The 72,089-nt window shown below is 40.1% G+C and overlaps 1 protein-coding gene across 4 annotated transcripts; it reads right to left on the bottom strand.

The window, feature by feature from the left end:
• Window positions 1-20,737: 20,737 nt before the first annotated feature.
• Window positions 20,738-70,311, bottom strand: SLAIN1 (SLAIN motif family member 1). Of its 4 annotated transcripts, none has more exons than XM_015244452.2 (8): window positions 69,477-70,311; window positions 56,427-56,566; window positions 35,235-35,384; window positions 33,864-34,013; window positions 31,438-31,779; window positions 28,544-28,699; window positions 23,561-23,843; window positions 20,738-21,816 (listed from the first exon to the last, which is right to left on the bottom strand). In XM_015244452.2, the coding sequence occupies exons 1-8, from the start codon at window positions 70,082-70,084 to the stop codon at window positions 21,741-21,743; spliced, it is 1,905 nt and encodes a 634-aa protein (XP_015099938.2). In that variant the 5' UTR covers window positions 70,085-70,311; the 3' UTR covers window positions 20,738-21,740. The 4 variants fall into 4 exon arrangements, with proteins under 4 accessions (XP_015099938.2, XP_006210361.2, XP_072832472.1 ...); XM_072976371.1 differs by lacking the exon at window positions 20,738-21,816 and adding an exon at window positions 21,826-22,061 and having other exon boundaries at window positions 69,477-70,310; XM_006210299.3 differs by lacking the exon at window positions 35,235-35,384.
• Between the last annotated feature and the right edge of the window lie 1,778 nt (window positions 70,312-72,089).

Raw genomic sequence — 72,089 nt, 5'->3', positions numbered from 1 at the left:
CAGAATTCCTATTCACTAGAAAATAGCGCATTTAAGCCTAAAATATATCTAGAGCAGATGCTGCCCTCCCGTGGACTGCACTGGTATTGCTAATTGTCTTGTAATAATTTTAAGAGATTATCCAGGTAGGCCAAACCTAATCAAGTTAGCCCTTAAAAGAACCTGGGCCTCTCCTGAAAGGCTGCTTTGAGGCATCAGGAGGAAGCCACACCACCAGGTAAAACCTTTAGGAGCTGAGACACAAGGCCAAGCTGGCAGCCAGCAGGACAGGGTGCTCATTTCTATAGCTGCAAGGAAGTGGATTCAGCCAACAGCAGGGAGAAGCATGGAGGAAAATCCCAAGCTCCAGAAAGCAAAGCAGTTCATTCGACACCTTGATTTAGCCTTGAGAAACCCTGAGCAGAGAACCCAGTTCAACTGAACCCAGACTTCCGACCTATACAAACTGTGAGTTAATAATCTTGTACTGTTCTGAGCCACTAAGTTTATGACACTTTGTGATATAGTAACAGAAAAATGCTGCAGTTAATGTTCTACATCTTAAATTTTGTACTTTACAGTTTATTGTGAAGCAAAGTCTGTCTGCAAATATTTGGGAACTTTCCACTGAGTTTGGGTTACAAACTTGCGGTATTCAGGATTTTTATCACATGTTCTGAGTTCTTAACAATCGTAACTCTGTTATTACAATACTCCAGTTGTCCTTCAAATCGATGTTATTAGAAGGTAAAAAAAGAACAATTACATGCAAAATACAGAGAGATGATCAAGTTCAGGTTTAACTTCTGGATCTAAAAGTATGAATTGTGTATTATAAGAAAAAATGTTGACTCTAATCAGCAAATTTTGATTTCACTGGCATCTCTTTCTAAAAATAAAAGAAATGCAGGATTTTATATTATTTCATATTTGTTTTATTAATTGTGCAATGAAAATAACAAACCAGGCAGTATAATCTTTTAAACAGTCTTTTAAATCTTTTAAAACTGAAAGCTTGTACACTTCAAAATTGAGACACCTGGAAACACAAAATGTGAATTTATTAAGTCCCTTTAATTTATTTTTTAAGAGTAATGAAGCTATTAGAACTGTTTCTTGGTCATTCTGCAACTATTAATTAGCCTCGTATTTGTTGTAGTTAGAAGCATATCACATAGCAAAAGAGGAAATAGCAGATAGCAAAATAAAATTTTTCTGACATGTGTAGATATGTTTTTATGTGATTTTCATGCTAAATAAGCTAATGTGTATAAAGTCATATCTCTTTTTTACTTTTTCTTAACCTTTGGCCCCCTTCACTGATTTCTCTCACCCCACATCCCTCCTCCGTTCCCATTTCTGGCAACCACCAATTGTTTGTATCTATGAGCTTGATTTTTTTTTTTTTTGATTCCACATGCAGCGGAGAGCATATATTCCTTCTTTCTTCCTCTGACTTGCTTCACTTAACATAATGCCCTCAAGGTCTACCCATATTGACCCAGTGGCAGAATTTGCTTGTTTTTAAGGCTGAATAATATTTCATTTTATATAACTATTTCATTTCTTGGGGTACATACCCAGACGTGGAATTGCTGGATCATATGGTAGTTCTATTTGTAATTTTTTGAGGAAATCTCCGTACTGTCTCCCGTAGTGGCTGCACCAATTTACATTCCCACTAACAGTGCACGAGGGCTCCCTTTTGTAACACATGAGAGTTTGAAATCAGGGAGTAAGATGCCTCCAGCTTTGCTCTTCCTCAAGATTGCTTTGGCTGTTTAGGGACTTTTGTGGTTCCATACAAATTTGGGGATTGTTTTATTTCTATCATTGGAACTTTGATAGCGATTGCATTGAATCTATAGATTGTTTGGGGCAGCATTAACATTTTAACAATGCTAATTCTTTCAGTCCATGAGCACAGAACGTATTTCCATTTATTTGTGTCCTCTTCAGTTTTTTCTTTAATGTCTTATAGTTTCAGTGTATAGGTCTTTCACTTCTTTGGTTAAATTTATTCCTAGGTATTTTACTCTTTAATGCAATTGTAAATGGGATCTTTAAAACTTTCTCTTTCTGACAGTTCATTATTAGTGTATAGAAATGCAAAAGATTTTTAAGTACTGATTTTGTGTCCTACAACAAATTCACTTACTAGTTCTAACAGTTTTAGATGGAGTCTTTGAGGGTTTTCTATATGTAATATCATGTCATCTGCAAACTGTGACAGTGTTTCTTCTTCCTTTCTAATTTTTCCAAGTTGAATGCCTTCTATTTCTTTTTCCTGCCTAATCACCATGACTAGGACTTCCAATACTATATTGAAGAGAAATGGTGAGAGTGGGCATTCTTGTCTTGATCTTAGAAGAAAAGCTTCCAGCTTTTCAGCATTGAGTATAATATTAGCTGTGGACTTTTCATATATGGCCCTTATTATGTTGAGATATTGTTCCCTGTATACCTGCTTGTTGAAAGTTTTTTCATAAACAGATGTTGAATTTTGTCAGATGTTTTCTCTGCACCTATTGAGGTGATCATATGATTTTTATCCTTCATTTTGTTAATGTGATGTATCACATTGATCTGCAGGTGTTGAACCAGCCCAGCATCACTGACATAAATCCCACTTGATCTTGGTGTAAGATACTTTTAATGTATTGTTGAATTCAGTTTGCTAATTTTTTCCCATATGAGAAATAACTGACATACATCACTGAATAAGCTTAAGGCATAGAGCATGATGGTTTGATTTACATTTATTGTGAAGTGGCTGCCACAATAGGCTCAGCTAGCATCCATCTTATAAGACACAATAAAAAGAAATGGAAAAAGGGAAAAAAAATTCTCCTTGCAGTAAGGACTCTTAGGATTTACTCTCTTAACGTATATGTCATACATCAGTGTCAGCTATAGTCATCCTGATGCACGTTACATCCCTAGTACTTACTGACCTTAGAACCGGCAGTTTGTAACTTTTGACCAGCTTCCTCCAGTTTCCCCTCCCTCCACCCTTCACCTCTGGTGACCACAAGTCTGATCAATTTTCCTATACGCTTGGTGTTTTGTTTTGTTTTGTTTTTTAATTCCACATACAAGTGAGATCATACAGTATTTACTTTTCTCTGACTTCTTCAATTTCCATAATGCCTTCAATGAGCTTCATCCATATTGTCACAAATGGTGAGATTTCCTCATTTTTATGGCTGAAAAATATGTATTATCATTATTTTATAATACATAAAATATATTTTATTATTATTATATAAACTATTATAACTGTATTATATATTACATACGTACATATATATAAAGTCACAAACTGTTTATTCATTCATCCATCGATGGACACTTAGATTGTTTGTATGTCTTGACTTTTGTAACTAATGCTGCTATGAACACAGGGATGCAGGTATCTTTTCAAGTTACTATTTTTATTTCCTTTAGATATATTCCCACAGGTGGAATTGCTGGATCATATAAGAGTTCTATTTTTAGTTTTTTTTGGAGGATCCTCCAAAGTCTTTTCCATAGTAGCTATTTCAATTTACAGTTTCACCAACTGTGCACGAGGGTTTCCTTTGCTACATGTTGATGCCAGCATTTGTTGTCCTTTGTCTTCTTATGACCATCCTAACAGGTGTGAGGTGATCATCTCATTTTTAATTTGCATTTCCCTAGTGATTAGTGGTGTTGAGATTCTTTTCTTGTTGTTTGCAAGTATTTTTTCTCATTCTGTAGGTCATTTTTTCCCTTTCTTGATGGCTTCTTTGCTACACAGAAGCTTCTTAGTTTGACGTAGTCCCACTTGTTTATTTTTGATATTGTTGCTTGTGCTTTAGGTGTCCTATTCAAAAAATCATGACCAAGACCCATGTCAAGGAACTTTACTCTTATGTCTTCTTCTAGGAGTTCCATGGTTTCAGGTGTAACATCGAAGTCTTTAATCTATTTTGAGTTTATTTTTGTGGGTAGTATAAGGTAACGGAGCCAGTTTTACTTTTTTGCATATAAATATCCAATTATCCCACTGCCATTTATTGAAGAGATTGCCTTTTCCCCAGTGAGTTTGCTTGGCTCCCTTCTCAAATCTTAGTTGACTATATGCTTGGGCTTATTTCTGGGCTTTCCATTCATTCCATTGGTCAATTTAGCCATTGTAAGGCCAGTGCCATAATGTGTTGACTCTAACTTTCTAGGATAGCGTGAAATCAGGAAGTGGGATGCTTCAGCTTTGTTCCTCTTTCTCAAGGTTTTATTTTGGTTATCGGGGTCTTTTGTGGTTCCATATAAATTTTAGGAATGATTTTTTTTTTCTCCTGTAAAAAAAGTGCTGTTGAAATCTTGATGAATTGCATTGAATCTATAGATGGTTCTGATCATATTGGCACTTTAACAACACCAATTCTTCCAATCCATGAGCACGGATACCTTGTATCTTCTTAGACTTCTTTCATTAATGTTCTGTAGTTTTCCGAATAGAGATTTTTCACCTCCTTAGGTAAATTTATTCCTAAGTATTATTTTTGATGCTGCTGTAAATGAGATCTATTTCTTTATTTTTTTTTCAGAAAATTTGTTATTTATGTGTAGAGACCCTACTGATTTTTGCATGTTAATTTTATATTCTGAAAGTATCCTTTTAGATCTAAAACTGTTTTGGTTGTCTTTAGGCTTTGCTACATATAAAATTACAAGCAAATAGAGATAATTTTACATCTTCCTTTTCAATTCTCATATCTTTTATTTCTATTCTTGCCCGATTGCCCTAGTTAGGACTTCCAGTATTATGTTGAATAGGTGAGAGTGCGTGCTCTTGTCTTACTCCTGATTTTTAGAGAAGCTTTCGGCTTTTCACCATTGAGTATGTTAGTTACGGGCTTTTTATATATGACCTTTATTACATTGAGATATGTTTCTTCTATTCACAATTTGAATAAATGTTAATTTTTGTCAAATTATTTTTCTGTGTCTATGAGATGATCATATGATTCTTCCATTCTATTATTGTGTTGTATCACATTTATTGATTTGCATATGTTGAATCATCCTTGCATTCCAGGGATAAATCCCACTTGATCGTGTGAATGATCTTTTTACTGCTGCTGAATTTGGTTTGCTAGTATTTTGTTGAGAATTTTTGTATCTTTATTCATCGTGGATATTGGCCTGTAGTTTTCTTCTCTAATAGTGTCCTTTTCTGATTTTTCAAGATAATGCTGGCTCCATAAAATAAGTTTGGGAGTGTTCCCCCACTCCTTCAATATTTTGAAAGAGTTTGAAAAGGAGTGCTAATTCTTCTTTAAATGTTTGCCAAAACTCATCAGTGAAGCCATTTGATACTAGGCTTTTCTTTGAACCAGTAATCAAAAGTCTCTCAACAATTTCCTTGCTAAGCAATTGGTCTTTATAGATTTTCTATTTCTTCCTGATTCAGTCTTGGTAAGTTTTAAATTTCTAAGAGTATTTTCATCATTTCTTCTAGGTTGTCCAGTTGGTTGGCATATAGTTGTTAAAAGTAGCCTCTTAGTGATCCTTTGAATTTCTGTGGTATCAGTTGTAGTTGCCTTTCTCATTCATAATTTTGTTTATTTGGGTTCTTTCTCTTTTTCCCTTGTTTAGTCTAAGGGTTTGTCAATTTTCCTTATCTTTTTAAAGAACCAGCTCTGAGTTTGGTTAATTTTTGTGTTGTTTTTCTGTTCTCTAGTTCATTCATTTCTGCTCTCATCTTTATTGTTTCATTCCTTCTGCCCACTTTGGGCTCGGTTCTTAGGACATAGACTTATGTTGTTTATTTGGAAACTTTCTTGTACTTAATGTAAGCATTATTGCTATGAACTTCCCCCTTAAAATCACTTTTTTTCCTTCCCGTAAGTTCTGGTAAGTTTCCATTATTCTTGTTTCAAGAAACTTTTTGCTTCTCCTTTCATTTCTTTGACCCATTGGTTGTTCAGGAGAGTGTTAGTTTCAATGTGTTTATGAATTTCCCAATTTTCTTCTTATTGTTTCCTAGTTTCATTTCATTGTAGTCAGAGAAGATACTTGGTATGATTTCAATATTTTTGACTTAACACGTTTTGTGGCCTAATATATGGTCTATCCTAGAATACATTCCATATGGATTTAAGAAAAACATATATTCCACTATTATTGGATACACTGTCTTGCATATGTCTGTTATGTTCATTTGGACTATAGTGTTGTTCAAATATACTTTCCCTTAATGATTCTCTGTCTGGATGATCTATCCATTGTTGAGAGTGAGATTAAAGTGCCCAAATATTATTGTATTACTGTTTATTTCTCCTTTGAGCTCTATTAATTTTTTTCTTTGTATACTTACATGTTCTAGTGTCCAATACATAAATATTTACAACTGTTACATCTTCTTAATGTTATTTGACCCCTTTATTGTTATACAGTAACATTCTGTGTCTCTTTTTACCATTTTTAGTTTAATGTCTATTTTAATGTCTGATATAAGTATAGCTATTCTTGAGGGTTTTTTGTTTGTTTTGGGGGGTTTTTTTGGTTACCATTTGCTTGAAATGTCTTTTTGCATCTCTTTATTCTCAGTCTGTGTGTGTTTAAGGCATCTGTTGTAGACATCATTTTTTTTTAGTTGAGTATAGTGGATTTACAATATTGTATTAGTTTCAGATGTATAGCAAAGTGATTCAGTTTTATATACATTTTTTCAGATTACTCCATTATAGGTTATTACAAGATATTGAATGTAGTTCCCTGTATTATATAGTAAATCCTTGTTTATATACTTTAAGTGTATTGTTTGTATCTGTTAATCTTATACTCCTAATTTACTCCTACCTTCCTTTCCTTTCCCATTTAGTAGCTCCTTTCCTTTCCCATTTAGTAGCTGTAAGTTTTCTTTGTAGGTTGCTTTTTCTCCCCTTTGCTGTCTTTAAGATTCTTTCTTTATCACTGATTTTTGATAGTTTTATTTTAATGTGTCTTAAAGAGGGTTTTGTAATTTTTTTTTTTTGCATTGAGATAATAAAATGTTCTGTTAGCTTCATGTACTTATATGTCCGGTTCCTTATCCAGGTTTGGAGCATTCTCAGCTATTCCTTAGGTAAACTCTCTGCCCCATTTTCGTTCTGTTCTCCTGGTGTACCCATCATTCTTACATTGGCTTTCCTACTGGAGTCTGATAACTCTCATAGAGTAACTTCCATTTTTTTCAATCTTAATTTGTTCTCCTCTTCTACCTGAAGTGTTTCTGTATTTCTTTCAGCTCACTTATTTTCTCTTCTATCTGATCAACTATACTGCTAATAATTTTTAATGCTTTCTTTATCTCATTTATTGAATTCTTCAGCTCTAGAATTTTTTTTGGTTCTTTTTATATAATTTCAGTCTCTTTGGTAAAGTACTTCTGTTCATTAATTTTATTCTTGAGTTTAGTGAATTCTGACTTTTCCTGTAGCTTCTTGAATTTCTTCATAATGGCTATTTTAATTTTCTATCAGTAGATTGTAATAGTCAATGTCTTTGAGTTCTTTGGCTGGTGATTTTTCATTTTCTTCTTGTGATATTGTATTACCCTGATTTTCGTAGTGTTTGATGAAATGTGCCTCTGCTATCACATTTGAAGCAGTGAACACCTTTCTTACTTAGGGAAGGCTTTGTTGGTTTTGATCCTTAAAGTTCAACAGATTGACAATTAGTAATCTTCTTTTGCTTTCCAGAAGATGACACTATAGAACAAGTTTTTGATCTGTGTTACCAGAACTGTCTTGCCGCTACAATTGGGAATGCATGTGTTAGCATAACAAAACAAAACAAAAAAGAACCAAGCTGGCAGCAGAGTTGGGAGGATGCGTGAGTTTAGCACTTGGGGCTTCGAATGTTCCCATGGCCTGGCAAGGGGATCCTCCAGTGGGGGAGTTCCAGAGGTTAGTTGGCAGACCTTTTGTTGAAATCCTAGGACAGACAGCAGGAAACACGTTCCTTCAGTTCTCTTTGTCTGCCCTCTTCCTTCTCCTTCCCCTCCCCTCAGTCAGGAAGGTTCCTCCTCAGAAAGAGTAACTGGGTCCCCTTCAGCTGCAGCCTGCATGGCCCAATAGACTTTCACTCATCACTTTCACTTTCCACCTCCTCTGTTAGAGGGGTCATGGCCACCACCACTGCCACAGCTGCTACTGCCCTCACCCCAACACTCTTGGCTCCATAGCCTCCTCCAAGGTCCAGGCCACTCATTTCCAGATGCATAGGTATATGGATCACTCTGGTGTCCTGGTGTGCTGTGTAGAGGAACTTTTTTCAATTGTGGATGGCCGATTTAGTTGTAAATTGACGTGGAGAGAGAAAAACAACTGTTTCACACCAACATGATGCTGACGTCACCCATAGTCTTTGTTTTGTAAAAGTATATTTTAAGTACATCTACCCAAGCTTTCTTTTGGTTTCCTTTTGCATGAAATATCTTTTTCCAGCCCTTCATTTTCAATTTTTGTGCACTGCCACATCAGAAGTGAGTTTCTTGTAGGCAGCATATAAGTCTGTTTTGTTTTGTTTTTAACAAAAATCTATTCAGCTACTCTAGGTCTTTTGATTGGAGAATTAGTCTATTTACATTTAAAGTAATATATGCTTATTACCATTCTGTTTGTTGCTTTCTGGCTGATTTATAGTTATATTTGTTTCTTCTCTTGCTCTTTTGCTTTGTGATCTGATTGTCTTTAGTGGTATGCTTAGATATCTTTCTCTTCATCTTGTGTGTCTCTACTATAGGTTTTTGCTTTGTGGCTACCATAAGGCTTATGTATGAGAACTTATATTTATAACAGTCTATTTTAAGGTGATAACAACTTAGGTTTGAATGCATTCTGAAGTTCTACATTTTTACACCCCACCCCTTATGTTTTATGTTTTCATGTCATATTTTACATCTTTTTATGTTGTGTATCCCTTAACTAATTATTATAGTTCTAGTTATTTTTACTACTTCTGTCTTTTTATCTTCATACTACCTTTATAAATGATAAATCCACCACCTTTAAAACACTAGATTACCTGAAATTTTACTGCATATTTACCTGTACCAATGAGATTTATACTTCTATATGTCTTCTTGTTACTAATTGGCACCCTTTCTTTTCTGCTTAAGGAAGTCCCTTTAATGTTTTTTTAAGGCTGGTTTAGTGGTAATAAACTCCTTTAGCTTCTGCTTGTCTGGAGAACTCTATCTGTTCTTCAATTTTTTTTATTTAAGTATTATTCATTTACAATATTATGTTAGTTTCAGGTGTACAACATAGTGATTCACTATTTTTATAGGTTATACTCCATTTAAAGCAATTATAAAATATTGGCTATGTTGCCTATGCTGTACAATATATCTGTGTAGCTTATTATATACATAGATGTTTGTGCCTCTTAATTCCCTACCCCTATTTTGTCCCTTCCCCATTTCCTCTTCCCACTGATAACCACTAGTTTGATCTCTATATCTCAACTGTTTCTGTTTTGTTATATTCATTCAATTTTTAGATTCCACATATAAGTGATGACATACACAATTTTTCTTTCTCTGTCTGACTTATTTCACTAAGCATGATCTATGTCTATCTATGTTGTTACAAAGGGCAGAATTTTATTCTTTTTTATAGCTGAGTAATATTGCATTATGTGTATGTATATGTGCATATGTATCTATATATATCACATCTTCTTTGTCCATTCATCTGTTGATGGACCCTTAGGTTGCTTCCATATCTTGGCTATTGTAAATAATGCTTCTGTGAACATTAGAGTGCATGTATCTTTATGGATTTGTGTTTTAATTTTCTTCAGAGATATATATCTATATCTATATATACACACATATACATATATACATATATATATAACAACCAAGGAGTAGAATTGATGGATTATATAGTAGTTCTATTTTTGGTGTTTTGAGGAACCTCCATATTGTTGGTGTAGCTGCACCAATTTACATTCCCACAAACAGTATACAAGGGTTGCATTTTCTCCACATCCTCACCAACATTTTTTGTAGACTTTTTGGTGATAGCCATTCTGAGAGGTGAGATGATATCTCATTGTGGTTTGATTTGCTTTTCTCTGATTAACAATGTTCAGCAACTTTTTAATCAGTGCCTGTCAGCCATTTGCATGTCTTCCTTGGAAAAATGTCTGTTCAGGTCTTCTTTCCATTTTTTTAAACTGGGCTGTTTGGTTTTTGTTTTGTTTTGTTTTGTTTTGATACTGACTTGTATGAGCTGTTTATATATTTTGGATACTAACCCCGTATTTGGCACATCATTTGCAAATATTTTTCCCACTGAGTAGGCTGTCTTCATTTTGTTGATAGTTTCCTTCATTTTGCAATCTTTTAAGTTTAATTAGGTCTAATTTGTTTATTTTTAATTTTGTTTTGCTTTGGGAGACAAACTCAAAAATAAGCTGCTTCAATATATGTCTGCCTGTGTTCTCTTCTAGGTGTTTTATGGTTTCAGGTCTTACATTTAGATATTTAATCTCTTTTGAATTTATTTTTGCATTTGTTGTAAGAAACTGTTCTAATTTTATTCTTACGTGTAACTGTCCAGTTTTCCCAGCACAACTTTATTGAAGACATTGTCTTTCCTCCATTTTGTAGGCTTGCCTCCTTTGTCATAGATTAATTGACCATAAATGCATGGGTTTATTTTTGGGCTCTCTATTCTGTTCCATTAATCTATGGTTTGTTTTTGTACCAGTACTGTATTGTTTTGATTACTGTAACTTTATAGTAGAATTTGATGTAGGAAGTGTGATATCTCCAGGTTTGTTCTTTTTTTGTCTCAAAATTGCTTTGGCTATTCATGTCTTTTATGGCTCCATATATATCTCAGGATTATTTGTTCTAGTTCTGTGAAAAATTTCATGAGTATTTTGATAGGGATTGCATTAAATCTCTAGATTGTCTTATGGACATTTTAATAGTATTAGTTATTACAATCAGTGAATCTGGGATATCTCTCCATTTATTTGTATCATCTTTAGTTTCCTTCATTGATGTTTTTTAGTTTTCAGGGTATAGGTCTTCACCACCTTGGTTAATTTATTCCTAGGTATTTTATTGTATTTGATGCAATTCTTTTTGATGCAAGGGATTGTTTTTCCTGAATTCTCTTTCTGATAGTTAATTTTAGTGTATAGAAAAGCAAAAGATTTCTGTATATTAATCTTGTATTCTGCAACTTTATGGAATTCATTTATTAGTTCTTAATTGTTTTTGTTAAAAGACTTCAGGGTTTTCTAGATATAGTATCACGTCATCTGTGAAGTTTTACTTTCCCTTTTAATTTGGGTGCCTTTTTTTTTTTTGTCTGATTATTGCTGTGGCTAGGACTTTCAATGCTGTGTTAAATAGAAGTGGCAAGAGTAGTCATCGTTGTCTAGTTCCTGATTTTAGAGGAAAAGCTTTCAGCTTTTTATTGTTGAGTATAATGTTAGTTTTGGTTTTGTCATAAATGGCCTTTATTATGTTGAGATATATTCCCATTATACCAAATTTGATACGACTTTTTATCATGAATGGATGTTGAATATTATCAAATGCTTTTTCTGTGTTCAATGGGATGATCACAGGATTTTAATCCATTCTTTGGTTAATGTGATGTATCACATTGATTAATTTTGTGATTATTGAACCATTCTTGCATCCCTGGAATAAATATCACTTGATCATGGTGTATGATCCTTTGTATAAATATTGTTGAGTTCTGTTTGCTAATATTCTTGCTGAGTGGAGTATCCCAAGTTGCAGATTTTCCCTTTCAGCACTTTAAATACATCATTCCACTCCTTTCTGGCCTGAAAAATTTCTGCAGAAAAATCAGCTGATAGTCTTATGGAGATTCTCTTGTATATGACTCATTTTCTCTTGCTGCCTTTTTTTTTTATAGTTTTATTTTTTTTATTTTTTTTTTACATTTTTATTGATTCATAATCATTTTACAGTGTTGTGTCAAATTCCAGTGTTCAGCACAATTTTTCAGTCATTCATGGACATATACACACTCATTGTCACATTTTTTTCTCTGTGATTTATCATAACATTTTGTGTATATTTCCCTGTGCTATACAGTGTAATCTTGTTTATCTGTTCTACAATTTTGAAATCCCAGTCTATCCCTTCCCACCCTCTACCCCGCCCCCCCCCCCCGGTAACCACAAGTCTGTATTCTCTGTCCATGAGTCTATTTCTGTCCTGTATTTATGCTTTGTTTTTGTTTGTTTGTTTTTGTTTTTTAGATTCCACATATGAGCGATCTCATATGATATTTTTCTTTCTCTTTCTGGCTTACTTCACTTAGAATGACATTCTCTAGGAGCATCCATGTTGCTGCAAATGGCATTATGTTGTCGGTTTTTATGGCTGAGTAGTATTCCATTGTATAAATATACCACCTCTTCTTTATCCAGTCACCTGTTGATGGACATTTAGGTTGTTTCCATGTTTTGGCTATTGTAAATAGTGCTGCTATGAACATTGGGGTGCAGGTGTCATCCTGAAGTAGATTTCCTTCTGGGTACAAGCCCAGGAGTGGGATTCCAGGGTCATATGGTAAGTCTATTCCTAGTCTTTTGAGGAATCGCCACACTGTTTTCCATAGTGGCTGCACCAAACTGCATTCCCACCAGCAGTGTAGGAGGGTTCCCCTTTCTCCACAGCCTCTCCAGCATTTGTCATTTTTGGATTTTTGAATGACGGCCATTCTGACTGGTGTGAGGTGATACCTCATTGTACTTTTGATTTGCATTTCTCTGGTAATTAGTGATATTGAACATTTTTTCATGTGTTTTTTGATCATTTGTATGTCTTTCTTGGAGAATTGCTTGTTTAGGTCTTCTGCCCATTTTTGGATTGGGTTGTTTATTTTTTTCTTATTGAGTCGTATGAGCTGCTTATATATTTTGGAGATCAAGCCTTTGTCAGTTTCACTTGCAAAAATTTTCTCCCATTCCGTAGGTTTTCTTCTTGTTTTATTTCTGGTTTCCTTTGCTCTGCAGAAGCTTGTAAGTTTCATTAGGTCCCATTTGTTTATTCTTGCTTTTATTTCTTCTAGGAGAAAATTATTGAAATGTATGTCAGATAATGTTTTGCCTATGTTTTCCTCTAGGAGGTTTATTGTATCTTGTCTTATGTTTAAGTCTGTGATCCATTTTGAGTTGGTTTTTGTGTATGATGTAAGGGTGTGTTCTAGCTTCATTGTTTTACATGCTGCTGTCCAGTTTTCCCAACACCATTTGCTGAAGAGACTGTCTTTATTCCATTGTATATTCTTGCCTCCTTTGTCGAAGATGAGTTGACCAAAAGTTTGTGGGTTCATTTCTGGGCTCTCTATTCTGTTCCATTGGTCTATATGTCTGTTTTGGTACCAGTACCATGCTGTCTTGATGACTGTAGCTCTATAGTATTGTCTGAAGTCTGGGAGAGTTATTCCTCCAGCCTCTTTCTTTCTCTTCAGTAATGCTTTAGCAATTCTAGGTCTTTGATGGTTCCATATAAATTTTATTATGATTTGTTCTAGTTCTGTGAAATATGTCCTGGGTAATTGGATAGGGATTGCATTAAATCTGTAGATTGCCTTGGGCAGTGTGACCATTTTAACAATATTGATTCTTCCAATCCAAGAGCATGGAATATCTTTCCATTTTTTAAAGTCTTCTTTAATTTCCTTCATCAATGGTTTATAGTTTTCTGTGTATAATTCTTTCGCCTCCTTGGTTAGATTTATTCCCAGATATTTTATTACTTTGGGTGCTATTTTAAAGGGGATTGTTTCTTTACTTTCTTTTTCTGTTGATTTATCGTTAGTGTAAAGAAAGGCAACTGATTTTTGAACGTTAATTTTGTAACCTGCTACCTTGCTGAATTCTTCGATCAGCTCTAGTAGCTTTTTTGTGGACCTTTTAGGGTTTTCTATATATAGTAACATGTCGTCAGCATATAATGACACTTTTACCTCTTCTTTTCCAATTTGGATCCCTTTTATTTCTTTCTCTTGCCTGATTGCTGTGGCTAGGACTTCCAGGACTATATTGAATAGGAGTGGTGATAGTGGGCATCCTTGTCTTGTCCCAGATTTTAGTGGGAAGCTTTTGAGTTTTTCACCGTTGAGAACTATGCTGGCTATAGGTTTGTCATATATAGCTTTTATTATGTTGAGATATGTTCCCTGTATACCCACTTTGGCGAGAGTTTTTATCATAAATGGGTGTTGAATTTTATCAAATGCTTTTTCTGCATCGATTGAGATGATCATGTGGTTTTTGTCCTTTCTCTTGTTGATGTGATGTATTACATGGATTGATTTGCGTATGTTGAACCAGCCTTGTGTCCCTGGGATGAACCCCACTTGGTCATGATGTATAATCTTTTTTATGTGTTGTTGGATTCTATTTGCTAAAATTTTGGTGAGGATTTTGGCGTCTATGTTCATCAGTGATATTGGCCTATAATTCTCTTTTTCTGTAGTGTCTTTGCCTGGTTTTGGTATCAGGGTGATGGTGGCTTCATAGAATGGGTTTGGGAGTATTCCCTCCTTTTCAATCGTCTGGAAGAGTTTGAGAAGGACTGGTATGAGTTCTTCTTTGTATGTTTGGTAGAATTCCCTGGTGAAGCCGTCTGGTCCTGGACTTTTATTTGTAGGGAGGTTTTTAATTGCTATTTCTATTTCCTTTCTAGTGATCGGATTGTTCAAGTGTTCAGTTTCTTCTTGATTCAGTTTTGGTGGACAGTATGTTTCCAGAAACTTGTCCATCTCCTCTAGGTTATCCAGTTTGGTTCCATATAGTTTTTCATAGTATTCTCGTATGATATTCTGTATTTCTATTTTGTTTGTTGTTATTTCTCCATTTTCCTTTCTTATTTTGCTAATTTGTGCTCTCTCTTTTTTATTCTTTGTGAGTTTGGCCAGAGGTTTGTCGATTTTATTTACTTTTTCAAAAAACCAGCTTTTGGTTTGGTTGATTTTTTCTATGGTCTTGTTAATCTCTATTGTATTTAATTCCTCTCTGATCTTTATTATTTCCTTCCTTCTGCTGTTTTTTGGAGCTTTTTGTTCTTCTTTTTCTAATTGATTTAGGTGGTGGGTTAACTTGTTTATTTGAGATTGTTCTTCTTTTTTGAGGAAGGCCTGTATCGCTATAAACTTCCCTCTTAGCACTGCCTTTGCTGTGTCCCATAGGTTTTGAGTGGTTGTGCTTTCATTATCATTTGTCTCAAGGTATTTTTTAATTTCAGCTTTGATTTCCTCATTGATCCATTGTTTTTTCAATAACATATTGTTTAATCTCCATGCTTTTCTTTTTTTCTCCTTTGTTTCTCTGTTGTTGATTTCCAGTTTCATGGCATTGTGGTCAGTAAAGATGCTTGAGATAATTTCTATCTTCTTAAAATTGTTGAGGTTTCTTTTGTGTCCAAGTACATGATCGATCCTGGAAAATGTTCCATGTGCACTTGAAAAGAATGTATATTCTGTTTTTTGGGGGTGTAAAGCTCTGAAAATATCCACCAAGTCTAGTTTTTCTATTGTAGTATTTAATTTCTCTGTTGCCTCCTGACCCCACTGATGCTCCTCACCAGCTCTTTGTGCTGTGACCTGCCCCGTCCTCGCACGAAATGTGAATAATAAACATCTTTTTTCAATGGCATCTACTTCTTGATGTCATCACTTGGTCACCTCCACAAATCAAAATCCCACAGGTATAATTTTAGAACAATAAGGCTACGTGAGAACTTAGTAATAACATCTGAAGAATTTATCAGAATATCTGGCACATACAAAGAGAATTATGAGTGTGAGTGTTCCTATCAGGTAATGGCTTGAACTGGGAACAGGATTCCAAGTCCTTCCTTACCTGAAGGGCCACAGGCTCAGCCCTGCGCCACCCAGGGCTGGCTCCATGGTCCCGGGCCCTGGGCGGCGGGCATGTAGCTCCCTGCTCAGAGGGCCCCGTGATTGGTTGGATGCTTGACTGTAGCCATCTTAATTCTTAATGTCTTCAATGTTCATTCTGTATAGGACCCCACAAATTATATGGCCAGTGGGGCCACCCAGGTCCAGCCCCGCCAGCCTTCTTTGGCCCTTTATACACTCCAAATTCTTTCCTGTCTCTCCCTGAGAGAATCTTTCCTTTCTCTTCATTTGGTTAAGTCCCATACATCCTCAGTTTAAATACCAGCTTCTCAGACAGGCCTTCCAGGAGCACCCTTTGCTCCCTCCTCGCATTCCCTGTTATTCCATATCTCAGCCCCTGGCTTGCTCCTTTATAGGAAAGACACGGTATTTTGTTTGATTTGAACCTGTCTCTCTTACTGGAGTCAAGACTGTCACTTCCCTGAGGGTAGGGACCGTCTCTGACGCGCTGGCTGTGACGGCCTCAGTATCCAGCACTAAGCCTGACGAACAGCAGGCTCTCAATACACACTTGTTGGATGAGTGAACTCAGGACCTGCTTTAAGACCAAATTGCTGGCCTCACCAAAGCCGATCCTTCACTTGGTCCCATCACTACTCTTTCTCTAAGTATCTTTTATCACACAGTGTTGCACTGTTTACATGGCTAACTCTGATTTTTCTGAATTTTAGAGAGCCCCAAAATCTATATATGGTCTCTCCTCCCTCATCCCTGGCTGAATTGTGAACTGCACATACAATTTAAGGATTAGATGTTAAGGAGATTAGGGGGTCCTTATGCTGCCTAGCAAGATGATAAAGGTAAAGATTAGTATTAATTTTTAGATTAAGTATTAAGTATTAGATTAGTATTAAATTTTAGATTAATGAAAATGGTCATTTCTTGGGTAACCAGTAAAAGAACAGCAAAGGAAGATTAGGGTATAATTTTCAGAAAAGTAAAATGATAAAACAATCTAAAGGAAGACAGAAATGGAGCAGGGGGAGGAACAGATGTAACAAACAGAAAGCTCCTAAGAAGGTGGACGATTTATATCTAAATATGACAGCCACTATGTTATATTGGCACTGGCTTAAATGCTCCAGTTGAAGGAAAAGACTTCCATACTAGTTTAGAAAAACTGTTTAACAAAGAATGATAAAAATTTAAAGGAAAGGTTTAAAAATATGTATCATAAACACTAAAAGAAATCTGATGTAGCTTCTTAATTTCAGAAAAATACATTTCGAGACATTAAAAAAAAATAAATAGTTCCAATGAACAGATTCACTTTGCCAGGAAGATAAAAAGACATTTAGATATGTATATACCAAGTCATATGGCCTCAAAAGACATAAAGCAAAATTTGGCAGAACTATGGGAGTACAGAGATACACCACTGACGCAGGAGGCTTTATCATAACGTTCTTGGAAGTGGAGTAACACAGCATCAGATTTTAAAACCTGGACTCCAGGCCCCAATGGCTTCACTACTGAGATTTATCACATATTTAAGGGAGAAATAACTCCAATATTACGTTAATTCTTCCAACTAGGAAAACACAAAGTGCTCCCCAACTCATGAGACTAACGCTATCTTCATTCTGAAACCCAGCAGGGACAGTCTGAGAAAGAAGAATTATGGACCAATTTTATTCCAAAAATTGGACAGATCTCCTAAATAAAGTATCAGTAAATCAAATCAATCTATTTTTTAAAAAATATGGCATCATGACCAAGTTGGATTTATCTCAATAATTCAAGATTTAGTCAACACTGGAAAAATCCATCATAAAGTCAATATGTTAACAGATTAAATGAGATAATCATATTTTAATAGATGCAGTTCATTAAAACTTATTCTTTTATGATTAAAAAATACCCTTAGCAAACTTGAAACCTAATGGTAGAAAAGAGCTTTCCTTCTGAAATTAGCAGAGAGAAATATATTAACATTTATATTACTACACTGAAGACCACAGGCAAGAAAAAGAAAAGCTGTAATAGGAAAGAAATCTAACATTCATACATTTGACTGTATATAGACTCTAAATACAAATTAACTAACAAATTTAAGGTTGTTGAATAAAACATAAATCATTAGAAATGAAGAATTTTAAATACCATATCAAATAGCATAAAAAGTATCACATAACCTAGAAATTAATCTGGCAAAAGGACTTACAGTCCTCCAGGGAGAACCTGTACAATTTTATTGAGAGAGATTCAAGAATACCTCAACCAATAAAAGAAAAGGTAGACCACATTCGTGGATTTTAAGACTCGGTATTATAAAGAGTCAATTTCCAACATACTGAATTGTATGGATTGCATATAACTATCAAAATTCCAACAGGATTTTTTTTTCTGGAATTGGTTAGCTTGCTTAAAATATATATATATGAAAATGAAAAGAAACAAGAATTTCCAAAACACTCCTAAAGGAAAACAAGATAGCAGGACTGCTCTGCTGTTTGGCAAAATATAATTATAAGCTATAGTAATTAAAACAGTATGGTTCTGGTGTAAGAATAGACAGTTCTGAAACACACACACACATAAAGACATTTGCTTTAAGATGAAGAACAGTGAGGTAAAGACGAAGTTTGCAGTGTTATTAGGACAGATATCCACATGGACAATATAAAATACGGGTGGAAAAGCAAAATAATAAAACATTGAGAATACAGGATAATATTATTCATGATTCTAGGGTAGTGAAACACTCTGTAAACAAGACACAAAATGACTAGCCTTCAAAAAATGATAAATATGTACTATATTAAAGTTAATAATTTTATCAAAATACATCATTAAAAGAATTAAAAGGCAAGCTACACAGTGTGAAGCCATAGTTTCAACACACATAACTGACAAAAGTCTTGTAGCAGGCTGGATAAGTAACTACCCCAAACCCGGAAGGAAACCCTAATAGAAAAATGGGCTAAAGACCTGAACGGGAATCCATGAAAGATGATGTGCAAATGCCCATTAAACAAATGAAAAGGCCTTCTATGCTATTCCGGGAAATAAAAGGTAAAACCATGACACACAACTACATACCCACAGATTAAACAGCTGAAGGTGTGTGAACAGGACCAAAGAGGTGTAGTGACAGGGATTCCCACAGCCTCCTGCAAACACGGACAGCGGTACAACCAATGGGAAACCAGACTGGCGTTATCTAGCGCAGCTGCAGGCAGTGTTTAGCAGGCAGCTTCTGAGATGGCCCCAGTGACCCCTCTCTCCTGGTTCTAACAGATGTGATCTCTCCTCACCTGCTGGCCTCGCCTCTACCGCTTGCTTTCCTCCTCGTTCCTTCTGCTCTCCCTCAGACACACCAGGTACGCTCTGCCCTAAGACGCTGCCGGCGCTCTCCCTCCTTTCCAGCAGCTTTTCTCAGAGCGGGGTCTGTAACTCACCCAGAGGCTGACTCACTGGGCCTGGGGTGGGCCCGAAGACCCGCACTTCCGAGAGGTTTCCCAGCGGTGCTGATGCGGCTGGTGTGCAGGCCACCCTGAAAACCACTACCCTGGGGCATCTGTTGATGCCACAGGTTAAATCCCCTCCGGGGCCTCTGGGATGGTTGCTGTATACGATCCCAGGGAGACGTGTGAAGGTCACCACGAACACAGTTTTCTGCAGAATTCCAGGTGAAGGAGACTGTGAAATAGTTTTAGGACTGATTCTCTATCTCCAAGTCTTTGTTCAAGTGCCAACTTAGTGAGATCTATCCAGATGGCCCATTTAATAGTGATCTCCCCCCATCTCCATTTTCTCAGCTCCCCTTTCATCTTTTTTTTTTTGTACTGTGATTTACTTACTTGTGTAAGGTTTACTGACTCGCTCTCCTAACTAGAATGTAAACCCCAAGATGCAGAGATCTGTTTTTCAGTCTGAGGGCTGAACAGATTTTTTTGAATATCAATGAAATACTTGAATTGCAAATGAGTTGAATCCTTTCATTTCCTCAGACTATAAACTCATTTTTTAAAAAAGTACTAACTTAACTACTATGTTCATAGGAAGGGCACAGCAGTGGGAAAAAGAAAAAAGAGACTTGAGATCAGATAAACCTGGATTCAAAAGTCAGCTTCACTATTTACTAGCTAAATGTTTGTACCAGGTTAATGTCACACCCCTTGGGGTCAGGGTCTTTATTTTTTAAATGGTGGTAACAGGAGCTGGTTGTTAAAACTAGACAAATACAAAATTTCTAGCAAAGTCCTTGTCACAAAAGTGCTCAATAAGTATCACTTCCCCTTTGGTCTCTCGGCTCCTCTAGTCCACATTTCGTTTAAAGGATAGACTACTGAAAGGCCAGTCTTTGACTTCTCCATAAAACTATGTAGAAAGGCATACTTTTTAAAGATAAACAAATCTGACTTCTGAGGGAACTCCATTTTAAAACAACATTAAAACCTTTACCTAACCTTTCCGCAGCCCCTTCAGGTGAAAAGTTTTCCAATGTGTATCAAATGTAGTCCAAGACTAATGCTACCACTTTGCTATTTTATTGATACTGAGAATCCACCAAACACTGAAGTCCCAGGGACAGTGTTCATCCATGAATGTGTTTCTGGGCAAGAGGTTCCCTGGGTTCAAGTGACCCCCCCCTAAATGGGACCCAAACCTTACTGCAAAACTAAGACCTCACAGTTCTTACCCCGAGTATTTTGGAGAAAGAAAACTGTTCACAGACGTGAATATTCTGCCTCCCTGCGTCAGCTGTAAAGGCCGGTACCACACACAGCAACGGTAACTCTTCTGCTAACTGGGGCGTCACATACACCCGGTGTCCGTGCTGTCTGTGCTGCACACTCATGCGTGACCTGACATGGCTGAAATAGTCTTTATTTCTGAACATTCCAAAACAGCAGTGTACACAGTAACAAATATTAAGTCATATACCCTAAGAAAGCATTCATTAGTGCAAATGGATTTTGTAAAAGGTCTATCAAAAAGATTTATTTGCTTTAAAATGCATTCATTTCCAGAAGCATTGTTAATAAAACATTACAGTTTCATCTTCTGTAATAAAGTATTGAAAATCAATTGTGGTACAGTAGCAAACATTGCAGGTATGAAGTGCAATGAGCTCGTGGTGTCGTTATAAATATGAAACCCACGTATGACAATAAATTAACAATGAAGACAAGACCATTTCGCTCTGCTGTCTGGCGGTCTCCTTTGCAGCGCTTCAGACTGCACTGTGCTCCTTCAACGTAAAACCATGTCTCTCAAATTGTATGATGGGTTTTTGCTGATATATCCCTAGAGCTAAAAAAATAGTACCTTACCACAAAAATATTTTTATGGCACAAAATTTTAAGTTGTTCCATAGTGGTTCACATAGGTGTAAAAAGAAATAGGCACAAAAAATAAAATCCCTGTAAACTATAAAAAAGTAAATTTCAAAGCATGTTATAGAACCTAGTTGTAAATACGCAGTGTATTAAAATACAGACAGGTGATGGGAAGATGTTTAGAACACATAAGTAAATTGAACAAATTACTTTAAAAAAAAACTCATATGACAAAGAAAGCATTATTGATACATCTCAATTCTCTCAAAAAGGATTCAGGTACAGAGCAGTTCTACAAAACCTTCCTAGCTCTAAGCGTCACAATACTGCAGCCGTGGACTTGAACGTTGCAGTATCTCAGGCAAATATGTAAGTGCAATAATTAGTCTCTGGTGCTTGGTCCGTTGAAAAACAATGCGGTAACTATGTTAAAATGCAAAAGGGAAAGAATATCCCGACATCCGCTGTCACCCAGCCCGCTAGGCAACACGACCCTCATTTCCACTTCTTTCCCGCTCTTCTCCATAAAACTGCTTCAGTAGCAACCATCTCTCCAGTTTCCATCCCTCAGAGTGCTGAGTGAAGACAGAGGCTTTGGAGGCTGAAGGAAACTAGAAAAAGGTGAAGAAAAGTGAGACAGCTTGTCAGTAATCCCACAGGTCAGGCACACCGCTCCGTTTGACCTCTCTGGCCTGGGCTCCACCACGCCGTGGTGACAACGTGCTGGCACCTTCCCAAGTGTGTGCCCTGTGCGTCTGGGCCTTCAAGACTCACCTCGGGTGGAAACCCAGTTCTCAGCACACTGCTGCATGTGCACAGGCAGATTTGCAACGTAAGTGAAAAAAGGTCACTATCCCTAGTATATAAAGAATATTTTAAAATCAGAAAAAGATAAGCTTAATAGAAAAATGGCCTAAAAATGTAAATGGTTACTTCATAGAACACAAACAGAATAACGTGAGGAAATATTCAGTCGTACAGATAATCAAATGCTTGCTTATTATATTGGCACGGAATTTAAAACTACTGCCTCTACGCAGTGTTTGCCTAAGTTTGCGGAAGAAGACCTCGTCTGGAGACGTCCATCCACGGGATCAATGGGTTGTCCACAGTAACCTCCGTGCATCAAATAACGCGGTTCTATTCAGCCATACACGTAACACAGTTCTGCATGTACTGGGGGAGGATAAGCCAGCATTTACTGAATATGCACCAAACTGACCTCTGGGCAGTAGGATTATGGGTCAACCTTTATTTACTTTTCTGTGTTTTACAGTGGTTTCTGAATTTGTTTTTGATCCAGGCACCTTGGAAAATAAAAAGTAAAACTATTTATACATACCTAATGCATAAAGAAAGAAAAATTACTTGTTCTCACTTCCCTCTCCAGCTTTTAGCACGGTTCCCTCCCTCTCGTCCTTCAAATCCTAGTTTCCTGGAAGAGTTTAGGTATGCTCCCTGCCTCTATTTGTCTCATCTTCTAATCTCTCCAGAACTCAGTGTTATGGAATTTTTTTAACCGTAAAACACTCCAGGATAGAAGTTCAAGAGGAGTGAGCGCATCATGACCATGAGCCCGTCTAGCATGTGCCCTGCAAGCAATTTGGAATTTGGGGGAAAAAAACTCTACCTGGAACATACCAAACTTAACATAAGCTAATAAAACCCCAAGCAAATATCACTAAGACGCTTTTTAAAATCACGAGTGTGGGGAGAGGGTGTGTGTACGTGCCCAACACATTTTTACCCATTTTGATAAATTACTGGTTCAACAAATATCTGCTCTTCTGCCCTAGTTTGGGCTGAGTCCTGGGCAGTAGGGAGAGGTACCAGTGACTCGCAGAATCAACCATCCTCCTTCATGAAGCTTACATTCCAGTGCGGAGTCAGGGTATAAACTAATAAATAAGTAGAATACACAGTCCGTCAGATGGTGCTAAATGCTGTGGGTGAAAAAAAACAGAAGGGGAATACGAAGGAGTTGTAACTCTTGCAGGAGGTACAATTTTGGACACAGGCGTTATCTGAGCGAAGACCTGAAGGAGGGAGAGCAGGCAAATAACTTGGGGGAAGGAAAATACAAAAGCTCTGGAGATGGAGCTTACTTGGCAAATTAAAGCGAAAAGCAAATAGTACGTCAGGAGTGAGGTGACGGGAGAAGAAGGGCAGATGAGGTCAAAGGAGTCCTGACCACACAGGGCACCCCACACCCCACCGCTGTCCAGAGGCAGGAGGTCACAAGTCAGGCCGTAAGCGTTAGCCGGAGACAAAGGGAAAGTCAGGCTGGTTCCCGGAGCAGTTTCCAACAACAAACTGCCAGGGAGGCGATGGAGATAAAGGAACAAAGGTTCTCACCTTCTAACAGGCTGTGCAATTTTGCTTCGAGGCAGGTTGCTCCCATTTATTGCCAGTGAAGGTCTGGGAAGTGCACTGCGGCCCATCACCCCCGAAGCCGCCGCCTTGCTGGGCGTGGGGATCCCCGTGCTGGAGTAGAGCTGCAGGCCGTTGGACAAAGGCATGCTACTGCTGCCTTGAACGGTAGGACTCACGTAGGCTGTGGCTTTGAGAGGCTGTCGGACAGACACCGGGAAATGTCCCACGCTGTGGACTCTGTGTTGAAGCTGCCCTGGTGACGGAACTGGGAGAGAAAAGGACACTCACATGAGAAGATACCTACCGCCATCTAGACGTGCGTTATGTTCGAAAAAACCAGTACTGTCTGAAAGGGCTTTGTGGACACAGAAATACAGGTGTAGATAAATTCCAGACTGCATTCAGTTTGGGAAAATTCTACTCCTTGACAAGTGAGTTTCCTATTCTGTCAATGAGCAACATTTCAGAATGCCTGACTATATTTAGAGGCCAGTTAGAACCAGCACCTCCTTTCCTTTAATAAATGTGATCACCTCTGAGTTCTCACAGGGTGATTTCTTCCTTGCTTGGAAGACATCAGGATTGCTTGATGGTTGCACTGGGGATGGTTTCATGAAAATAAAACAAGGGGGTAATTTAATAACAGTAATTATAGGAAGGAAGACAGAGGTGGCACCGGTAGGTACCAACAGCTTATTACAGGTATATTTCTTAAATAATTTTCATCATGATACTGACTTATCTCATTGGGGTGGTGGAAGATAAAAGGAGTTAATCCACATACTCACGATGGCGCCTTGCACTTAGGAGCCACTCAACAAGTGCGAGCTAGTATTACCTTGATAACGGCACAATCTGTAAAACGAAGGGAGCTCTCTGGGTAGAGAACCCTTAAAAACTTCATCGATGTTCTGGCCCAACCTTGTGCACCATTTCACATTAAAAAACAATGAACTGTTTAGCAGAAATGTTTAAACTTTATAATCCTTTACTCCAAGGAAAAAACCGAATTACAAATTTAACAGAAACTTGTACACAGAACTCCACCTGTTAACTATTCTCGCCTTTGCTGCCTAGCGCACTTGCAGCTCAGTTAAGCAGGAACACACCGTTTTCTAAAATGGTTTAAATGATTTTAAACTTACTTCCACATAGAATATACTATAGATTGGCTTTTTGATAAAAAGGGGAGAAAGACAAAAAATGTCTATGGTTTTATGTAATATCTCTTGAAAATATTTCCTTAGTTTTGCTCAAGTACATAACAGGTGAACTCTATATGAAGGGATGCTGATGTATGTGCATAGTGGTCAAAAAATTCAGTGAAAAATGAGACCTGTGTAAGACTCTGCTTGCTTCTGGTTCCATCAAGTGTTGGGGATACAGTAAATTCGTGTTGGTTGGCAATCACCTCTAAGATCCTCTCCAACCAATTCTACAGTTCCTTAATTTAGTCGCTTCTAACCAGGAATATTTCAACATACTGGGGTTATCGATGGTAACAACGTACCACACGAAGGCAGGATGTTAGTAACGGGAAACTGGAAGGTGGGGCAGGAGGGACACGCGGGATTATATGGGAACTCGGTACTTCTCACTCGATTCTTCTGCAAACCTAAAGCTGCTCAAAAGAAAGTTTTAATTTTCAAAATATTCAATAAAAAATAAAAATTTGGCCCAACTTCTTTTGAAATACAATATACACAAAGTACAGAAATGTTAAGTCTAGAGTGCAACGAAATTTCAGGGTGAACACACTCATGGAACCACACCCATGGCAAGATACGACACGTTCCCAGCACCTGAGGGCTCGCACGGACCCTCTGCCAGTCAGCACCCCCCATCCTTATTGCCACAGATTGGTCACTCCTATTTTGAACTTGAAGTAAATGGAATTATGTGGTATGTTCTCTTTTGTGGCTGGCTTCTTTGACTTAACATCATGTTTTTGAGATTCATCCACGTAGCTGCACTGTGATGTGGTCCTCCATGGAATGACTGTCAAAGTCTACTCTCCTGATGACGAAAAGCTGGGTTATTTCTAGTCTGGGTTTTTATGAACATTCTTGAATATGCGTTTGCTGTTATGTAGTCTTTAGGTTATGAGTTTATTCCAAATTCAGAAGTAACTGTGAATAAATGAAGTTATTAGCAAAGCTGCTGCATACAACATCAAGATAGAAAAGCCAGTTGTATTTCTAAATTTGTATCAGCAAACTCGCAGAAACTAAAATTTGAGAATATGATTTATAAAAACATTTAAAAATCAAATAGTTAGGAATAAATTATAGATGTATTAAAACTACAGAGAAAGCTACAAAACTTTTCTGGTAGACATGGAAGAAGATTAAATAAATGAAGGCATGTTTCATATTACTGAATCAGAAGACTTAATACTCTTAAGACACTCATTCTCCTAAAGTTTATCTACAGATTCAGTAAAATTTCAAACAACATATCATTTGAAATGAAATTACAGAACAGTTATTCAGGAAAACAGTTTTATTAGTCCTATTAACTTTCATACACACAAGATAGATAACCACCCTTGAGTTTAAAAAAAAAAACTAGTTAAGATTAATAGACATAATCCTAATTTTACAAATGAGAAAACAACCATCAGAAAGGATACGTAACTTTCCCAAGAGCTTGTGATTAAGACAAGACCCAAACTCAAGTCCAGTGTCTTCCTTCTCTATCACGCTGTCTCTCCAACTTTCTCTGTCCTACCTTTGTTCTTTCCAGAACGTAGGACAATCCAGAACTGGGAATCTCATGGGATAAACTCAGAATGTATAAAGGATATTTTCTTAGAATGCTCAGGAGTACAAGCCCCTGAGAGCAGAATCCTGAGATGGGAAACAAGTTCAGGACTGACCTCGTGTTACTAACACTCGTCTCAGGTTTTGTTTTTTATCGTCTCATTATTATGCTTGACTTACATAGAATGACTTTTCTATTTTCCTCATTTACATTTATGAATTAGAATTCTACTATAACTTCCCCACTTCTCCATTTATTTATTCATTCTATTAAGTATGGGCCTGTGGTTATTCATTTTAATCGATGCCTTATACCCCTTTAATACAATTATTTATTCTGTGGGTCAAATTGTCCCAGACTTGGTTACTGGGAGTTAAGACTTTAAATTGTTTCCCATAACTTTTTGACATGTTCCCATCACTTTTTAAACACTGCCATCAAAGCGGGCCATTCTCTGCAGTGTTATGTGCTATTCCCTTCTGGGTTACAGACGTTCCCCAGGCACCTAAGTCATGCTATTAACGCCCACTGAGCTAGCGTTCACAAAAACTCCTCAGTTACCCTCTCTGTGATTGTCACAACCATGTTTTCCCCTTCTATGCTTATCCTGCTGGTTTTTGTACTCAAGTGTAAAACTCTATCTCAGTTAAATTCCATCATGATCTATTTGGCCACTGTCCTAACCTCCCGACATAAAATTGGCTAGTCATCCTCTCAGTTTCCCACCGTTAGTTCCTAGGCTGTCTTCTGTGTCTTTACACAAACCACTAATTCAAATACTAACAGATCAAGCCCTAGGATACAACCCAATGGCAGTCATTTATGCATTCATTCAAACGGCTACTGAGAACTCTGTGTGCCAGGCAGCAGGCCAGGTGCTGAGGATAGAAAATCAGGTGAACTATGGTGCAAGGGAGCTGAAGATCCAGCGGGAAGATCAATGCGATAACAGTCGAGTGAGACGTGCTGAATGACAGAGGAAGGCACCAAAAATCGAAGCCATTCTAGACGTGTTTGGGGTACACACACAGCGTAGTCTATTAGGGCCACCGACAGAGTCCTCTCCAAGGGCTGGCATTGGGCTGTTCCTAAAGGTAAGTCACAGCGAAGTGTACAGAGAAGAGGGGAGAGAGGAACAGCAGGTGGGAGCTACCATCACAGTGGTTAAAGGCATCACCTCGGGGGTAATTAGAGTTGCTCCATCTCTACTCCTTGACCTGCATGGTCCCGGGCAAGCTGTCACTTAACCTGTCTGAAACTGTTTCTTCATGTGCGAAGGGGGAGCTACAATAGTGCCACCTCACAGGGTTGTTGGCAGAACTAAATAAGGAAGGGGAACCACTTAGCACAGTCCTTGTACAGAGTAAATACTGTCACTTGTCTTCAAGAACTGAGACATAAAGGAATGAAAGGCCATCGGGTGTTGGGGAAATACCGCTCGAGCCCCCAGACTGGATCTGAGTGAGGAAAGCGACAAACCAGTCACTCTGCATGCAGACTTAAGGCAGCTGGTTGACGGCTCTGGGCCAGAACACTCTGAACACACTTCAGGCCTCCTGGTGTGGGCTTATCCATCCTGGGACTGTGACCTTGAGTCTGCCTCCCAGGGGTCAGTCTCAGACCTAACCCCGACTACCTACACAGACGGCAGGAGAAGAAAGGGGTACCTGGAACCAGCACACCCCACACAAACGCTGGACGTAACCCTCACGGCACTGCTCGTTGCTGGAGAAAACAGACAGAGTGAATGACTGTGTGGCAAACTGAGATGAAGGAGATAAACCCCACTTTGGACACACTGAGATAGAACTCCATTTGCAGGAGGCAAGAAAAGCTATGAACTGGTGAAAACCCAAAGTAACAGCAAGACAGAAAAGTGTGCATTCTTTAAAACATCAAGTAAACAGCTAGAAAAAGGCAGAGCTGCAAAGAAAACAACTGTACGATGAGTAGACAAATCAGTCACCACTTAGTGCTTAGACTGCTGCCCTTGGGTGTAAGAGATGACATATAATTTACTAATTATTAATTGGTGACAAAGGCCCTGGTGAACTACTCAACTGTATAGGTGAAATACCAAAAAAAAAAAAAAAAAAAGTCACAAGGACAAAAGTTTCCTGTCGTGTTCTTAAGAAAATGAAAGAAATGAAATAGTAAGATTTTCCTGATGGTGTTACAACTAATTAAAGATGTTATACTTACTACAAGACTGTATTCTTGAAATTCCATTTGCAGCTCCATGCAAGCTTGAGTCAAAACTCTGACTATTTCGCACGGTGACTGGAGAACTCACGCTGCTACTGACGGCCGTGGTACTTGGCATCCGGGCTAGATTAGGCATACTTCTTCGGAGTTTATCTAGATGAGAAAAGAATTTTACTAAGTTAAAAACCACAAATTTTATGCCAGTTAAAACACCACCTTTCAAAAGTAAATACAAATATAAATCATATTTTGTTCAGTAACAAACAGAGTTATCACGTGTGTTACGAACTCTGCCAAGCTAACTGCCTATTTAGGAAAACACTCAGTGTCTCTAGGAAGGTTCCACCAAATGCACTGCTAAGGGAAAGCACTGGTTCCACAAAAAGAGGGAGGGATTAGCTAATTGATTAGCTACTTGTTCCTATATCATAAGTGGATAAAACTGTGTCAAAGTGAGGTTAGGAAATAACCTTATAACCATTTTGTTTTAAAAAATGCTAGAAATTGTTACATGTTAATAAAAAATCTAGAAGAGTCAAACCAACAATTATTGAATATTTTGCTAGCATAAAAAAATGGAAGAAATTCTTAAAATTCTATCTTGGAATGTTTTGAGATATCCATTCACCACATTAACTTCTGGAAAGTTTTATGAGTGTTGCACGAAACCTTCGGAGACTTGAAAAAGAAAATGCTCCCTTCTTTCTCCTTGCTGAGTACACCTTCTGCCACTAAGGGGCAGCAGAGGGTCACGCACAGACCTCAGTGTTGCTGAGATTTGAAATCAGGCACAAGACTGCAACTCTTACAAGACAGTTTTCTCTCAATTAATACACACTCCCCCAAAAGTAAAGTACATATGTCAGGTCACTAAAGCTCAGAAAACAAAGGATATATTTGAATACTAAGCAAAAACCCACTCAAGTGCTAAACCAGATTCACTTTTCTCGCCTTCACACACGGCTCCTGCTACATTACTTAGATCCGTTGATCACAGACCTGACCACCAAGTCACCTAATCCAAAAAGCTGCAGTCTCCTAAGTTTCACCTCCCCTTCTTCACCCTCAAGGCCAAGTTCTGTCAATTCTGCCTCATAAATATTCAACAAATCTCCCATTGCCACCCGGCTCAGGTATCTTTATTTATCATCCACATTTTCACAAAACCCTCTTCATCAGTCTCCATGCACCCTGTCCTGTCCCTCCCCATCTTCATACAGCTGGTCCCACTCTTCCTGGAGCACAAGCACACTTCTGGCCACTCCCTAAACCCCTCCCAGCAGTCTCCCTCCCCTTCATCCAAAAGCCCGAGGTCCTGGGCGTGGCCGGGATAAGACTTCCAGGACACTGGTTCTGTGGACTTCTCCAGCCTCATCTCCACTTTCCTGAAGGACACCATCGTAACACAGGTTCGGGGAAACCTAATCCTTTCCATGATGTTGTTTAATGTAAATTAATCCCACTTTTCTAAGGACAGTGATCTGACCAACAATACTAACCAACACGCAGAGCTGGCATCTGCATGACCAGTAGGATGTGATGGTCTAAGACACCCGACAAAAAAAGCCTTTAGAGAAACAACTCTAGGTACCCTCTCCCTCAATTTTAATAATGCTGTAATTCTCATTAGGCACATAAAATATTGTCTTTCTGGGTGGTGACGGCTTAGCTTACTCTGGGTTCATTCAATCCCCAGTACCTCCATTTAAAATAAATAAATAAAACCAATTACCCAATCCTGTAAAAAAACAAATTGTCTTTCTGATATTATGAGCTTTAATGAATTAGTCACTATGACATTCTTTAGCCACCAGTTTTCTTTTAAATTTGAACTCTTAAGGAATTATAAAAGAAATTCTGACTATAAAACCTTAAATATTTTCAAATGATCTCTCAATTAGCATGAGTAATATAAGTACAGAGGAAGAAAAGGTAAAAACTAAATACATGACAGCAGGTGATGACAGTACAATTCATATTTGGCTTTGCAACATTAGTAAGTAACTTGTTTGATCACTTCTGGGCTCAGGGTTGAGAAATGGTGCTATCTAATAATTAAAGCTGTAACTATATAATAAGTGTGCTCTGTTTCGCCGTACCATATGCGATTTGTGTGTGAAAGTCAGACTGATCATTAGTGCAAAAACATACTAGGCTCAGAATATCACGTGACTGTTCTCCCTATAGTTCTTGGAAGTCAAGATCTGTAACTCCTGGGAGTAAGGATGGATGATAAATGATGAAGAGGGAGACAGGAAAAAAATACAAGAGTGTCAATGTATTCCCAGCCCACCATATTGACATCAGGACAAATCAACTTGCTGTTATCACCCTAATACCAGCCTCCATACTTTACTGCTATGCAGATCTTAGTTCTAGACATCAGGAAATCAGAGGGGAAGACACATTCCAAACTTCCCCTAAGTCTGGATGCGCACAAGCAGCATCCTCTCCAAGCACCATCACCCATGCTCACCATCCATCACCTTGCTGGTAGCAGAGAGCGCGAGACTGGGGGTTTTGAGAAACACGAGGAAACATGCAGCTCAGTGCCTCTGACGCCGTGGAGCTCCATTACGAACTCCTAAACTCACTCAGCCCTGCTCTCCTACAGCCGGACAGCAACAACATGAAGATGCTCCCCCCTTCTGACCCATTCTGCGCCGGCTACGTCACCGTGGTTTTCTTGAAGCTATAAATCTGTAAATCTGGGACACGTCACCACAAGTTGGTCAGCTACAGACTTAAATGTACACCAAACTGGTAAGGTCCTGAGGATGTACTTGATAAATCTGCTAAACAGATTTTATTTATATTGACCTTAAAACCATTTCTCAAGCATATATGAAAAGATCAAAGCACATCAAACACCAGCAGGACAGACAACCTACCTCCATTGGTCCTGTTTGGTTGCTGATCTGGAGTTTGGGCTTGAGGTGAGTAATACTGCTGCTGCTGGTAATTATTTGAAGGAAAATACTGGGAACTGGGGTTCCTCCTACACTCCCGGATGCTGGAGAAAGTCTGTGAATGGGGAAGTCCTCTTTGGAAAGGGGAACATCTTGGCAGACGAGGCTGAGGGGGTGGCAAATGATCAAATTCCTCCTCGTCCTCTAGGCTGAATCGATCATATTCTTGATCACTACACGTCCCCTTTTTTCCCGAATTCAGCGACACACTGGAACTGTGTCTCGACACGGAGGCTGAAGTCGAAGCGTAGTCTTGCCTGAGGCCTGTGAAACGACCAGGGACAGTGCTGTCTTCCATCTGGTGTAATTACTAGGTTCCAACGGATCAAACATTTGAGGAAAATTTGCACCAAATATATGATTCAAATGGAGACCCACTATCCTGTTCTTAGTTTATTAAATCCCCTAGAAAACAGATACAGTTACCTACCAAACAGACATCTAAGATCAGACCATTCCGTTTTGGAAACGGTTGCCCCAATGCCAGTGAAGATGGAACAGACGGCTACGGATCATCAGTGTCTGTCATTTCCCCAAGCAATTCCTTCTGAAGTCCAGAGGGAGACTTAGGAGGGCTACTTAGGAAAAGCTATTCATCAGCATTGTGAGCAGTTAACAGCGGGTTAGATAATTAAAACAATCAACTCTCTGCCACATTGGAAACTCCTCCTGCTCCCACCCCGACTTTCAAAGTCAAAGGAAAGTTCAAATTGACCTAGGGCACAAGTTACATTCTAACAAGGTCACTTCTCTTGTTCTTTCTGTTACTAATTTTATCTTTTTCAAAGCATGCTGACACTTCGAAACTTCAATAGTTTTGGGTCATCCTAAATGACAGCCATCTAAAAATGGTCAAGCTGGACATTTCTAGTTATTTATCTCATCGCAATCCACAATTTTTTTTTAAGTAGTCTATATAGACCTAACTACTTAAAACTTCTGAGACTGTCATCCGATCTTTAAGTCATACATTTTTAGAAAGAGTTATCACTTTTTACTGTTACTAAATAATGATATCAAATAATCATTTCCCTTCAAAATGTATCTTATTAAATTCTGCATAAGCATTACAATGTTTCTCATAGTAGCCTGCCTGATTCTGAAAGCAGGACATTGTTATGCTTAAATGATACTTGGCTGTTTCTACTTAAGTTACCCTGAAAAGATAACTCCAAAACAAGCTTACTTAGCCCAGTTCTGGGATCTACATCTTCTTTTGCCTTTTGATAACATTAATACCCTTGAAGTAGTTCATTTCCAGATTATTTGTTGTAACTTGATTGCAGAATCAGTAAGAAACTACCCCATTTCCAATTATCTCCTCTTCCATAATTATGTATCTTGAGACGTATACTGATGCATTTTAATTGAATTTTTATAACTGCAGACTCACATGCAGTTCCAGGGAATAAGAGATCCCTTGTGCGTTTTGTCCAGTTTCCCTCGATGGTATCATTTTCAAAATCATAGAACAGAATGACAACTAGGATACTGGCAGTTCTATGAACCCATCTGATTTAGAGTTTCCCAGTATTACCTGTGTATGTGTTGGTATTAAATTCTACACAATTTATCGCTTGTAGGATAGGCCACAGTCAAAAATGAAACCACTCCCAAAATCCCTCCCATTGCCCTTTTGTAACCACATCCACCTTCCTCCTGAGATCCCCCCCACTCTGTCCCCAAGCCTCAGTAGCCACTAATCTGTTGTCCATTTCTAAAATTTTGTCATTCCAAAATGGTATACAAGTGGAATTATACAGTATGCAATCTCCTGGGATCATCTTTTTCCATTCAGCACAATTCCCTGGAGATTCATCCAAGATTCTGCATCTATCAAAATTCATTCCTTTCCCTTGCTGAGTGGTACTCCACGGTACGGAGGGACCCCAGCTTGACTGACTACTCACCACGGAAGGACATCTGAGCTCATTCCGGCTTTTGGCTGTTACAGATAAAGCTGCTACGAACATTCACGTAGAGGTCTTTGTGTTTTTGAACACAAGTTTCCACTGTGCTGGGATAAATGCCCAAGAGTGCAGTGTGCTAGGTCTTATGGAAACTGCGTATCTAGTTCTTCCAAAAACTGGCAAACTGCTTCCACAGTTTGTGTTCTTTACATTAATGTGTTCTGGCCAGAGGATGTCCTAATACTGTACCGTGGTCATGAGAGTGCGAGAGGCATCTAACTAACTGCTCTACCCACATGGTAGGGCAGCGTGAGAGACAGAACACAACTGTCTGCCCATTACCCGGGGAGCAATGCCAGAAACCTCCCCATCCCCTTGTATTTCCAGTAGGAGCCTCCAGTTTATATAAAGTTTTCTAGTTTAAAAAGAGGAACTTACTTTCTTCCTGCAGACGAGCCATGATCTGAACATCAGTGAGATCCTGTAACTTATAGCCCATGGAGATGGAATCGTCCTCCAGTTCTGAAGTACTCAGCTCACTGTCTATGGATGACTGGGGACTGAGAGGGGAGCCCCTGGACGTGTAACCTGAAAACAAGGGAAACATGTTTGCTGTTGAGTCTTAATTAGAACCGGCATCTGTGTGCACTTTATAGCTCATATTTCAACAGCACTTTAAGGCATTCTCCAATTAAAAGACATAGAGCGGCTGAATGGATAAAACCAGACCCATCTGTATTTTTCCTGTTTTCGTAAGTCACCAAAAAATGACCATCACACACCATGATGAGACAATGGTATGACAACACATGCATCTTCATGAGTCTGTAAATTCATACAGACAAAACCACTTGTTTTCTGGGTTTTTTTTTTTGCCGAATTTTCACTGTTTAAAAAAATCACTGTGCTGGACACTAACAAAATTGTTAAGAGGGTAAATTTCAGCAGATTTCATGTTTTGTGCGTGTTTTTCTTTTTTTACCATACTAAGAAAAATCAATAATGTTAAATCTGCATCCCATCAGATTAAGTAAATATATAAAGGCACAGTGTAAGAATACACATCCTGTACACTTCCAATTAGTAATCAGATATGCTTTTCTCGGGTAGTAACTGATTATATATTTTAAACTAATTTTTAATCTGGTCCATTTTTTGAAACAGGAACAAACAGTAGTGCTATAAATGGATAAGAATATCACATGTAAAAGACACACATCCATACAGGGAAGCACACATAAAACCTCCATCATTAAGAGCAGTCGCAGAAGGCTCGCAGCCACTCATGAGTGTGAGAAAGCAAGGACGTGAGGGAGAGGACCCAGGGAGAAGATGGAGGCATGGAATCACACCGACGCTGAGACAGCTACGGAAATGGTGAGGCCACCTCTCATAAAAGGTTACTATGACTGTTCTTTCTATGCAGCCCTGACTTAATAAAAAGCTACCAAAAAATTTAAAAAAAAAAGATGTAGAAGTCTTATCATCTTGAATCATAATGAAATGTACTTGCATTGTTTTCAACAATTCATTTTAAAAGCCACATCGGCATCTGGAAACACACAATTACATACACATGCATTTGCTAAAGAGGGGAGGCTGCCTATTACACACGATGAAGAGCAGATTAATGATGTTAAAGCACAAATGAACACTAGCCCTTCTGTACTGAAGGTAAGTGTACAGCGAACTCCCCATTATGATATGATTACCCTTAAGCTCTTCAATGAAAGGTGGATATTTAAGCTGCATTTTAGTGACTGATTTACATACAAAGCAAGCGGCTAGTCAGGAAGTCAAGAAAATTACCTGTTCTCTCAGGTGTTAGTATTGCTTTATTTGAGGTTTTAGAGAAGCTGGGAGTATTAATGCCATTGCTATAAGGGCTGAGTCTTGCCACAGGACTATAAGGAAAAGCCAGGGAGACATTTGAAGGGAAGAGACTCCGCCATCGGCTCGCTGTCACAGAAGCAGAAAATAAACAGCAGCAGTTAGCAACACAGAAGCAGACGGTAACTTGTCAGAGAAAGAGAAGATGTTAAAAAAAAAAGTGAAAAGCAACTTTTCATTCTTAACTGACTTCTACTTATCTAAAGGAAAAAATACGTAAATATGAGCCATTTGCGAATAGGGGGGCTATTTAAACCCCAACTAAGAACAATTAAATCAGTGTCACCTTGATTACAGTCAATGTCTATACAACAAGGAAAATTCATCTTTAATTTCTTCACTAGAAACGTTTTTCATCTTTCTATTTCTGCACAAAAATTTAACTGTTTTAAAATAAGATAAAATGTTAGTGTCAAAAGAAAAACTCAAACAAACTTTAGAATTGTGGGAAACAGTTCTTATTACTAATTGTTCATCGTCCTATATTTTTCCCTAAAGTTTATTTTCCATCCTCCCCCCTCTCCACCACCTCCCTCGTTTTTTTTTTTTTTGAGCAGGTATGATCTTTTACTCACCATTTCCTTCCCCACTCACAACGTTAGTAAACACTGATCAAAAAAATTTTTATGGAAACGTGTCCCGGGATTATGGAAGAAACTTAAAATTACTGCATTTCTGAATGGGCTTGGGTCCAAAACAAGGTTTGTGGGAAAAATGATCTGCAGAACACAGAAGGGTGTACATAACCAAAGCATAGTGAAAGTTATTTTAGAAGGCAGGCATAAAGGTAACTGATAATCTGCTGGATTTTTTCTTTATTAAAAATATTTTCCGAACTTTCTGCACTGAACATGTATTATTTATGTAACTTTTAAAGGGAGAATTACACATATTATTACTTTAATATGATAAAATAAGGAACAAAAAGGAATTTTACCTGCATGGGGAGATGATCTAATTCTTACATTATCTCACCTGTCCTAATTAATACATTCCCCTCCTCCAAAATTACCAACTCCTTGGATCCTGGGATCATGAAAAGACTAAACTAAAAACCTGAGTAAGCCACATCAAAAATCACTTACTCTCTTCATGGAATATAAATTACTGTGCTAGTCAAAATCCGTTTCTCTAAAAAGCAATCACTCAGACATGTACTAAGCAGGACAGGAGGAAACAGATAAAAATATATATAAATTAGGTTAAATTTCACTTTTAAGTGATAAGTTGGTTATTTTGCTGAAAATTTGACAAAACCTGAAGAAACAAGTATAAAAAGGACTGTTTTGAAATGCATCCCCCAGGTCACTTTTAATGAGCAATGCTAATGAGCTAACAGCTGAAGTGTTCAAAAATGGGCAGTAGGGTGGAGAGAAAGTGGGCTGAGGGCCATCCGGAGAATAACAAGCTCCAATCTCGGGACTCGTGAGATCCTTGCAAAGTATCACCACAGTTATTTACGACAGCAAAGTGCTTCCTTTACTTCAGCAAGAATCTTGAGAAATGGTACCATCCCATTCGAACAAGTACAGAAGAGATGCATTTTCCTTATGCAGATGAAATAGTCAAGGAAACTATGTTCACAAAGATTACACTTTCCAAACCCACAAGTTCCACAGAGGGGGACACTGCCAGGCAGCCTGGTCCCTAACGGACACCAGTGATCTGACCACAGACCCAGTTGTGCAGTGCTCTGTGGAGACACAGCGCTTCCGGTTGCTCAGGGCTGCGCCAGAGCAGAGACGTGCGGAGCTGGCACCCCCATCCCTACACTTCCAGACGTGCACACCTGATCCCAAATGCAATGAAAACTGGAGGGGGTTAATACGCAACACACACTAGGGAGCTCTTCTCACATCTTTAATCTCTAGTACTCAGTTTCTCATTAAAAATTCTGTATTACCCCCTAAAAAAGCAAATCAAGTGTTCTTTGTGACTGCTAACTTGCTTAACAGATGATGTTGTTTTATACCAGTCTGATCACTCGCCAAGCTAATGACAGTGACCGCGTGTTCTCATCCACAGATGCAGGCGACAGCACGTCACAGCTGAACAGCATTCATGCCTCTGCACAATAACCACTGTGGGCCAGCCTCGCAGCACAATGGCACAGTGACTGCAGCTATGACAGCCAGATCCCAACTAAGAACACAATTGGCATCTATTGCAAGAAAGAATGCTCTCCGCTGTCCTCTGGCGAGGAGGCTCTGAAGAGGAGGGAGGAGGACTGCTGCGGGGGCAGGCTAACGGAACAGTGATGCTGTGCTGTGTGTCAGTGTCCGAGCCGGTAGGGGGAGAAGAAGAGGGCAGAGCAGCGGAAGCCTTCCCATCCTGGTTACTCTTCACTCTGTAGCCGAAGAATTGTAAGAACTATAACAGGAGGCGTTTTCATAGAGGATAAAAACAAACAAAAAGAACTTTTCATAGGGTAACTTTGTTTTTTCCAAATTGGATTGTTGATTCCAATCCAATCAATTAACTGATTGGATTTCTGCATATAAGGATGTCAAATTATTTGAGAGGCTTGATGATGATGGAAATGACCCTAAGAAAGGAGTAAGACAATTTTTGCTAAAGGGGAAGATGGGTGATGAACTTCTGAACCACAGTCAAGTTTTCCGACCCACCTACTCCAAAGTTCTATCTGTAAGTAAAGGGCTCCTCCAACCTGGAGGTGGCACAGATTCTGTATTTCTTTCACTTAATCCCAACCCCCAAAATAGCAAAGAGTTGGGTCAAAAATATAATGATGCACTGATCAAACACATCACAGTTGGCAAGGCTTTCATTCCAAAATACCCAAGTTAAACTCTCTCCCAGAACACTTCTGTCTGAACGCTCTCTGTGGTCCTGCTGCAACTCCCTTAATCCAGACCCTCGCCACCTCTCACGCAATGGCGGCAATGCACTGCTCGGCAAACTTCTGGGCACCCACGCCGCCCTCGCCAAGCCCGCTCTGAGCATCTCTCCCAAGGTTGTGTCAGTCGCTGATGATTTAACTGTGATGCTCTCTTCCATTAGTGTAATGCAGTCGCTTTTCATCAAAGATAAGATGTAAAAGGTACTCTGGTCCCCTCACTCGCACCCGTAGCCGCTGCCCTGTACCTCACGGCCACGTCGAGTGCTTCTGCCTCTTCCTGTGAAGAATGCAGTTAGTACTGCTTTAACTCTCTACTTTGCCTCCTTTTGTCTAATAAGCATTCTCTACTGAAGTAAATGTAACAAAGTACTAACTGGAGGTGGGGGAGGGGACAGCTCAAGTGGTAAAGCATGTGAAATAAACCTACCTAACCTACCCCCCCCACAAAAAATACATATATAAAAAAATTAAATCTATTTAAAAGAAACTAATTCGAGTGCCTAATGTACAAGTTATTTTCGTGCATCTTCAAAGCTGCCTACCTTAAAAAATAAATTACACTGTATCTGTGAAGCTATTTTTGTACATTATTAAGCAAAATATGACCACTCCTCAAAACAAATTAATTTGACAAATGCTCCAGTGATGATAATATCAAGAAAAATCACAAAGGACAGATACGCCGTGTTGCAGTTAAAGTGAAGGGCTGTGCCAAGGGCGTTAGTTGGCAGTAAACCACGCAAGAAAGCTATAAAGCTCCCTCAAATTCTTGAGGTGCTACTATTTCTTAGAATCGAAGGAACAGTATACAACACAGCTGGAAGTGTGTTTAGTGGCGTTTCCACACCCCCTACTGTCACGTGTGGCATGTGAGCTGGTTAGAGCTGGGTGAGGAAGTCCCGGGGGCCAGTGCTTATTCTTTCTAGTGGCTTCCAACAGCACAGCCACACTTCTGATCAGGTGCTACCCCTGGACTTCTGTCTCCTCCTAATAGTCGTATGTTGCAATGCTAACCCCAAAGGTGATGGTATTAGTAGGTGGGCCCTTTGGGAGATGCTTAAGTCATGATGATGGAACCCTCATGAATGGCATTCATGCTCTATAAAGAGGCTCCAGAGAGACCTGCTGTGTGAAGGCACAAGGAGAAACCTGCAGCCCAGGAGAGGGCCCTCCTCGGGGCACAGCTGCACACATGCAGCGTCGGAACTGCGAGCAATGATGTTTCACCTCTCCAGCCACCCAGTTTGCGGTGTTTCGTTACAGCAGTCTAAGCCGACTGAGGCACAGGGGAAGTTATTCTAGCAAACAAGCCCGCCTCTCCATCTTCTTTTCCATCCGAGAGTAAGACTCTGAAAGACAAACCGCAGTTTGCAGAGACGGTGGCCCACCCTGACCTGCTGCGTCCTGTTACCGGTCTCTCCCACAAAGCAGGGATCTTGGACCATCACTCCAGATGGCTGGAACGATCCCTGCCATGTGAAGAAATCAGCCTGAAGCAGCCCTAGAAATGTCTTCTTTCCTCAGTTTTTAGTAAGTCGAATGAAAACTCATTAACAGCAAATTTGAGATCTGTTTTACTAAAATTCTCAGAACTACTTTCTAAATAAGTCAGTTCTGTATCTCCTTGCTCATGGCTCTTCTCAGTTACCCAGACTGATACTCTCCACCATCCTTCCCTAAACCAGGATCTGCTTTGGGGAACTGGCCAGCTCTCCGGGTACCCCTGAATTACGACACCCAACATTTACAGACCACATCCACAGTCATTCCTTCATTCAACATTTACCAGACACCAAAAATACAAAGGTCAGTCTCCAGTGGCTATCCAGATCTCTTTCACAGGGACGCACAGCACACAGCTCTTTCCCTGCTCCACAGCCATTCTGGAGGATCTGCCCAGCCCCTGGGCTTTAAGAGTCCCCTTCCTATTTATTTGAGTAGGCAGCCACCACGGTGGCTGTCAAGCACCAGGTGCTACAGATACGGAGATGAGTAAAACATGGCATCAGTAGAGGAGGCTGAGAAAGGTCATTCAGAGAGAGGCTCAAGGACTGGTGGGGCTCAGAAATAAAGAAAATGAGGAGTTTTGACATGGAAACAATAGTTAACAGTGGGAATTACTACAGAGATGAAGACCAATAAAAAGGCACCGGCCAGGACAACTGGGTTATTAATCAGAGCAGATTCAACAGAAGACTTAAAGCAGAAACCAGTGTTAACAGGTCAAGCAGATATGAGATGAGGAAGAAGACATCATTCTTCAGAGAGATTTGACTATAAAAATAGGAAGAAACAGGTTGCAGCTTGAGGAGTGTGAAACTCCAGGGAGGAAAAGTTTTCAGGATAAAGATGACCTGTAATATTTATAGACTGAGGAGAATGGAACCAATGGAGAAAATAAGAGTCTACAGAAAAAGGGGAAACACTGGAGTAAGAGCCTTGAGATCAGAAGACACTGGACCCAGCAGGGAGGTAGAAGGAGGAGGTGAGGGAGAGGGGACAGTCCTGGAAAAGGAGCATTGTTTCTTCCTCTGAAACAGGCAGGCAAATATAGAATACAGAGAACACAGGAGAGGAAGGTGGGTTTTGTGGGCTCTTTGTAAGTTAGAAGGCAGTGAACACGCTGAGAAGGCAGAGGCTGGAATAAAGAACCGGTGAAGTGGGAACGGCCAGGCCACCACTGGGACAAGTACAAGCCACTGCCTGGGCGAGTCGAGAGAGCATCTCTCTGCACCAACCCTACTCTCAACAGGTAAGCCTAAACAAAACACCCGAAGGCCTTGACAAGGGTCTGTTTTACGATTCTTTAAAGGGCATTTATGTCCTATTAAGTTTAGATGGTTGAAGCACGGTGGTCACACTGCTCACGGAAATGTCAAAGTGACCAACTTTGTTAGAAATTAGTAAAAGGAAAAAAGCCCTAGTGACTGAAGGCTATTTGCCACCAGGGGACTTCAGCGATCAGGGTAAGATCCTGGTAAGAAGAGTCAGATGCGGGTCTAGAAGGGTTCACTGGATGGCTTCCATGCCAGCGAAAGTCAGATCACGGCAACAGGCCGACACAGGGGCTGGCAGGCGGTTCCAGCCAGCCTGAGCTGGAACACACTGAGCATCACTGTCCACGTGGCCTCTGTGCAGCTGCTCAGCTCCACCTTCGTAGCGTTAGAGCAGCCAGACACCGGGCACGTGGGTGACGCGGCTGTGCTCCAACGGAACTTCATTATACACACCCAGAGCTGAGCTTCACGGAAATTATGGGTCATGAGCTCTTAATTTTTTTCAACCATTTAGAAATGTGGAAGGGGCCATACATGAACAGGCAGAGGGCCGGATATGGCCACGATCTGCCAACTCCTGGAAGACTGTTCCCACCAGATTTGTAACATTCCCTCTGACAACCACCCAGGATCAGTTCTACCGCAAGGGTATGCCCGGTGTTGAGATACAGCAGTGATGGCTGACAGCACACCTCGTGCCTATAGTGTTTTGTAACATGTTGTAATAAAGAGCAAAAAATGACTAAAAAGACATTGGACAACGGAGTTTCAGGCTCCCCAACTCCCTAACAGACTAGTTCTCGGATCTGGAGTGAAACTGATACAACATCCTAGTGTTCTCATCTGAAAAGCTGGTGTGTTTGTCGGAAGGTAGCAAGCAGGGCTGTGGCGAGTACAAGACCGAAGTCTGCAGCACACACTCACAAACCATAAAGCATGCTTTAAAGAAAACTACTGAAAAGTTACACCAAGTTGTGGCAAAAAGATTTTCTCAGTCCTGAGGGAAAGCGCCCTAGAAGCAAGGTGGCAGAAAGGAGAGTGCAGGAGTGACCCTTCACTCCACCTTTCCTATTACCTGGGCAGTTCAACCTGCCTTCTCAAAACGATGGGCAGGCTTCCCACGCTGTCTCTCATCTAGACAAGCTCATAGGCTCGGTCCTTCCTCAGCCGCTACCAACCCAGAGGCCAAGTGCTGAACGTTGGACTTGCAACAATTTGACCAGGACAGGCCGACAGTCCTCACTCATCTATCCAAAGACTATCTCAAAGGAAACAAACATCCCAAAATGACACATTTTAAAGAAATATGGTTTCTTCAAAACCACAGGCTCCTAAGTCACATCTCTGACTCTGAAATAATGCTGTTCTTTACCACAGAGTCCTGGCAAGTAAAGGAAGAGGAAGCAAGGAGAGATCAACAAACTTTCAACACTTCTGCTTTATTCTTTCTTTTAATACAATAGGTAGGCAGGCCTGAGCTCCAAGCCAGATAATTAAGGGAATTCAGCTACATAGCCTGTTACTGACACCAGTTACAGTGGTCGAGGGTCAGCAAAGGATGGAAGGCATCAGCTGTTTTAACACTTCCTGTTCCCCCTTATATTGGCAGGAAGTTGTACCCAGACCGCGGCATTCTGACCTAAGCCCACAAACCAGCAGGGCAGGAAGACCTTCATTTTCACCAACCGTCCTCCTCCAGAATAAACTTCCTAGGTGTTCTTACATCTTTTCGTACCTGCAACCTACAGAAATGGTTCAACTGAGCTTAAACAAAAGAATTAAGAGACTTAGGCAAAGGCTGCATTTTGCTGGTTCACTCTTAAAAACTCTGACTGCACAAGCCGAGACAGAGGTTTTCTGGAGTAAGTTCACAGGAACTATGCACTGCTGACTTGGCTCCACCCTGTGTAAGCCCCCTGGAGTAGGAACTTATGGCTTGCAGCTTATCTGATCCACCATTTTCACTGGTAAACTTGTGTAGCTTTCATTTCTCTACAGCTCTCTGTGACCTGATAAACAAGCATATGGCACCTCAGAGGTCCTACCACTGCTCTGAAACAGGTGTTCATGGTGCTCTGTCCTGGACACACACGAAGTGAAGAGGATTCAACTATTGTGCGCTAGCCAGGGATTCATATAAGGAGAACGGGTAAAGAACTAGTAAATGATGTCCTTAACTGGTATGCTTAGGGCCGATTTAGTCAGAGTAAGTTTATCACAGCCCCCAAGTCTCTCAATCTTCAAATTCTAGCTAGAAAAAACTACTACGTAATTTGAATCTTTTTCCACAGGTTCAGGTCCTACAACCTACGATGAGAGATGTAATGATTTTAAGTTATGATATATGTATTTCATATACATATTATATACCTATGATCCCAGAACACTGAAGATTCTCAATTTTTAAACTTCCAAGTATATTCAAAATGCAGTCATTTATAAAAACATGACTTACATATCACCCTTAAGAAACATCTAATAAAAAGAGTTCATTTACCCATATAAATAATACCTACAGCTAATCAAGAAAGTCATTTTCAGCATTAGGATTAAGTTTTAAAAGATTAGGTTTGAACGGAACTAAAAGATCGTGTATACCTCCAAAGTCTGGCAGATAAATGTTTAGTGCTTGCTGAATGAGAGTTACAAGACTTCACCGTGAAGGAGTATTACTTAATAACATTTGTTCCGCAGGGATCAGAGTTTTATAATTATCCTTCATCTGAATTTCACAGTTAAACTATCTCATCATCATGATTAAGGCATTAGACCTCCCCTACTGCTCAGAGCTTCATCAAACCCAAGACCACAAGCCGAATGCTCCTCTCCCCCGGCCACTGCTGGACCCCTCCCGGGTCTTCTGTAACCAGGACAATGGTCTAAAAGTAAAGCTCGAAGATGAGGGTTGGAAAGGGAAATTCTGCGGACTATCAACTTGTCTTAATCACTGGTCAAAACTGAAGATGACCTGTCAGCGTTAGGCGCACATGGACCATGTCCAGGGTTCTCCCGGACTGCAGGGTCACTGCAACTTCCCAAGTCATCATCGTCATCAGGCTTCCCATCTGCAATTAATAGGGGAGATTAAAAACAAATCTAACTTCAGTAATAATTACACTTCAAAGACATGCTTGAATATTCCCTTGCATACAAGTTACTTTCTCCTTAGGCCTGGCTGCCATACTTTACACAAATTTAAGGACAGGGAAGATGGCCACAGAATGCGCAAAGAGGGCCTATGTGAAAGTAATAGTGTAACCTGTGAAGAGCCAGGGAAAGCAGCAACCGAAGAATCCGTTAACAATGCAACGTGGTCACGCAGACAAGACAGCTGCTCTCAGCTCAGACCAGAGCCACAGCGCGAGCCGGGACAGCCCGTAAGAACAACTTCCAAGTTCTATGCTGCAGTAATGAGGCAGGTTAAGAAAGATTCTATAGAGTCTCATTCTGTGAAGAAACAGGCTAGATGATCTCATGTCTGAGTACAGTGGGTTCCCCCCCCCACCACCAAAACTAAGGACAGACTAGACCAGTAAGTCTTCTTGCCCATGACGGGGGACAGCGTGGTATGAATCCAAACCCAGCTGGCTAACAGAAACACCATAAGTTCCTGACTAGAAGAGTGACAGAAATGGAATTTGGACAATCCTTTGTGTCTAGCATCTCCTGGGCTAGGTAGGGTACTCTTCTGCAGCAAGGGACACAATTGTGTGGCCTATATGCCAGGGGCACAAAAGGCCTCTCATCTACTAATCTTGAGAGCAGCAGAAAGTAAACATATAGAGGAGTTTTGACAAGGCAAAAACTTTTTTTGGCCCTAAAACCAACCACCTGCATGATTTTATTAAAATACCTGCACACAGAAGAACGCTGAAATGTGCATAAAGGTCTAAAACAGCCAGAGGACTTCCTGGGAGTTGACTGGGAATTGGGGGACAATTATGTAATTACTATGCAAGTGTTAACTTTAAGTAGACAAAGTAGCACACCCTGTTGCTCTGAGCCCACAGCGAGAAGGTGAGACGTTTAGCACACGCTCACCCTTTCTTACCGTCCACGTCCATCTCCAGGTCTGACGGTTCTACTTCAACAATGTCAAGGTTTGCTGTACTGTGCTTAGGACAGCTTCCAGGTAATCACTGGATGTTAAGTCACATACACATGGCATTTCAGTGTTTGGGTGTAGTAAGTATCATTATACCTGGAGCACTGGATATTGTGAAAGGACCGAGGGCAAAAGAAAGTAATTGTTTGGCACTAGACCCCAGTAACTAGGCAAAGAACATCACAAGCCTTCAGAGTCAACTCACTTTATTTCATCTTTCGTGGCTTCTGCTCGGTCATCTCGTGGCCAGTGTTTTCTAGATCTCATGGACCTTTTTCCTGGTACTTTTCCCACCATTAAAATAAGGTGCATAAAGTAAAATTTTCTAAATCTTTGCAGATCCAAAAACCTCTTCTATTTGTCTCCATAATTTAGTATTTGCCTGGGTACAAAAATTATAATTTGGAAAAAACTTCCCCTCAGTATTTTAAAGACAGCATTTTCCATTGGCATCCAATTTACTTATGACGTGTCTGAGGTCTGTTACTGTTGTAGATAACCTATTTCTCCCCTTGAACAAGTTTTAGGATTTTCTCCTTAACCCTGAAAAATCTGAAATCCAACCAGAATGTCCAGGTGTGGGTCTTTTTTCATCTCTCCTAGATCATGCTGAGGACATCTTTTCTCAGCTCAAAGAGATGTTCTTCTGTTCCTTACTGATTCTTCCTTTAAACTATCTACTTCTCCTCCTAAAACTGCTCAAGATTAGAGGTTTGGGATCTGCCCTCCAAGTCCCCTTACTTCTCTCATATTTTCTCTGTTTGTGGGAGATTCCTCTAATTCAGATAAGCAGCTTGGTTCTTAGTCCTCTCCACTCTGATTTCAGTACTTCCAAGAAATTAAAAATGACTGAAAGTAATAATAATGTGACCACTGCTCTTCCCAGCCATCTGTTCTTGTTTTAAAGGTGGGTTACTCTCCTAAATCTGAGCACACTGAGTTCCCTATTCCCCTGGTTACTTCTTACAGAGGTGACCTGTTTGTTTTGTTCATGTTGTTAGTTTTCCCCAAAAAACAAGGGAGACTTGGTTGCTGGCTCGTATTTATAAATAAAGACTAAGTTAACCTGAATAGGTCACTAGTATGAGTTTCTTCTGCACCAGTATAAGTGTTACCCCAACAGGCCTCTAAGGAAACTGACAACGGGCACCACACGGATAGCTGGATTATTCTGTAAGCGAGCTTCCCAAAGGTGCTGGGCATACAGCAGCAGGGTGGCAGAGGATCCCAACAGCCCAAAGGAAGGACGTCTTTATCCTAGGGGTGGAAGGTAGAACGCTTTGGGAGTTCATCCAATAGCCCCCCACCCCCTGCTCAGTCTAATATGGACACTTGAAGTTATCTCAGTGCTTCTCAACCAGGGACTGGGGGTAGGAACCCCACACTTAGATCACTCTACCTTCTGTAAAAGCAGGTGTCTGGTTTACCCTGAAGATCAGCCATCCCCACCACTTGCAGTCATCATCTTCTGCACCTGCTATTAACTCCTACAGCTAGAATATCCTTTTCCTGATCCAACTTTCACGATCTAAAACTGCCATGAAAATGGAAAAGCACACATATCACACTGTGTGTGCACATGAATACACATGCATATGAATACAGACACACACAAGATGACTACAATTCTGAATTTCAAAAGGTGGATACTTTTACACACACCCCTTGTTCCCTGAAATACAATCTCACAGCTGTGACAGTGGAAAAATATTAAACTTACAGAACGACAAGAGCTCCAAAATTCAAACACATGAAACGTGCTACTATGTAAAAGTTCAGAGCTTCATGTATTGTTAAGTAAATGAGGTCATCAGAGCCTTGTATGTTCAAAGCAAGTGCCATGAAGAGTTTGGCCACAGTTTAAACTACTGCTTCTCACATGACGTCACACAAGAAATTCAGAATATTAATGAGACAAGGAGGAGAAAACATTTCCAAGTTTCACTAAGTTAAAGAATCCTCCTGAAAAACATGGGAAAGCCTAACTTTACTCACAATTCAAAGAATTTCTAAAATCACTATTTCACTCTCCAAATTTTGACAAGAATTCAAAAAGGCTCAGTCTTGTATGACAGTTCAGACAATATCTTGAAGCTTTCCTGTCCAAAGTCATGATACTCTTTTGCTTAAAACTATTCAAAGGCTTCCCAACCATCTTAAGACAAAGTCTGGAATCCTGAACTCTAGCTGCCTTCGGAGTCACTCAGCTGACATTTCTCCCACTTCACTTCCCTGCATCCACTCCCAGCACAAAGGTCTGCCGGCTCCTCTCGCCCCCTCCCAGGGCTGGACCGCCCGCTGCCCTGCTCCCCTACACAGATACCCGCTGGACTCTCACTGACTCTTTGACATGTCACATCCTCAGGAAAGCATCTCCTGGCCATACCCCTCAGGCTCAGGTCCATGAGCATCACCATGCTTGTTTTAAGGGAAAGAAAGAAAAAAGGACAAGAGCTGCTATCTGCATCACCTGGTCCCCTGTACTAGACCGCGTGCTCCAAAGGCCAGACACTGAGTTCATCTAGCCACTGTACCCCTGGTACCGAGCATGTACCCACACCTAGCAAGTACTCAATACATTTACTGTATGATTTAGCATCTGAACTGTTTCTGATCAAAGGTCCAGTGTTTCAGGAAAGGTGTCTACAAATTCTTACATAAACTGACTATCTTGTAGAAGTCCCAAGAAATAGGTATAAGCACCTACCAAAATAAAATTTTACTACCACAAAGGCAAGCGCAATCAATCATCAGAGCAGTAAACAACTGTTCTGGGAGAATCTCTATTGTCTCATTTTTTTCTCACTGGGGTAAGTAACCAAATAGCATGTCAATTATACATTAACTATAACAAACATTATGCACTATCATAAGTTATTGGCCTATTTTTTAACAAACACCTTTCTAATCATGGTGAAAATGCAAAACAAGAACAAAACAAAACACCAAACAAACACATGCATAACTGGCAAAAGAAAGGAAAGGAGGATTGCTTAGGACTATCTGGCCAATACAGATCCACGTCACTGGACGTCACGGGGTAGAAACTGAATTTCACAGGAACACAATCCCTAATCTATCTGTTATTTACTGTACTGACCACCACTCCCAGCATTGAAGCAAATGCACCAGGGCTACTCTGAACACAAGAGCATGGCAGGGTGTGAAGGAGGCTCACAGCCGTGACCTCGCGTTCTCGGTTTCCAGCGCACAGAGGTAGCGGCAAATGTCAGCAGACCCCTGTCTCTGCCCCACCATTTCAGTGCAATTCCAGATTACTTTTCCAATGAGAAGGAGAATCCCTTACAAAGCTTACCTAAAATGAACCGCACAGATTAAGTTTTAATTTTTTGTTCCAAATTTGACAGAGCACCTCAAGACTGGAAACTCGAGCTGATGGAGATAGCACCTTGGGCCGCGCAGGGAGCCTGGACAGGCTCTGGGAGACAGACACCTGATAAGCTTCTTAATGTCTCAGTTCAATCTGTGTGGCTTTTGAAAATGAAAAGGCCACCTTCAGAGCACTGGGTTAGTCGACAACTTTCTTCTTCAGCGGCTAAATTTAGAGAGAAATACTCTGTCATAACAACTGAGACAAGAAGGGGAATTGGCATCATATGAAGAGAAAAGAAAAACTCAGTAAAGAGGTAACATCTATTCACATTTCTTAGTGAAATGAGAGATCATCGTAGGCAAACACGACCCAAGACAGCTAAGTGCGCAGGGCCACCCCACCGGGGAAAAACCATACTCACACTCCTCAGATGTGACCTGTCCCGATTCAACAGCTCTGGACATTCAAGAATCTTCAGGCAAGATAAGCTTTTATTAAACTGGCCCCAAATTAACTGAGCCACATATTGGGTGTCTCAAATTACTTAGATAAGCTTTTGGATCATTTGGTTATTTAACATCCCAGCCACGTGACATGGACTTACCAAAAGACTCTAGATTAGCCTTATTCCAAGTTAGGATATCATGTGAGATAAGGCTACCCGTGAAAGTTCTTTGGCTGTTTGTTAGTCTAAAGGGGTGAGGGAAGTGGGGAAGAATAAAGGAAAGCATGTCAGAATGGAACACAGACGGATCTAAGAAGAAACCCAAGAGAAGGAATAGACTAAAGAAGTCCTCAAATTTTCTACTGTTCTTGATACACTACACTCTAAAACTTTTCTATCTGAGATCCCTAACTCTTATAAGCATCTTTATTTATAAAGAGAAGACAGATCCACACCCCCACCAAAGGAAAAAAATGCTATTCATTTTTCATAAAATAGAAATTGCCAAACTAAGGATTCCCTGAATTTTGGGGTTCAGTTTCTGAATAAAGGACTGGATGTTAAGAATGTGTCCATATATTTACAAAGCACTTCACATTTTTCAAAGTAATTTCACATTCAACATACCCTGAAATCTTTCTAAAAGCCCCGTGAAATCTTATTAAGTGTCCCCACTTACAGGCAAGACACCGGAAAGAAGTGACATACTTTTAATCACACATTAAGTAGGACTGGGGCACAAGGGGGCATTAAGTCTAACTACCAGGTCAAAATCCCTTCCCTTCCACCAAATTCATTCATTCAACACCTCCCACGTGACAGTGCTATCTCAGGCCCTGGGAGGGTTATAGTGGTGCACAGAACAGACTCAGACCTCCACCCTCACAATTAACACCTTAATGAACATCACTACACAATTTTTTTTTGTTTTGTTTTGACTTTGGGTAGTCAGATGCCATTTTTACACAGCCAAATATTCAATCAATCAGTTTCTTTGCTCTAAGGAATTTCAATGCATGCAAATTAATAACTCATAAAAACTAAACATTCAGAATGTAAAACATGTTTGAAAACTTATCAAGCATTGGCAATTCAAAAGGAAACTTAAGGTACAGGGCCCTAGCCTCAGATGCTTGGTCTACTTGGAAAAAAGGCACACACATGATAAAAATTAAATAAAAAGATGTTCACACAACAAGGTACTTTCAAATGGAACACAGCAAACATTGTTAGGATCCTTTTCAAAAGGAAAAAAAAAAGCAACAACAACAAAAAGGAAGTATTATTCTAGGCTTTCTTAATTTAATGTCAACAGACTGTAGATTTAGAAGTACTGAAAGATTTAACTTTCAGCAACTAGTTGCTTTTAACATTACTTTTTGTACATTATCCAAAAAAGCCATTTACATTATTTACATATACTAGGAAAGACATCAAATACTTAAACCTTTATTATGTCTATTTTATAAACATCTTTCTTCAATTTCTCAACAGCAGCTCTATAAAATAAACATAAATGTAGAAGAGGCTGAAAAAGCTTAAGTTGCCTGTGCTAACTACTTGAAACTTAAGACTTTATAAATTATAATATTTGAGTATTAAGACCAGTTGGAAAAGGTGAAAATAAGTTTCAGGATCTATAATTAAAGTTTCAATTAAAATTAATTAATATCCAATTAAAATATTGATTAAAGTCAATTAACATTCCCTATGAGAATTTAAGAGTACTGCAATCACATTGGTCACCTGTAATATATACATGCCCTTCACCAAAAATAATTATATTTTTAAACACACATGCACATGTATATGCACTTAGCCAATCAGCAAAATTACAGCTGTGATGACGAAACTTCCTGTAGCAATCCCTTCAAAATAGTCATAACGTGGATGCCATCTCCTATAAAGTTACATTTTATAAAACATTTCTTTTCCCTCATTTCCTTCAGAAAAGCAAGCTTTCTTCAAGGGGCAGGATTTCAATAAGCCTGTTCTCACAACCTCAAGCCAAAACTTGGAACACTTCCCATACATTCTCCGAAAATTTATCAAGTGTTGTGACCTAGATCCAGGGTCACAAAGTTGTCAGTTATGGCATAAAGGTTATTTGAGGCCCTCCCAAACTGAGAAGGTAGGCAACAAGAAAAGAGAGGCAGGCCCTTCAAGAAGTCATAATCCAAATGAGCTCATTAGCAACTGCACAATTAGAGACAATCTTGGGAGAAATGCTACCTGGTGCCTCTGCAGAAACCAAGCTTGACACACCCCTTACTCAGATGTGTTCTGGGGACACTTCTGCCTTAAGCAGGGAAGACAGCTGGCCTGCAACCAAGAAAACAGCAGAGGCTAAGTTCCCAGGGTACAAGAGGGAACGAGAGAGAAGAGAGGTAAGACCACGGGACCAGAGGATGTAAAGTCCACTAGATAGACTTTGACTCCCACATGTTCTCAGGGCATCCATCTTTTAATTGTAATGTTCTTCCCAAAAACATCAGGGTCAAGAAATAAAAACCAAATAACTACAATATATGCTCTCTAATAAGCAGCATTTTATCTGCAGCCACAGGCTAATATTAAAGAACATGGACCCAGCCCTTGGCAAAGCAGTGAGAGAGAGACAGACAAAGGCTAACATTACCCTTCTTCCAATCTACTCTCTAGAGCATGTCAGAAATGGAGTACATACGATCTAATGTATGGTGGTGGTGACTGGGAGAAGCATGTACAAGTATTAATCATTTTGCAACAAAAGCAGTAAGGTAAGTAAAAACTAACTATTTCAAAGTAAACATGCTTGTGAGTGCAAAAGCAATTCTGCAAACTGATACTTCAAGTCACACCAGTCTTTCTTCTGAAAGGAAGAGATGACCGGTTAGGAAAATGGTGTGAAGACGCCACCCCATCTTAAAATAGCCAAAAGCAAAACAAATTATAACAATAGTAACAATGACACTGGGTTCATAAAACATTAAACAAAAATTAATTTTAGCAACAGTGTCTGTTATATGTCCGGTTCCCTTCTACAGTTGGTGTGATCAACAAAACCAAGTCCCTGTCCTTGGGCAATTGATACTCAAAATGAAGATGCAACCCTGGTCTCAAAGAAAATTCTCAATAATATTTGTTACTTGAAGATGCTCACTGTCCCAAAGAAATGAATTCTAGACAAAAAGAAAGTGCTTTATTAGGGAGTTACTTGAAATTTCTAAACTATGCAACATACCATATTCCAATTAAATACTTATGCTATATTATGAGTAAAGTTTAAGTTAAAACTAACTTCTGACACCAGTTAATTAGCTGTCATTGACAAAGAGCCCTTAATTGGAAGCCAGTAGGAATTCTTCAATATGGAAGACTAAATATTAATTTCTCTATTCTCTTACAAAACCACACTAGAGCGACAACTAATTCAAGTCTTATAAACCCACACAGAAGATCAAATGGGAGACACAATACTATCAGACTAAGAAGAGTCATTTTATTCAGAAATGAAAAAAAACAGGTAAGCATCAGGTGACAGACCCAGCTGGGTTTCAGTATTCTCTGCTCCGAAGGCCCACAGTGGGGTATAAGCGAACAAGGAAAGTTCTGGAATGAAGGCATGGGTACCACAGAGGGTGGGGGTCCCCAGGTGAAGCAACAGCAGGAGGACTGGTGCAGAGTCTATGGTGAGAGCACTGAAAGCCTTGGCTCCCTCCCCGCCCAGGCAGCTGCTCCTCTCCTGCTTCTATCAAAGTCAGGTTTTATCACTGAAACAGGAAGCCGTAAGGTTTAAGATGCCTTAGACGAGCAGGGGTACCTTACCCAAAAAAGGAGGATTAAGTGGAAGTCTGCAGACTAGACAGCCAACTCAGTGAGGACAGGGACTCACCGTTGGGTTTGGTCACTGCTGGACCCCACTATCTACAATGGTGCCTGGCACATGGAAGGCACTTAAATACACAACAGGAGTTTAGTAGATGAGTTTTTTTTGATCTCCAAGAAAGTAAAACATCAAAAAAAAAAATCAAGAACAAAAGGAGAGAAAAATATGTAAAATCTGGATGTCAATCCAGAAGATTCAACATCTAACTAAAAGGAACACCTAGAAAGAATAGAGAAAACCAGGGAGGGGGGTGGACTGCAAAGAAATAATGCAGGACATTTTGCAGAACTGAAGTTTCCAGGTTGGAAGTGCCCGCCAACTGTCTAGCACCAAAATAAAAAAATGCAATTTCAAAATACCAGAAACAAAAAAATTCTAAAATATCCAGGGTATCTTAAGCAGATAGATCTAAAGAATCAAAAATGAGAATGGATTAAGACTTCAATAGCAATCCTCAAGCAAAAACACAGTGGAATACTGCCTTCTAAACCCTGTTGGAAGTGCTTCCTAACATACAATTCTACTCGTGGCCAAAAGAACAATCAAGTGTAAGAACAAAGGTGCAATAAAGACATTTTTAGACAGATGAGGGTCTCAGAATTCACCTCCCACTATCCTCTTTCCCCTCCTACTCCCCACAAAAAAAAAAAAAAAAAGAATGTACTCTACTAAACTAGTGAAAAAAAGGAAAAAAAGTCAGTCTCTGCATTTAGGACACAAGCAATGCAGCACAGAGCACAGGCTGGTGCATGCCCAGGACAAGAGCAGAAGTCCCGCCATGACAGCTGCGCGCAGGCCTACGGAGAACGAGCTAAGGTTGTAGTAAGAGGACAGAGGACACCACCAGGAGGAATAGTTAAAATAAATGCATAAGTTAAAAAGCCCCTGCTGGGTTTCCATGTCCAACCGAACCAAGGACGTTTCATTTGGAGAGTTTGAAAGATCAAGTGAGCATCATTTTGCAATTAACTCTAGGCAAAACAAGAGTTAAGTGAAAAAAAGAAACGTAATGATAAAATATTGCATGGCTTAAATAGGACTCTTGCTATCATAATCAATACTGATATGTCCTAAAATTGGTAAAAAGCTACATAGGAGAATATGCAGAGAAAAAGTATAAGGTGGGAGGAGGGTGTTAAAAATTAAACCTCACCACCCAAATCAGAAAGTCAATGGATCATGATTAAAAATGGTAACTCAAGCAAGAGTCATATAAGCACAGAATTTAAAAAGAGAGGTAGACAGCAAAACTAGAACAGATAAAAAATTTCGTAAACTGCATCAGGGTAATAAGTGGGCAGGGGAGGATGGGGTGGGAATCTGCTATTTTCCTTAAAACATCTATGAGACTAATACTTTCTAAACTATAGACATGTTGCTTTATAAAACACGTATCAAAAAATGTTTTCACCCAGTGAACAACCTATTCTAATCCATTACTTGTTACCTCATAATGGGATTACGGATTAAGGATCTCACAGTAAAAGAAGATTTAGATTTATATACAAATTTAATAAAAGTAATTTTGGATATGAAAAGCTAGTTCTCTGCTTAAACCCTTTTACGTGAAATTTAAATGAATTACACTATGAATAAAACTGCAATTCACATCCTCATGATCTCACCATTCTGCTGGAGCCCCTGCCAAGGGAAGGAAAACTAATCAGGTATCTAGCCTAAAATCTCAAAAGGAATCACCAATCACGATTCTTTTTAAATTACATCACATGTTACATCACGTTATAGTAACAAAGCCTCTCCTCTATTTTTTAAACCCACCTGGTATGTAAATCTACCCCGTGTGCAAACGCACTAGAGCAGAGGTGGACAAACTTATGGCCCAAAACCATCCTGCCCCTGGTTTTGCCATGCCCACCAACTACAAATGGTTTTTAACTTTTTTTTAAAATGGTTAAAAAAAAAATCAAAAACAGAATATATTTCTTGACACATGGGGAAAAAAACAAAATCACATGAAACTCAGACCTCTGTCCACAGATAAAGATTTACCGGAACACAGCCTCGTTCGCTCACATTTGCACCTGCGGCTGCCTTCTAGTGATGCAGAGTGTACGGCCCACGAAGCCTAGAGTATTGACTATCTGGTCCCTTTCAGAAAGGGTTTGTTGACTCTTGAACTAAAGGACTCTAATTCTGAATTCCATTTGAACTGTATTCCAAATGAAATTGAGCCAAATTCATATAATAAAATACACATATAGAGTCCTTGCATTGGGGATGTTTGACTGAGGACACTTAGGGAAGGCCTACACAACCCTTGAGAAAGGAAAAGTGCAGAGGGATGTAATGGTCTGCTCGGGGGCACTCAGGAAAATGGGAACAGAATGAAGACGAGGGTCTCAGTGCTGAGATGGTTGTTCTCTTAGACACACATCTGTCATCGGTCAAAGTTTTAACCCTAACACTCCTTTGTTCCGACTCCACTTCAACTTCCTGTTACTGAATCGCTTATTTCATTTCAGTTAAAATGTTAACATGCTTTTTAGTTTGGCCTTCCCCATATATTTAAAACAGATTTCTGTTCATACTTACTGCTGACTGTGCCAATAAAGCAGCACACAATGTGGTTAAGGACAGTCTTTGGTGTCAGGGAGGCTCAGGCCCTGGCTTTGCTTCCAAGGGTCACTCTGCCCTCTCATAGTCCTCTGAACTTCTCCAAACTTCACTTCTACTTCTCTCGTTCTAAAAATGAGGGCAGTACCTGCCTCAGATGAGCACGGTTAGACAGGACAACGAAAAATGTCAAGAACTTAATGTACTGACTGTTGGAATCAAGAACTCGAGAAACGTGACCTATTATACTTTGTCTTATGTCCAAGTATTTTATAGGCATTCCTTGTCCTTGAAGAACTTGATAGGCAGTGTTCTCCGACATCAGTGTGCATAACAATCACACTGCTACACTTGTCAATGCAGACTACCTCGGCCCTACTCCCAGCTACCCTGACTCTTTCATCTGGAAGGGGCGGGAATCTCCATATTCAAGCTCAAGTGTGATTTGGATGCATGTCATCCACGGAATAGAAATAAAATGTTCCTAGATAATGAAACAGATACCAAGAGGTTAAGACAAGCAAAAGCCTAAATGATCACAGCCTTAAGAACTAGCCTACTTCATCAAAACAGCAAAAGAGCTGAGTACAGGCATTCCTTTTGCTTGTATTTCCTGCCACAATTGTCTTGATTTTTTTTTTTAAACTTGAACTGATGTTGGGCTCCATATGTTAAATAATGTTCAATATCAAGATTATTATTTCCTAGTTTACAAAGGTTAGGACTTCCAATTATACATCCAAGTAAACATTTAGGGAACTCCAAAGATCATACTCAGGTCTCGGTGGAACCCCAGTTTTCTACCTTGGAATTCAGCCACACAACCCTGTAACCATCCCCAGGGAATGTACGACTGACCCATTTTACTTACTGGTACATCTGTAAACAGAAAGAAAAAAATAGAAAAATAATACACATCCCTACAACACAAACTAAAAGAAGCTGAAAATCTGGTTAGAAACAGGCACAAAACTAAATATATTCTACACTGAGAAACCCTGCTGTGTAAACACATGAACTGAACCGCATGCAACAGCCGCACCTGAGGGTAAGGGTTTTCAGTTTAAGTGTCTATTTCAAAACCGGCAACAAACACAGAGTGGACAGCGGCAGGAGTGTGAGGGGGTAGGTGGGGGGTGCACGGTTACCTTGCTCCAGTCTAAAGCACAGGGAACGCCTTGCTGCTTCCATCTCCGGAGTCGGATTATCTAGGACATGTCTACACCACTGCAAAGGGCTCAGGGATTTCTCTGATGACGGGAATGTCTTTGAAGAGCCAACGTATAACCTTAAAAAAAGAAATCTACATTATAGGTATTATTTAGCTAGATAGAGATTACCTCTCTTCTACTTGAGAAAAATAACATGTATTTAACAGTTTCTATCAAAACAGAACGCACATTTGATTACTACAAGTTCCAAAATCATTTTTAACAGGCAAATATCCCCTAGAAGAATATGACATTTTCTGTTGCATGGTGGCACGGACTTCAAAAAACCATGGAACTGTATGTCTCAGAAAGTCGGGGATCTGGGGCTCTTGAGACCGAACTGACCTTGAAGGGGCAACGTGATGACCTGACCACCTCACTTACATTTTAGAAATGAACACTTTCATCTGACAACAGACTCATATGTGAACTTGGGCTAATGTCTATAAACATGTTGTGGTAAACAAGGCAAATCTTATTTGCATTTTTCTAAAAATAAGTCTAAAAGTAGGTGAAAGTCAGCTGTTTGTGGATTGTCTCAACCCTTCAATAATCAGATACTTGCCCTGTCTCAGACCTATACTAAACTTAGCACGTGCTTCCTTCTCATTAAAGCCAAACAGCTTTCAAAGACACATAGTTGGGAAGAGTTCACTTTCAGCATCCGCACAATTACAAGGCAGTGGGCAGGATTCAAAATAACCCCCTGGGGCACTGCAAGTTAGAACAAAGGTTTTCTGTCACTAACTTACTGTGCTAAGGGAAATTTTAGAGTATTTTCAGTGATAGGGGTTCTACAATAGGGTTTATCTTGAGGATTAACCAGCAGTTGACTAAAAAAACGAAGGAAAAAAATTACAATCACAGACTCCATTAACTGACCTTGCTATATAAATCTGTGATCTAATTACAAATCTCATTAAAGTCATATTCCTTCAAACAAAGTTTACTGTAATTCTAGTGAGCACATATTCCTGAAATCACATACTTCATTATTCACTCTTGTACTGTTACAGTCTGGTCCACTACCTGTTAAGAGTAACTTATCCCAGATGGTTGAGGAATATACTACTTAGCCATTTACTCTTATAGTTCAGGGTCGGCAAACTTTTGCTATAAAGGGCCAGCTAGTAACTGGACATGCTTTGTGGCCAGTCTGTCACAACTACTCAGCCCTGCCACTGCAGCCCGAAGGGCATCACAGATGACGTATAAATGAGTATGGCTGTGTTCCTACAAACTTTATTTATGGACATTGAAAGCTGAATTTCCCATAATTTTCACATCACAAAATAATATTCTTTTGATTCTTTTCAATCATTTAAAAATGTGAAAATCTAGCTGACAGCTACACCATCCCGGCAGTGGACCCAGCAGCCCACAGGACACAGTCTGCTGACTCCTGTTACAGACAAAGAGTCTAAAATATCTCTTTTAATCAATGTAGTAACAATCCTAATATATCATTCTTCCCTTAGAGTGTGGACCACAGTCCTGCCTTCATTAAGAATATGTTGGTGGGTTAAAAATTCATATTCCTGGGTCCCACTTTGGTCTACTGTGGCAAGATTATCGCCCACCTATGTAGATCCTTCTCTTTCTCCCTTCCTTGCTGTCAGACCCCTGAACTGAAGAGCCCTCTCTAGACCTCTGTCCAGTACCAGAGAGCTCTCTCTAGACCCCACAAGTGAAGGTTAGTCTAGGCCAGTTGTTCTCAATCTTTGATGCATCAAAATCTTACAGGATTTGTTAAAACACGAAGTGCTAACACCTGACTGCAGGCAGCCCTAACCTACCCGACTTGGTTTGGGGTAAGGTCAAAGAATCTGAATGTCTAACAAGTTCCCAGGTGATGCTGATACTGCTCTCTGGAGATCACACCTTGAGATGGATGCACTGGGCTGAGCCAGTCCTGGTAAGCCCATTAATCCCATTTGCCCAATGACTGTTTCAGGCATAAGCCCTAGACACAATCCTAGCCAATAAAAGCTAAGGGGAAATATTCTGATGGGCATGTGAGCAAGTTTCTCCTCATGTTTAAAGGGGTCACAAAAGACCCAATTATATGCTGCCTACAACAAGTGCTCTTCAAATGTAAACATGTGGGTTAAAAGTAAAAGGATGGAGCACTGCAAAACAAACATGACCCACAAAGAGAAGCCCAGGCCCAGAACATTTCACTACTGAACTCTGCCAAATATTTAAAGAAGAATATCAATTCTTAACAAATTCTTCTGGAAAAAAAAAAAACACAGCCTATGAGTTCAGCATAGCTATGAAACCTGATACCAAAACCAGACACAGACATTAAAAGGAAAGAAACTAAAGACCACCCCTCATGAACACAGAAGCAAAAGGTCTGAATAGTTTAGCAAATTCAGTACAACCATATATGAAAGAGATGCTTCGTCATTACCAAGGGGGGTTTATCCCGGGAATGGAAGGGTTGGTTTAACATTCAACCGTCAGTGTAACTTACCACATATACTGAAATAGAAAAGCCATATGATAATCTCAACATACAACGGAAAAAACATATGGCATCCATTCCTGATAAAAACTCTCAGCAAATCAGAAATAGGAGGAAATATCCTCAGCCTTAGTAAAGGCATCTACAAAAACAGCATCCTTAACGGTGGAAGACTGAACGCTTTTCCCCTAATACCAGGAACAATACAAGATCTGCAGGTTCTCATCAGTACAATTAGGCAATAAATAAAAACATTTAGACTAGAAAGAAGCAAGTAAATCTGTCTTTATTCACAGATGAGATGATCATCTATGTAAAAAAATTTGAAAATGCTACAAAAGATACTAGAATAAATGAGTTTTGTAACAAGATTATAGGATAACAGATCAAAGGACAGAAGTATTTTTATGTTAGCAACATTCAGTATTTTTGAAATTTCACTTCACATGTACCACAGCATAAAAAAATAAGATGCCTGAGGATTAATCTGACAAAAGATGTTAAGACCTGTATACTAACAACTACGAAATATTCTGAGGGAAATCTAAAAAGATATAAACAGATTCTGTTCATGGGTCAGAAGACTAAATATTGTTAAGATGTCAACGGTCCCTAAATTGATCTGTTTAACAAAATTCCACTCGAAAATTTCAGCAGGCTTTTTGTAGAAATGTAGAATTTGATTCTGAAATTCACATGGAAATGCAAAGATCCTAGAACAGCCCGAACAATGAAGCTGGAGAGTGACTGCTGACTATGACTTATTACAGAGCTACAGTAATGAAGACACTTTAGGATGCCAAGAAAGTAACCAGATCAATGGAAAAAAGTAGACGGTCCAGAAATAAAATATAAATGTATGGAATACTGATTTCTGACATAGTACAAAGACAACACAACGAAGAAAACACAGTCTTTTTGAACAAGTGGTAATGGAATAAATGGATATCCACATACAAAAAGTGGACCTTGATCCATACTTCTCACAATATCCAAAGTGAACTCAAAATAGATGACAAAAGTGTAAAACCTAAACTGTAAAACTCTTAGAAGAAATCACAGATGAAAGTCTTTGTGTTCTTGGGTTGGCAAAAATTTATTAGACACACTTTCTTAGACTGAAAGTATGATCCATGAGAGAAAAAAATTTATCAACTGGACTTCACCAAAACTTAAAAAAAATCACTCTTTGAAAGATTATTCAGAGAATAAATGACAATAGATTGGGGGAAAATATTTACAAATCATTTATCTGATACAAGAACTTATAAGCAGAATATATGTAAGAAATTCTACAAACTCAATAAGCAATTCAGTTCTTTTAAAAATTGGCAAAAGATTTAAACAGATATTTCAGCAAAGATGATCTATGAATGGTAAACAGGTGTATAAAAAGATGCTCATCATTAGTTATTCGGGAAATGCAAACTAGAGCCCCCGTGAGATACTACTACACAGCTGTTAGGATTTCTAAAGACAAGACTGGCCACAGCGAGTCTTGGTGACAATATGGTGCAAGTGAAACTCTCATACACGGCTGGTGGAACGGAAAAATGGCATAACCACTTTGGAAAAGATTTTGGCAGCTTCTTTAAAAATTAACATATACCTAACTCTCTGTTCCAGACTCTCAAAGGCCATTAAGTATTTACCCAGAAGACACAAATGCCATATGTCCATGCAAAGACTTATTTGTAACAGCCCAAAACTGAAACCCAAATATTCACGGAAAGATGAATGGATAAGCCTCGGCTGTGTCCCTACAATCTAAGGGCTCTCACAATAAAAAGAAATGACCTACTGATTCACATAACACTGATGAATTTCAAAACAATTACCTTGATTGAAAGAAGCCAGACCAAACCAAAGAAATGAAAGAGTACATGCTATGTGATTTCACTGATATAAAAGTATAGAAAATGCACACCACGCCAGATGGACAGAAAACAGATCGGTGGCGGCCTGAGGCAGAGGTGGCAGGGTCAGGAGAGGACGGAATACAAAAGGGCCACAGGGAAGCCTGGAGCGTGGGGACAGATTCACCATCTCGACCATGGTGGTGGTTTTACGGTGTATACGTATGTCAAAACCAATCAAATAGAGCATTTTAAATGTATGCAGTTTATATTTAACTCATACCTTAATAAAGCTTTAGAAAAATTCACAGAACAGTAAGGAACAAACAGCTTCCTGCCCTTCGATGTTCTTAAGACCTGAGCCTGGGGCTGCCACCTGCCATGCAGGTGACCCAGAGAAGTGGATGCCACAGCCCAGACATACAGGAGCCATCAGTTAACTGTGGAACTTCCTCATCTTTAGATTTCTTCTGAGTTAACTAATTTTCCTCACTGTTTAACACACACACAATCATGCGCTGTCTGAGACTTTGCTTATTTTCAAACCTCTCTCAGCCACCACCTGAAGCTATCTGAAGCACCATCCTGCCCATTACCTGTCGCATCCAACGGGACCACTGTCCCTTTCTGCTGTGGCTAGGAACTTCCACCAACCAGCTCGCCCCAGGATTGCAAACACTCCCACCAGTTTGGGTGTTGTTTGTATTTCTGGGCAGTGATCTGCTTTCTGCTTGCAGGAGAACTCCTCAGTAAGACATCCTGAATCTTTTAGGGCCTATGTAACGTGGTTCTTTCCATGTGCATGCATGTATTTGACTTCACAGCACATTCAAAAGCAGTGCTCACTTCCCACAGGCACACTGAATCGCCACATGAGCCGCTCTGCCCTATTCATGTGCAGGGTTTTCCCTCTTTCACATTCCATTGTCCGTCCATGCTATCTGCTACTGTATCTCACCTCACCTGCAGTTCACAGCATATGGGGAGGACCACGCAACTGAAAGCAGGGAATTCAGCTGAAAGGCTGCATAAGGAGTAACTGGAATGCCAGTCGCCTCCTCTACTCCACTCAGCCAGGCCCACCACAAGCTAAGACCTACCAAGTGGAAGACCTACAGAGAAGCTCCGACTCTGGGCACACCGAACTTAGCTGAAGGAGGGATGAAGTGCCTCACTGAACCGGAGAGGGTAAGTGAACGCCGACTTGCTGAATGGTTAGAATCCTAACCCTTTACATTCCTAGAACTGACTGCCTAACTTCTATCTCCAAGGGGTATAGAAAGAAGGTTTATGTCTGGAGAAATTGATGAACCCAAGGGAAGACCTAGAGATACGGAAACTTGAGCAGGCAACCCATCCAATCACTGAGAAGTCCACTGGTCCAAGAGCTCCACCCACACAGAGTCTTAGATCAACTTCAGTGCCTCCTCTGCATATGAACAGACAACCAATGACGCTAGATACCTGGAATATTCCTTTTAAATAAAACCCTGAGACTAAAAGTAGAAGGAAAAAGAGAACCGAGTACAAAAACAACTTATTAAAAAAAAGTTTCCTCACTCTTGGCAAATGTAACTATTGAACTGTTATAGAAGAAACAAGATTTCATAAATAAGTTTGGAAGATCAAGTTGCAGAAGTCTCCTGGAAGCAAAACACAGACAAAGATTAACAACAGGAAGAGGGATAAGAAAATTAAATGGTAACACCAGGTGGGCCTAATCTGATTATTATTATAAGTTCTAAAACACAAAAGTGAAGAGAAAGTTTTTTTTTTTTAAGGCACAAAATTTCCCAGAGTTGAAGGCAACCATCAGGTTCTAGAGTGAAAGAACCCAAAAGCATCCAGTACAATGAATGAACAGACATGCCCATACAAGGTGCCCATGAAGAACACTAGGGAAAAAGGAAAACTCAAGAAAAAGTTGTGAAAGATTTGATAACCAAATTACAGTGCACTTCAACAGCTAGAATATAATAAAAACTGGAATGAAACAGAACAACACCCTCAAACATGAAGAAAAATAGCTGACTTAGACTTTTATACCCAGCCCAACCATGAATCTTTTATGAGGATAGAATAAAGGCATTTTCAAATATGGAGAATTTCAAGGTGTACATCTCTGCATGCCCCCTCTCAGAAAGCTACCGAGGCTGTGCCCCACCTTTAAGAATAAATGAAACACAAAGACACAGGATTTAAGAAATAGGAGATCTGATACTAGGGGAAAAAATCTGAGGAATTCCCATGACAACAGCACTGGGCATCCAGCCTAAAGAGCAGACAGTAAAGAGTGGAGCAATGAGATTAAGGGTTCCAGAAGGGATGGCACTACAAAATAAGTTTTTAAAAACAGATTTAAGAGATCATCAAATATGTCTGACCTGACAGAGGAATGTATGGCTCCAGTAGAGTGTTTGGAGAAGTAATTAGTAATAAGGGACTGAAGATGGTAAAGGGGGAAAAGAGAGGCCATTATTAACTCCTACAGGAACAAAAGGACAGAGAAAATAAATGTAACATAGTTAACAGGGCTCAGCTAATAACAGTGATAATTGTAACACAGGTATTAAATATGATTTCACAGAAACACTATGAAAAAATCAGTATTTGAAAGGAAAGAAGAGATGGTGGCCAGAGGAGGAAGGGAAGAGAGCTTGGTCTTCATCTTCCAAAACAAGTCCACAGATGTTTAAGATCATGGGGTATAAAGACCATTCAGAAATAGAGAATAAAAGAAACAGCTAAAGGAGTGTAAAGCGATGTCCATGTGGCGGGCTCCAAGGTAGGAAGAATTGAGACTGTTGCTTCTGTAATAAGTCTTGGCATAGAAGACTGTTTGAACTATGTACATCCTATTTATTGTATTACTTTGATATAACTTCAGAAGCACTATACAAATATATGGCATTAAGACAGAAGGGATCATTTTTACAGTCAGTCTCCAAACAATGTTTGGAGGATAGTTTTGAGCCTACTATTTCTATGGCTAGGCCTCGAACTGGATTTAAAAAAAGAAAGAGGGCAGTCAGTTATGGTGACCATGAAGCTCCAAACTCCCTAAATGTAACTTATCTCCAAAATTAGATAAGCAAGGTAAAAACTTGTGTTTCTCCGAAATGGTTTGATCTTCTAAAAAGTCATGAAAGTCACCTTATTCACTGTCATTACAATGCCAGCAACATTTACACTTTCCTATCTTGCCATCGTTAGTACAACATAGCTCCTATTGACTTACAAACTACTCTCCCAACTTCTACAGCTTCACTGCTGGCATACTGGCATCTGGCAAGAACATCTGAAAAGCCTTAGTCTAGAACTTGAGGAGCCTTCAAATACTGTAAAAGTTATTTAAAATGTCACACACTAATTTTAACTTTTTAAAACTTCCAAAATTATGTGACTAAAAACTATGATTATTTTCATAGAATCTTGACTTTTCCATGCATCTCATTTTCTAGACCCCTGACTGAGTAGACGCACTAACACTGGGAGGTCAGAAATAATACAAAACCCACCATAATTAACCCTGAATGCTTCAAATGAAGTATTACAAAATGTCTAGAAACAGTCTTGGTTATTTTTTCAACATTTGGTTCTAAAGTCATCCTTTTGCAGATAATACAATAAATGGTACGGCAAAAATAGTTACACATGTGTCATAGACTCATCACTGAAAAGCTATGTGTCCATTTTCAGACAAGTCCTTTCAAGAGGCTTCAATCACCAAAAGTTTTATTTTAAGGAAAGATAAAACACCAGCACTGATAAGCACAATCAGTTCATCTTTAGTCAGCTTCAAGAGCATAGATTCACTAGCACCTGCTGGTGGGTCAAACCAGTCAGCCGCTGCGGAAGGAATATACCCACCGAGCTACTTAAAAGGATACATTAAGTCTAAATTTTAGTTATTGAACGGGTCCTACAGCACATTCTCCCACAGCCACCGCCCCACATTTACATCTTAAATCTATTTCAATGTCTCACTGCAGTGTTTTAAAGTTACTCATTTTAAAACACACATCAGCACATACTTCAGTCAACTCCACTAGCTCCTAGAAAAACACCATGCATTTTCAATTACCATTGTCAGAAAGTGAAGCACCCTCTGGTCTTTTCACTGAGAATCAATTATGAAAAAAAAAAAAAAACCATTCAGGTGGTCTAATTTAGCTGTGCCATATGTACAGTACAAGGTGTTCAACACCTTTGATGAAGAATTGGCAATGATTTTAGCCAGCTGTCCAGGGTCTTGGTGTTACACGTGGAAGATGAATATCTCATTCATTAAATTTTCCTTAATTTGTATATACCACCATTTCCCCCTTGTATAATCAAGAACTTTTCTCCTGTTCTTTCCAGTTCGGCAAGTTAAAAATCACTGCCACATCCCTTTCACTTAAGTCTCAATATTCTGCTAATTGCCGCTCCACTAAATTAAATGCCTCCTTATATGGCTGTATTTTGTGTCAGCTGGCATATTTTAATCTTGGCATTTTCTGAATACATACTTGTCTTCCTGGTTGAGGTGTGCAGGTCCTGACTTCCCCCACGCTACACTATCTTCAGGGAGCTGGGCGCTTCCACCTGTTTTCTTCAAGTCCATTTTGCTTTCAAACATTACAAATAGAAGTTATTCCAACCTTAGCCATAATGCACAAATGCATTTACTATTTCGATCCAGGACATATACACATAAAAACTGAAAAAAGTTTAACCAAGACAAGTTTGTACTATAAGACACAATGCACTCTGATTCTGATTTTTATCCTACTGCACTTCATTAAAAAGATAATCCTGGTCAGTCCACTAAACTGACTATATAACCCACTGATGGGTCATAACCACGCTTGGGGGGAAAGTATTAGTGCTGCAAACACTTCTGAATCCATATAAGTAATCTGAATTTTAGTCAGTTCTTTCAGGAAATAACTGGAGGAGATCCTTTGCTCCTTGGAGCTTCAGTCCCTTCACACAGAAAAAAAGAGACTGAAACAGGTCACAGAAAGGTCTCGCATGCAGGTAATGATTTACTGCTCCCACTGCCACTGCATACCAATCTGATTCCCTCTCCTTGTTCCCCGGTACTTCTCAGCCCACTGCTCCTCAGCCTGGTGACACAGGGACAGAGACCTTTAAAAACATCCTTCTGTACAGACTGGCAAGTCATCAGTCACACCATGTCCCGTGTATGCATCAAGACTTCAGGCTTTTTTAGCTTTTAAGTCGGTGCTGATAGTCAGTTTCTCCCCTCTACTTTCTAGCCTATGGTCTCCTGGAGAGCTAAACTGCCAAATTAGTAGTAAGACAATTGAAGAATCACTATAGCAGTATGTGATGTTTACTATGGCATTATGATAACTGGACTTGAGAATTAAGGCTCTGAAGCCACAATCAACTTTAATTTCCTAGATATTTAATTCTAGCAGCACTGTGCTAAGATAACCAGACTGTATTAAGGCAAAATTAAATACTTTAAATTCAACGAAGATAAATATTTGAAGAAGTAAGGCAACTATTTTGTTTCACACTTCATTCTTCTTACAAAGTTTTTTCATTTTTTAATACACAGGAGATAGTTATAGGATAAAAATAGGATAAATAATTGTTCATTAACTAATAAACTATCAAGCAAATATTATAGTAGTCACTGTTTTCTTTCTACATGTAATTTTCGAGCCAAGTGTTGTCCAGATTGCAATTGAAGGTGAAGAGTTATATGCTAGACCTTATTAGAAAAAACAGACTTACATGAAAGAACTTTTAAAATGTTTGGTGATTAACCTACATTTGTGAACTTTATTTCCTAAAGATATGACATATTAGCAGGAAATTAATACTCTAAATTATCAATTATCAATTTTACTTAACCCATTATGAGGAAATGATTGAAGTTTCTGAAAACTTGTAGGTGATACTTTTAATAGTAATTGGTCTTTAATACTGTTACTTTAACAATGCTACAATTGTTACAGTTAGACAAAGATGTCCAAGATATGTTCAATGCAAGGGAAGTGTAAAAAAACTGATGTGTATATATTTGCCTACCGATTTGTATAATTATGCTTCTACCTTGAAGCAACTACAGAAGGTTAACAGGATTAACTCTGAGTCAGTAGTAAACTGAGGTCAAGAGGAAAGACTTTTTTGACTTTTCGTTCACTTCTGTGTTTTATCTTTTACAATGAAAATATAAAGCTTATTCTAAAATATTTTTTTAAATAATCAGGCACATAGCTATCCACTACAGTTGTTTCTCAACAGGGAAATAAGACTAAGTTGCCTTCCTGCAAACATATTAGGGAATCCAAATGAAAAGCACTCCATCTGTGAGACCACAGGGCAGAGCCACGTGGTTGCAGTGATGAAGGAACACCACAGGGTGCTGCAAGCATTAACAAGTGGGTTAAGCTTTCAAAATTAAACTCTGGCGACTGTTCATCAATAGGCCAAATACTACAATACAAAAGTACTGTAATGGACAAAAATGCTCTGAAAGTTTACTATAATATCAGTTGACCTTAAAATATATATATATTTAAGTCCATCCTGCTAAGATTAACGATCCATCCCTGTTTTTCCACCTGGGATTCTAACCCTGGGTTTGTTTTGAAGAAGATTCTATAAACAGAGTACCATTTGTCTGAAGAAACATTTATGAAGTGTCATGGCATTTATTTATTCATTCACCTGTATACTTGACGAGTGAAATTAGTACAACCTGTTACAATTCAGATTCTGCTTCAAACCATCTGAAGTGCTAACAGGCTAATAGTAGGTGATTGTATTTTAATGCTGTTTTGACAAAAAATAACTACAAAAGGAAAGCCTAAATATCAAAATACTAGCAATAGCTAGATGATAACTAAATATGGTAACAGTCCATTCAATGGAAGAAAATATTACAATTCTATTAGCTATGTATGTACTAGCACCGACCTAATACACTTATAAAATAGTAAGTGTAGCATAGTCAATTTTAAAATGTTAATTTTTTAAAGCACAGGATTGATCTCCATCAAAAACACAGCAAGTTTCCTTCTATTATTTAAATACATTATCTCCAGAAAAGGCCAAGCAGGGCCTACATTAACCTAAAATAATCTGAAAGTGGTATAAGGGATTATGTTATTAGTAGCAACCTAAGAACCATCTTGAGAGCATTTGCCGGTACCATATTCAGGGCTGAATCTGAGATTACCATACAGCCTGGGCTTTACAAAAATAAAAAGTATAGCTTCTAAAGAATGGCTTAAAGTTCCAGAAAGCGGTGACTTGTTTCAATTTTTACAACCTGAGCTACCGGCACAGTTGCCGAAAAGTATTTCGGAGGGAGAGGACTATGACTTATTGTAGCTCCACACACTTTGAGCCTCAAAATCAAACTAATTAGTGTACTTCACAGACTTCTCAACACAGAAGAGTGCAAGGGAAAAGAACAACGCAGTCCCAGTGGGAAACCAGCCAGGTTCCCCATCTCCCATTCCCTCCTGTGCAATCATGCAATAGAGACACAAGGAAAGTGAGGGAAAACCCTGCTTTGGGAACAGGACGGGTCCTAAATAAGAGGACTGACGATTCAAAGAAAAAAGCAGGACAACTGTTTTTCATGCCACTGCGCTGCAGAAGTGAATGCTATTCATTCCCTTTGCTTCAAGCTAAATTCCACCTAATCTGAAGCTTCTGCTTCACTTGAGCACATCACAACACCTCTAGCGACTGAGGAAAACATACAAACCAACCAAAAAAAGTCACGAAGTGACTACTACTCCATGAGAAAGTACTCTTAAAAATAAAGGAATTCGAACCCTCTCCCCCACAAGGTACTCACTGATGAAAAGTAGACTGAGCTAACCAGATTTCAACTGAATAAATGCTACCAGACTCAAGTTTTCTGATAACCAGCTTAAAGCTTCTAAAAAATAAGTTTTTCTAATCTCATTTTTCTTCAATCAATTTAATTTTTAAAATTAAAACAAGTTCCTTGGTTCCTAGGTAACAGAGCGCCTTCAAGCTGCTCACTCCATTCTCCAAAAAGCCCTCATTTTTCACATGATTACTGATGGGAAAAACAGTGAGGTCACCACATTGGAAAAAGCAAGTTTGTCCCTAAGACGAGAAGCTAGCAAAGAAGATGCAGCGAATGAGGACATACGTCTGCACAATTCAAACAGCGAGAACGAATCTCTTACGGAGAGACTCATCGCTGGGCGGCTTGGGGTGCTACGGGAGGAGGGCCAGCACGCAAATCCTGTCCAGCCCTGGTTTGGGAGAAAAGAACAGTAACAGCCGCAGACAGACGTCAACTGCTACCCATCCCCCGTCACTCCCAAAAAAGACAGAAAAAGAGCAGGTTTGAGTAACAAAAAGACCAGACAGCATGATTTTGCAGTTAATGTTCACGAGGAGCTCGGGACCCAATAATGAGCAAAGAGCACACAACACAAGGAGATGGAGGGGACCAGTCCATCCCCACATGGGTCAGCCTTAGCTATTAGAAAACAGGTTTCCACCCTGGTGAATAGCCTCCGCACATCGCCCGGCTCCGCACCTGCCAGGCCACCGCGGCCTGGGGCGCTGGCTGAGGTCCCCTTCTCCCTTCCAGCCCTCGCCCTCCCCCGGGGCGTCGCAGGCGAGGGTCCCTGGGGAGCCCGGCAATACCAGGTGCAGTCGTCCTCGTTCCGCCAGGCCGCCACGCTCTCCAGGTCCAGCGGCTCCACCTCGTCCAACAGCGTAGGGGGCGGCGACGGCGGTGCGGTGGCGGCCCCCGGCGGTGTCCCCGCGCCCCCCGGCTCCGACCCGCCGCCCGCCCCGAAGAAGCCCGTCGCCGGCTTGAAGTAGACGAAGGGCGCCTCGGGGGGCTGCGCCAGGCTGCAGAGCAGGGAGGGCGCCGGGCTGGGCAGGCAGTAGGTCCCTGGGAACGCGGGGCTGGAGCCGCCGCTGCCGCCGCCGCCCCCGGCGCCCAACGCCAGCCCAAGCCCCAGGCCCCCCGAAGCGGAGGCGGCGGCGGCGGCCGGCGGGCTCCGCGGGCTCAGCGGGCTGCAGGCCCCGGCGGGGGGCGGCGCGGAGGGCGGCGGCGGCGGCAGCAGCAGCAGGTGCGGGGCGGCGGCCGCGCTGGCCGCCCGGCTCCGCAGCTGCTCGTTCTGCTTCTCCAGCTTGCGCACCAGCTCCTGCAGCTTCTTCACCTCCAGCTCCGCGTTCACCACCGGCCCGGAGCCCGCTCCGGAGCCGCCCCCCGCCGAGGCGCATTTCACCTGCTCCGCCATCATCTTGGGCCGCGGCCGCCGGGGCGGAGGGGGGTGGTGCCCGCCGCTGCGCCGGCTCCTCGGGCCGCGGGGAGGCTACAGCTCCTTCCCTGCCGCCCCGGCTCCTCGGGACGACTATGCTGGGGCTGAGGCCGAGACGGCTGTTCGCATCAGCACCGGGGCCCAGCCTCCGGCCGAGGCAGCCGCCGCCGAGCTGCTCTGCACATGCTCAGAGCGTCCCTCCAGTCCCCTGGGCGCCGCGGCGGCTCCAGGTTTTAGCCTCGGCCTCCGGGCGGGGCGGGGCGCAGGCGCCGGGTGGGCGGGGCCGGGTGGAGGACCGGCCCGTGGGCGAGGCGCTCCCGAGGGGCGGGGCCAGGAGCGCGGGCTGGGGTCCGGCGGCCACGGCCCCCGCCCTCGCTACCCAATCCCCGGTGCCTGATTGGACCTGGCCTGAACTTTCCCGCCCCGGGCACTTCCTCCCGCGGCTGCGGAGGGAGAGAACTGCATCGACCGCCAAGTAGGCAGCTGGGGTTCCAAAAAAGCGGCGGCAGGTGCCTGCCCTGGAGGCAGTGCCCTGGTCCCCGCCAGTTTGCTACCTTCCCAGGGCACTTGTGCTTAACAACATCATCTGCTAGCCACTTAGCTAATGAAACGTATAGAAAACCAAAAGGCCGGAGAACATTATCTTAAGGACCAAAAAGTTAAGGCTTTGAGAGGATGCTATTAATCCCCTAATTGGTAATATAGAAACAAAATGGTAGGAGAGAGGAGGCTGAGGAGAAAGACGATCTCCTTGATAAGAGAGGGAGTGGTCAGCTGCTAAAGTGCCAAATGTTCACTTAAGTTTGTTCTGAAATCGTCATATTTGAACTATTCTGTTACCGTCAATGTTTGCCACAGTAAAATGAGAGCATTTTGTACTATATATATTCATACATTCATTAAACAAAAGATCTTTGAACTCCTAACTCTATGCCAGACACCATTCTAAGAGTTGGCCATGTAAGCAGAACAAAACAGGCAAAAATCATTAAAGGGAGAAACATGAGTAAAACTGAATAGTGCTCCATCTGTTAAATAATTTACAAGCTATTAGGTCAGACTTACTGGGGTGGGGGTGGGGGTGGGGAAGAAAAACAGAAAACTTCAGAACTCTTCTCCAATACCCATAATCTCACCTGCAAACCTGCAATTTTTTACATCTTCTGGAAATCATTGGTAAATCTGCTTTAAGAGAGAGTGGAGGAGAGCTTTAAAGCAGAAGAATTGAACCAAGTTGTGTTCAATTAATATTGAGAGCATTTCTGGATGTTTAACACAGAGAAAAGCCTGAGATTTTATTAAGAGAAAAATCCACACAGCTGATTCTCATCCTGGGATGATATACTGTCTAGTGAAGGTCCCTGCTGGGGGACTTTACATACCACTCTTTGTGACAATGTGCCACATCCCTCTGGAAATGCTAGCACATTTTATCCATTGGTTTTAGATATGGCTCTGTGCCTTCTGCTCAGAAACACTTGTGTCTTCTCAGTTGTCAATCTATATCTTGAGCTTCTGTGTCTAGGGTGGGTTACCTGCATTTAACTTGCTGGGTGAGGGCTTCCATAAATTAGATAAATATGTGTGATAACTACCCTGAACCTTTCTGTCTGGTGTCCCAGTTTGCAGACCACTACCTAACCACCTGTATCACCCATCACCTTTCCAAGTTTCGGTCTATCTTCTGGATATTCTGGTTATTACTAAAACCTGGAGAAGTGGAGTAATACTACTGAAAGTCCTAAGTCAAGAATCTATTGAAGGATTTTTCCGCATGCTCAGTGGCAGATGCGGGTAGCAGTAACCCTGCAACACAAAGAAAGGGAGACAACAGACACAGTGAGAACAAAGAGCTGCTGGGTTCCACATTAACCAGGAAAATTGGGAATGAGCCCATAATAGCAAAGACAACAAGAATTAATACATAAATAAAAGCAGTCATTTTACTGCAAAATTTATATACTTGAGAGGAGAGGAATAACAGCCC

The sequence above is a fragment of the Vicugna pacos genome, chromosome 14 (assembly GCF_048564905.1).
Source record: "Vicugna pacos chromosome 14, VicPac4, whole genome shotgun sequence".
NCBI lineage: Eukaryota > Metazoa > Chordata > Mammalia > Artiodactyla > Camelidae > Vicugna > Vicugna pacos.
Note: the sequence above shows the minus strand (reverse complement) of the source record. Positions and strands in the feature narration are given on the sequence as shown.

Excerpts from the sequence above, each read along its gene's own strand:
- SLAIN1 (XM_072976371.1), bottom strand. The coding sequence starts at position 70,084 with ATGATGGCGGAGCAGGTGAAATGCGCCTCGGCGGGGGGCGGCTCCGGA. Across the intron at positions 23,844-28,543 it reads TTCAAGAATACAGTCTTGTA|TTCCGTCACCAGGGCAGCTT; the intron begins GTAAGTATAACA and ends TTTCTCTCCCAG. Across the intron at positions 22,062-23,560 it reads ATTGCACAGCCTGTTAGAAG|GGATAGTGACCTTTTTTCAC; the intron begins GTGAGAACCTTT and ends TTTATATACTAG.